The sequence below is a fragment of the Chenopodium album genome, chromosome 4 (genome assembly GCF_948465745.1).
Source record: "Chenopodium album chromosome 4, dcCheAlbu1.1, whole genome shotgun sequence".
Classification (NCBI taxonomy): Eukaryota; Viridiplantae; Streptophyta; class Magnoliopsida; order Caryophyllales; family Amaranthaceae; genus Chenopodium; species Chenopodium album.
This window is the reverse complement of record NC_137837.1, coordinates 9,363,673-9,424,620: the sequence shown is the minus strand read 5'-3', so window position 1 is coordinate 9,424,620 and position 60,948 is coordinate 9,363,673. Positions and strand designations below refer to the sequence as shown.

The window sequence follows — 60,948 nt, the reverse complement described above, 5'->3', positions numbered from 1 at the left end:
AACTCATTTGTGATCCGATTTGGTCCAACTTTGACTATCTGTCTGGGACATTAAGGTTTCATCTTCAATAGTGTGATTGTTGTTTACTGCTATAATATGTGAGTTAAAACTGCTAGATCGAACTCTATAATCCGGTGACATTTTTCTCAATGATTTCCTTTATAGATGAACTCTTATGATTGTTGTTTGTTGTTGGTTAAATTGTTGGATACTCTAATAAACTAGAACTTCCTTAATTAAAACACAACATACATTACATAAGTAACATCGAAGAAGGCAAAAGGTGATGTGTGATATGAAAACTAGTGAGTAAGCTCCACACGTATGGCAATCTACCCATCCACGTATGTCCTTAATCAAATATCCCAACATCATTAATTAATTTTTTAATTAAAAAAAAAAAAAAAAAAAAGAATTCCCGCCAGTTACATTTTCCCGCAAAAACAACATTTACACAAACCAACCGCTCAAAGTCTTAAAAAACCCTAAAAATTCTCACAAAAATTGAAACCCTTGTCTTTCTCTCTCCTCGCCGGCGGCAATGGCGGATTCCGATGAAATGACGGAGTACGAACGTAAGAGACTCGAGAATATCAAGCGCAACTCCCAAGTTATGGCCTCCCTCAAAATTCACTCTCACGTTGTTGATCTGTCCGCCATTTCTAAACGTCTTAGGTCTTTCTCTCTCCTTCTATTTTTAATTTCATTGCCTTTTTTTTTGTTGATTTTTCTGGGTTTTATGCTATTTGATGAATTTTTGTCGTTTAATTTGAATAAAGAGTGAGGAAAGTTGGTGTATTTTTCAGTAATTGCAACGACGTTTACTGAATTTGAAATTTCGGTTATTTTTGGTTTTGTTGAATTTGAAGTTCTTTTTTGTTACTGCCATTTTATCTGTTGATTTATTTGGGTTTTTCTGTTTTTATGCTTTTCGGTGAAATTTGTACTCCGTAGTTTAATTTGAATTTTCAGTGAGAGAAATTGATGCCATTTTCAGTTTAATTGAAAGGAGAATTATTGAACAATTAAGCAATTGAAACATGTTTATTCAACTTGAAATTGCTATTATTTTCGGCTTTGTTGATTGGACTTCTTTTCGAATTGATGTTCATTAATTCTGTTTTTGATAGTATAATATTTCTGTGATAGTTGGATTAATAGAGATGTTATGTATTTCCTTCAGCCCTAAATCAAGTGTAATACTTTTTTTAATTGTTACAATCGTAATTGTAAATGTGACATATTTATTAGGAGCGGAGGTCAGAGGGAGTTTATTTTTAGTTGTTTTAAGTTGAAATTAAATCTAAGTGAAATACAAATACTTTCTCAATATACTCACTATTGCAAGCAATTGAATTATAGAAGTATTAATGAAATACTAGTCAAAAATTCTCTAGTTGGGTTATGGGTTGGGGGTAATTAGGAGTTTGTGAGGTTGTATAGGTATTAATATGTGAAATGGCATATATCACAGGGAGGAGAAGTCATACAAGCAGAGCTCAGAAAAGAAGCCCAAGCCTGATAGTACTCCAGTTGTGATTCGTCGTTCCCTACGCACTCAAGGAAAGCCTCCTGATTTGTCTGGCCTATCTGAAGGTTCAGTTGATTCACCTGCTATATCCTCTTGGCTATCCAGGTCGCCGGAAACAAATTCCGTGCCTGTGGAGTCTCCTAGTATGGAACAAGCCTATGAGGGGAAAGGTTCACACCTGACTTTGGTAAAAAAACTCACTAGACTTACAAGAAAGACAAAATCAGAAAATGAGGATGACCATTCGCAGTGTGCCAGAAAGATAAAATTAGAAGATGGGGATGACTATTCACAGTCTGCAAGAAAGATCAAATCTGAAGATGGGGATGAGCATTCACAGTCTGCCAGGAAGATAAAATTAGAATATGAGGATGACTATTCACAGTCTGCCACAAAGTTTGAAAGGGTTAAGCTGGAGGAGCCTTTTGCTCCACTCTCGCTGAAGTTAAAATATGATAACATAGCACGTGTCGTGCCAGGGAGGATATTTTCTGTTCAGTTCTTTCCGACAACAGAGATGACTATGGTTGCTGTAGGGAACAAGCATGGGCAATTGGGATTTTGGGATGTCAAACCACAAAAGGGGGAGGAAGAAGATGTGATTCATCTTTACAAACCACACTTGGCTCCTATTTCCGGGATTTCTGTGCACCCTTTTGCTCTATCAAAGGTGATCACTTGGCATTAATGTATTTTGTGATTTCCATCAATCCCTTTTTCATGCTTGATTGAAAGTTCAAATCATAATATTTTTGGCCATAAAATGTTTTACTCATTTTTTTCAACCAGTTATATATTATGTTTTTTCAACTAGTTTGTAGGCTTTTTACCTTTGAAGGTTTATTGGAATTGAATTTTTTTTTGCTAAGCTTATGTTGGTACTTAAAGACAGATATTCATATTTATAATGTGATTTGGGGTCTTCAACTTTATCAGTGTTTGAACGCTGTCTGTTTTGTAATGGTTTATTATATTTTTTTTTCCTTCTCATCCTTACACATTATCTATCTATAAGGGATTTAGTTTGAACCCTGTCTGCGGACACCATGGATGTAGGTTAACCAACTTCTGAAATTTTGTGCAATTGTTTCTAGTAGAGGGAAAATATAAATTTCATGTTGAAAATTTATATTTATGCTTCAATAAAATGATTTCATGTTGAAATTGTTTACTTTTATGTTTGAAGCTTGAACCTTTGACTTTTGACAGATCTTTCGGATGATTTTTATCATTCTCTAATTCTGTATTTCAATTGAGTTTTCTTCATTTTATTTGTTGATTTGGTAATGATGTAAGTTTGTGTGCAGGTATACTCTAGCTGTTATGATGGGTTTCTACGGATGATCAACATTGAGAGGGAGAAGTTTGAACTTGTATGCTCGAGTGTTGATGGGTCTGCTTTTTATTCACTTGCACAACAGCCACAGGATGTGAATACTGTTTATTTTGCTGAAGGTCCAGGGGGTCTAAATATGTTTGATGTAAGAGTGGGGGAGATTTCGGCCTCTTGGCCCTTACATCAGGCAAGGGTAAACTCCATTGACTTTAGCCCATCAAACACCAATTTCATGGCAACTAGTTCTACGGATGGTTTTGCTTGTCTATGGGATCTTAGAAATATGAAAGTTAAAATCGAGGATAAATTTCCTGATCGCAAAGCTTTGTGGACTGTCAAGCATACACGATCTGTACAATCTGCTTATTTCTCTCCATCTGGTCATTGCCTGGCAACAACAAGGTATTTGACCATTATGGTAGTTTGTTTACTTAGTTATAACAATTTTTTCGCGAAGTATTCTAAATTTTTTTTTTTTTCTTTCTTAAATTCTATCATGTGGAGATATTATGCATTATATTAGCACAAAATGCTATTTATGCTGTAATAGACGCTGCGACTCCAGTAGCTGAAAGCTAATTGACATCTCTTCTGAAAACTTGTCCTGGTACTTAGTTACATATTTAAAGATTATCCTGTTTGATTTGCAAACATTTTGGCTTCCCTGATGTTGGAAACTTAACTCAACTTTCTTGTTTGTCAGATTAAAGATCTATTCATGATTCCTGTCTCAGGAAATTAGCTGAGTTTTGAAAAATCCCTGTTGTTATTCCATGGAGTCATGGACCATTGAAATTTAGCTTTAATACTGTGGTTAGTTTGAGTGTATGACTTGGATGCCTGTTTTCTCGATCAAGCTGTTTTGTGAAAGTGCAAAGTGCCTTGCTTAATCTTGTCAGCTTTTGATAATTGCTCCTTGGCTTCTTATGTTTTTTTCCCCTTTCTTGTGCAGTTTGGATGATAATATTGGTGTGCTTAGCGGTGTAAATTTTGAGGATACGTACATGATTCCCCATGATAATCGGACGAATAGATGGGTTTCTACTTTCAGGTATAAAATTTTTATATCAGTACTTCAGTAGAACTGCTTGTTTTAAAAAGCAACACTTCTTGCTGTTCATTGCTTGCATTTGCAAATTTTGCCCATCAACTAATGTATATTAATTTGTGTAACTTACTGTTTATTTTTATTGCACAGACTGCATTTTTTGGCATTTGGCTGACCATGTACTTAAATGTCTGTGATATATGTTTTAACTAATGTTTAGTAAGTCCATGCATGATGCATTAACAGAAATCGAGTTTTCTTTCGTGTAACTGCAGCAACCTCTGCCCTTTTCCTAATTGTACTTTGATTAGTTTGATCCCCTAATTGTACTTCGATCCATTTAAGGTAAAATTCATATAAACTCTTTTGCTGTTTGATGTGAGCAGGGCTGTATGGGGTTGGGATGATACACATCTTTATATAGGAAATATGAAAAGGAGAGTCGATGTGCTATCAGTGACACAAAAAAAGACAGTACATTCATTGGCAAGCTCTCATATGTCTGCTATTCCATGTCGGTATCATGCTCACCCCTGCAATGCTGGGATGCTGGCTGGTGCTACTAGTGGCGGTCAGGTTTACATATGGACATCATCTTCATGAACAACCTAGTTGCTCCAGCAATTTTGTATGTAACCTGTTTGGCTGTTCGTTGTAAGTCTTGTAACTCATGGAACTATGGGACAATTCCTGTGAATGGATGATCTGCTGTAACAAGCACAATGCCTGGTTAGTATTAAGTTACTAACCATCTGTTGATTTTATAGGGGAATTTGTTTCTGTATCTTTATTCCACTAACATATTGCTGTTTGCTAAACGAATCTAAAGAAGAATGTTAAATTAGCAAATTCACAAACAATGGTCCATTTATGTATCCAATCTTAATACTAACTTTTGAAAACTAAATGTTTTGTTACATTTGTCCAATTTCTTTTTATCTTTTAACTAATATCAATACCATTATGCTTTTGAATGGATTGAGAATTACATCCCTTGGTTTCAATTATAAGTTGACAGAATTTGATGTAGACATGTAGTACTGAGTATTATGTAGTTTTTTCATTATAATCAAGACTTGTCTTAGTATTGTAGGCTGCTAGCTAGGCGCCTAGGCTATGTTATGATGATCATACTTGGGGGGTAAAAACGGAGTGTTAGGAGAGCCATATAGCTTAGAGCAAGTTAGACCTGTCTGATGTGAAACTCCGGTTTGGGTTTAACAATGTTAAAAAATTACTACATACTTCGTATATGAATAAGCTTGGCCTAGTGGGGGCAATAGTTGGTGATTCGACTTTGAGATCTCACGTTCTAGTCTCCTCTTATGAATTTGAAAAAGAATACGGAGTACTATAGCGGAAAACAGATACTCCGTACTTTGTAGGTAAAATGTAAAGTGTACCGATACACGTTTCTTATAATCTTATCCCCTCAAAGAGGGATAGCACTAATAGTAAACACTAATCGCATTAGTATTTATATGATGGGTAGAGCACCAAAGTAGGTCTAGTGTGTAGTCTCTTTGATACTACAAACTTTGGTCATTAGTACAGCATTTCTTTTCGTTTCTTTTCTGAAAAAACGTGGCTAAAGGACACTGTATAAATTCTTTCGCAAAAAACAAAGCATGGTTTATTTCATAAAGTAATTTTATTTTTTAGTGCTATAACTATAATGGCACATGCACATCAGCACAAAGTTTTGTTAAAGATAAAATACATCTCTTTTTCAAAAAGCTTATCACAATTTTCTTCATTTTTGTAAAAAAATTATTGGAATAAGGCTTTTCATGTAATCATTTGTTTTAACTATTATTAAATCTGGTAATTATCCCATGTTCCAAACTCTTTGATCTTACTATCGTCCAGAGTCATGAAAGACAAGTAATATCGACTGGTGTTTTATGACTACTTTAATCACCGAGTATAAAGTACCACTCTAAATTCATTGATCAATTAAGTTAGTTGGTATCCAAATGTTTATAACTGTTTACGGATTTATTTGTTTGGGCTCCAGCTAAAAGAGTCCCTAGTTGGACCGATCAAAAACGCGCTAGTCCAATAATTGGTGAAGGGGGTACACTCTACAGAGCCCAAGATGGATAGATCATCGCTACTTCCACTTCCACCATAGACCTACTGTGGCTATGTAACCATCAATGAATTTTCAGAATGGTCCATGCAAACTATACGGAGTACTGAGTAGTACTCTCTAGGTCCCATATTCTTCCTACTTCGTGCATTAGCTTATTAATTTTTGACGGTGAATTATTGTTTGTATTAAGGAGATATGTATAACGTATATTTTCTCTGTTTCATCTAACTTGTAACACGTTCACACAAGTACTCGTATTATATTTTGATTAACTTTATAATTTATACTACTTCCGTTACATATTATTTGCAATGATTAGACATTTTTCCTTTCTACGGAGTACTTTATATAAAATCGTTGCAAATAATATGTAATGGAGGTAGTATTTAAGGACTAATACATTCACGTTGATTTTTGTTAGTATAGTTCGATTTACACTTCTTACCCTTGATTATTGAAGATATCAATGACTATACTAATGCATAGCGTGAATTGAAAAGTGTTGTATTTAAATAGAGATACTAGTTGGAAATATATTGTTAATATACGTAGTATTAATTTTTTCATAAATTAAATTTTAACAAAAGTGTGGTCAAATATGTTTATTAAATTTCACGCAGTGACAATCATAAAGATATAGAGTGTTCATGTTAAAGAAGTACGAAGTAAAGAACAAATACTCCCTTTGTTAAAAATTTCTCCTGATTTTAACTATTTTGTGAAACAATTACTCCCAAAAAAGGAATTAAATTTAGAAAAAAAATAAAATAAAATTGAGTATGATATAAACCCTAATATACCATTTCTATTTGAAAAAGTATTTTAGTAATTTTATTATAGCCGTAAAAATAATAATAATAAAGTATTGCAAAGTGCTTTTTAATGTTGATAAAATTATAGCAAAGTTGATACTACAACCCTTCAGAATTTTAAGAAAACATCTTATTTGAAAATGAAGACGCGCGTGTACATAGTTTAATTTACAAACGAAGTATATTCAATTCAGAAATACCACATTACTACGTACTACGTATATATTATGAGAAAAATAAAAATATATTTGAAGCATAGATAATCATACGTTGTATTTTGAAAGAATTATACTTCCTCCGTTCTTTTTTTATTGCACCATAGGAAGTTGGCCCAAGATTTTTGGTAGTGGAAAAAAGGATGAGAGAGAAAGGTAAAAATACAAGATTGCTCATGTGATAGTATACATAAACTAAGGGTTTGTTCTCTTCCGTTGAAATTCAGTTCAGTTCAGTTCAGCTCAGCTCTTAATTTACGTCTAATGATATTGCTAATGATATAAAGCCAAATTTCATTCTTTTAAGCTCTTATTACAACGACGACGACGACGACGACGACAACAACAACAATAATAATAATAATAATAATAATATTAATAATAATAATAATAATAATAATAATAATATTAACAATAATAATAATAATAATAATAATAATCAATAAGTAATAAATAATAATAATAATCAATAAATAATAATAATAATCAATAATTAATAATAATAATAATAATAATATTATTATTATTATTATTATTATTATTATTATTATTATTATTATTATTATTATTATTATTATTATTATTATGTACATTTGTATATACACATATGTATAGTAATAAATAATCAATAAATAATCAAAGATCACTAATCCGTAGTTAAAAATCACTAATTAATAAATTCATTTCAGTTCAGTTCAGTTCAGCTGAGTTTAGTCAATCGGAACAGGCCATAATCATGTGTTAAAAAGTAAGGGTATATTTGGTATTTGTAGTGTAAACACAAGAATTTATTTTCCTAAAATAGAAATGGTGCAATATTTATGATGTGGTGCAATATTAAAAAAACGGAGGAAGTATCTTTTAATAATATGAAGTAAAGATTAATCGAGGATTTTTTATTGTGGATAATCATGTTAACAATATTAATTTGACAATGAATCCCATAGATAAAACTATTTGATTGGTTCATTTATTGTTAAAATGACATCTATCAAAAGAGATATGCATATATTTGGATGATGTGACATAAAATAAAGTTCTTAACAATTTGTTTTATTACTATTGTCCTTATCTTCATGAACTTTTTTAAATTAAAAAATAATACTAAAAAATTAAAAAATTGAAGTACAATTGGTAGTGGTATGCTAGTAGGTCCACATATGGTTAGCATGTGGAGAACAAAAATTACTACCATTTGATTTTTTGATTGCTTGTTTTGGGTATTCTAGATTTGCACCTTTGTGGTTTGTGATCATGAATCATTAAGTGAGTAGTAGCAACTACGAAAGAGGCTATCACGTGATCTATTTTAATCAATTGTCTCAATGTCACGTGTTGGCAATTAATTTTTGGAGTGAGCTGTAATTGAGGTGACAGTAAAAATCAGTTTCTTTACAGACTTTTTTTTTTTTTTCCTTAAGCACTTGCACAATTGCACGATTGCAATTTGTACTAGAGTTATGAGTAATGAGTTTATGACCCACTTGGCCACTCTTTTGGACTTAGGGTTTACGGCACTATTTTTGTGCACGCATTCGAACTAGCCAATTTGAATTCTCGGCTCGAATACTTGATATAAAACCCGATCTTATCCACAATTATCTAAAGACATGTTCTCTTCAGCTTATTTCAGTTCAGTTCATTTCAGTTTAATTAGTTTCGTTCAGCTCCATTAAGTTCAGTTCAGTTCGACAGTTTAGTTCAGTCTAGTTTAGTTCATTTATTATCTTAATTTCATTCTCTTATAAAATATTCAGTTCAATTCAGCTCAGCTCTAATAAGTTCAGTTCTGTTCAACTCAATTCAGTCAATCAGAACAGACCCTAATTTTGAGCTAAATTCATCTTGATTCATTTTTTACTTTATCAAACAAAAAATATTAGTTTATTGTTACAAAAAAGGAGATAGCTAGTAATTTCATGCACAATATAAACTTAGTAAAATAAATCTAAAAAAACGATTGGGTTTTACAGAATTTCATTGACTTAGGGCGGCCTGTTCTCATACGATTATTTTCATTTCAGTTCAGTTCAGCTCAGATCTAATAAGTCCAGTTCAGTTCAGTTCTTAATTTCCTTCTCTTATAAAATATTCATTTTAGTTCAGTTCAGTTCAGCTCGATCTAATAAGTTCAGTTCAGTTCAGTTCACTTTAGCTCATTTCAGTTAATGAGAACAAGCCCTTAAACATCATTTAGATTGTTGGATTTTCTAGCTTATAATTGTGATGTTCATTATGATTTGTTATTTGACACACTTGTACTCTTTGTTTGTTTTTTTTTTTTTTTTTTTTTATTATTTTTTTTTTTTTTTATCTTCTTAGTTTACTTTGGATAAGGTGGTGTTTAGTACGACTGTACGAGTAGTTAGCTTAATTTCTTATGAGCATTCATAATTCCCATCAATTTCATTTTGGACTTCATGTTTGACACAAAAAATAAAAATGAGAGCAATGACAATTCATGGGAATTTTGACTTTCCTCAAAACATGAGAATTTTGACTTACCTAAAAGTTAAAATTCCCATGGGAACTTCCTCCATTTTCAACCGTTTAAAAAAAATGGTGTTTTTGCTTTTGTTTTATTTTATTTTACGACAAACAATGCTAAGGGCTCGTTCTCTTCATCTTAATTTCAGTTCAGTTTCTAATTTTCTTATCTCATAAAAATATTCAATTCGATTCAACTCCAATCAGTTCAATTCAGTTCATCTCAATTCAGTAAATCATAACAGGCCCTAAATTTCTCGTTGCCTTCCTTTTATTCAACCACATTAATCCACATTTCCTTCCTTTTATTCAACCACATTAATCCACATTTACTATTCTATATTTACTTTACTTAACAACTAATACTACATATTAAACATCAAATTTTCCAAAAAAAAAAACGAATTCTTCTAGTTTCCTTGGCTTTTTTTCCCCCTATTTGTGAATACTAGGTTAAAACTCGTACGATGAACACTTTACACTAGTAGAAAAACTTTCATTTGCGTCGCCTCATTTGCGTCACTCGTAGAAACAAGCGAAGCAAATGATATATTTTAGCTTCATTATAAGTTATTTGCGTCGCACATTTTCTATGAAGCGACGCAAATGCCTGATATGCTTCAGCTTTATGTTATTCGCGTCGCGTTTATTTATTAGAATGACGCAAATAACGGTCTTATTTGCGTCACTCCTTTTGGAACAACACTAGGCGAAAATATGAATTGGCCACCGGTTCAAAACCCCCCAATGCCACCGGTTTTGAACCGGTGGTCATTTGGGGGGTGGCAATAATCTTCTAAAAAGCCACCGGTTCAAAACCGATGGCAAAAACAAGTATTGCCACCGGTTAACCGGTGGCAATAATGCTTCCTGCTTTTTATTTTTTTTGGATATTACATATAAATGCCACCGGTTAACCGGTGGCAATAACATACATGATTGATTTTTTTTTTTCGCTACAATTATAATGATAATAATAATATAAAAAAAACCGTGTAAAATATCAGGCAAATATAATAGTAGAGCAATGAAATATAATTTCATTATATTCAACAATAACAATTATTGTACAATAAAAAAAAAATTACAATCAATTATAATAACAATGAAATTCAACTTCAAATTATTATTGTACAATACAAAAAAATTATAATTACAACATCAAAAACATTATTCCAAAATCAAAGTCTTGATTCTTGTTGCATCAATTAACACCTGCATCAATTAAAACCCAAAATTTAATAAACTCACAAAAAAAATGCCTGATAAAACCCAGAAAATTCGCCTAACAAAACCTAGAATATCGGTTAACAAAATAAAACCCAGAAAATTCACCTAATAAAAATCGCATAAAAAATTAATACGAAAAGGATGAAAACCCAAAAAAAAAATTGTCTGTAGATCCGAAAAAACAAGAACTCCAAATCCGAAAAAATTAATATGAAAAGGATGAAAACCCCAAAATAAATCAATTAAAATTAGTTTTAAAAAACCCAGAAAAAAAAACCCACAAAAATAAAAACAAAAACCCCGAAATTGATTTTCATGAACACAGAAAAAAAAAAAAAAAAAAAAAAAACCAGAATTAAAATCGAATTAAACCTAAGAGATCGAATTAAAATCGAATAAAAAACTCAAAAAATTCCAAAATCGATTTAAATCAAATTAAACCCTAACCTCGAATAATTAAACCCACCCACCACCATAACCACAACCACCACCACAACCCACGAATTCCACCAAAAATAACAAAAATTACCTCGAATTTCACCAAAAACCCCCGAATAATTTATGTTGAATTTGGGTTATAAAGGTCAAAATAGATCATGAAAACTCTAGATCTAGAGTTTTCATGGTCTATTTTGACCAGAAAACCTTTGTGGCGGCGGCGGCGGTGGTCGAAAGAGGTGAAGAGGGGCGAGCGAGAGAAGATAAGAACGAAGAAGATAATTAAGAAGATCAGAAGGAAGAAGATAATAGAATGAGGGACGAGAGAAGATAAGAATTGAATGAAGAAGATTAGTAGGAAGCTAAGATAGAATGAGGGAGGAGAGAGAAGATCAGAAAAGAGAATGAGGGAGGAGAGAGAAGATGAAGAGGCTAGGGTTTGGTAAAGGGGGTTATATATGGGAAGGAACAAAAGGGGTGAGCTAAAAAAAAGCCGGTTTTTTTTTTCTTTTTTTAACAAAGCCACCGGTTCAAAACCGGTGGCAAAAATATTTTCCCCACCGGTTTAGTTTGAACCGGTGGCAATACTTTTCCCTCAAAATCCCGCCCGTTTTTCCCTTTTTTTTCCCACCGGTTTTTAAAAACCGGTGGCCTTAGGGCGGTGCCAATCTTCTTTTTTCACCTAGTGCAAGTGACGCAAATGAGTTTGAGAGTTATTTGCGTCACTTCTTTAATTAATGAGCGACGCAAATAGTTAATTCACCTCATTAAATTTAAGTTATTTGCGTCACTTTTTTAACTAATGAGCGACGCAAATAAGTCTAGGTTAGTAATAAATTCTAATTTTTCCACCCATCTCCCCATTTGCTGCTGCCTCCAAATTCAATATACCCACAAAAAAATACTCTTGCTAACCCATTTGTTGTTGCCTTCAACAACTGAATTCAACAACACAATTCTTTCAAACCCAGAAAAATAGAAAGATCCAAGCCAAAAATCTCTGATTTTCGAGCACAAAATCAAACCAAAACCCCCAGCAAAATTGAACACGAAAACCCCCATACAAATCGAGCAAAAAACCCCCCCAATTCGAGCAGAATTTCGGTGTATAAACCCCCAGCAAATTCGAATGTAAACCCCAGAATAATCGAAAAATTTCCTTTCAAAAACCCCCTAAGTCGAGCAGAAATTCCAACCTAAACCCCCAACAATTTCAAACCCTAAAAACCCCAGAAAAATCGAACATTTCGAGCAAAAAAAACCCCCCAATTAGAGAAGAAATTCGAACCTAAAACCCCAACAAATTCGAACCCTAAAAACCCAGAAAAATCAAACATTTTTTTGCCAAAAACCGCCCAATTTGAGCAAATATTCATACCTTAACCCTAGCAAATTCGTACCCTAAAAACCCTAGAAAAATTAAACATTTTGGAGCCAAAAACCCCCCAATTATTCGAGCAGAAATTCGAACCTCAACCTCAAGCAGTAAAATGCCCCAATTCGAGCTCAAAATCAGTGCTAAACACCCCAGAAAATTCAAGCAAAACCCCCTAAAAACTTATTATATTTTACCCCCATAAACCCTAGAAATTTCGACCTACTAATTAGAGGAAAAGTTCCGTGAAGTTCGACCCACTGTAGCAGTCAATTTATGAAGTCAATTTCAGCTAAGTTCGACCCATTGGCTCTTGTTGTTATGTTAAATATTTTCATGGTAGATAAATTTCAGCATTTAACTTGAACAAGTACTTAGTTTAATTGCAAAAATGGTGTTAGTTTAAGGTAGAAAATAATTTTTAGCTTGTTTGGCTTTTGTTGGTTTAATTAATATATGTAAATTTATGTCAGATTTCTCTACTATGTGGAAGTGAATTCCTTAAGTTCCACGAGTTTGTGATTGTATACAAACAATTGAGGCGGTAGTACACATACGACATTGTCTTCGCTTGTTGTATATACTCTAACCATTCTCTGTAGTTTTAGCTTATTTTTTGTTGTTGGTATAATGATTGTGAATTTTATTGGATTTCTAATTGTGATATAATTTATTGAAATTGCAATAATATTTGCATCATAGTGCATGACCCAAGGTTTAGTGACTTGTTATTTTAGGAACCGGGCAATGGATTATGCCATAATACCATTAATTAGAATGTGTTGGGTCAATTGGATTTGCAGTACTTAATTGACTGTCTATGATTGTTAATTGTATTTAGGCCCTTGTAAGTTGCAACTATGTTTCCATTCATGAATCCTGATTGTATCCTCGGATTTGAGGTGAGTTGAATTTAGCTATTTGCTGGGCATTAGGATCCTCTTTCACCTGTTGTTTTATGTATAAATAAATATTGGATTCTTACAATTAATAACTTGTCTTTACAGGGAGGATGATATGCTTAAGAAGCTTGGAGACCTTGTGAATGAGAGTCATTATAGCCGCAGTGTTCTCTATGAACGCAGGTATAAAAGCTTCAGCCATTAGTATTGCTAAATTGAGTTCAATATGCTTATTTGATGCACTACTATATTTTTGATTAAATGCAATGGTAAAAAAATAGCTAATATATATGCTGTTGGCAGGGGGATAATTTAGCTAAGAACTAGTGAATTTCTTTTTTATTGCTACATTTTAATGTATGTTCTGACTTTTGGGATTAATTAAGTGGGCTGTTGGGTATTTCAATCACTTGTACGTTGGTTTCTTAAGTTCTTTGTATTTTAATAATCACCATCATAACAATAAAAATTCTTTGAAAAAGAGGAAATAACATTATAATTAACAATAAAATCTAAATCATACTTCATTATGAATTGTGCCAAGCAATTTAAATTTTAAGAAAGAAATAAAAATAGAGAAAGTACGATTTAAGAAGTTTAAAAGCCCAAAGAGAAAGAAAGAGATAACTCCTAACCCAAAGAGAATGAAATAAAAATAGAGAAAGTACAATTTAAGTTTTGCTTTTGCTTGTCACCTGAATTATTTCTTATTCTCACATAGTGTAATTTGAATCTTTTATCTGTTCGAAATACTTCAAAATCATCATAGCAATGAGTATTTTACTACGGTATAAGCTGTCAAATATTTCATTTTTACTTAATAAATACAATTTGAAGTACCTACACTTGAATTACACCTTTGCTCATCTATTTGTGTTGTGCTAATAGGATTTTTCAAGATCTACACCGTATAAAGAGGAGGAGATAAACGAGGTTCAAGATATTTGGGCAGACTATTTTATATGCTATGTTGAACTTTAGATCTACACTTAGCAAACTCCATTTACTTATTAGACTCTTGTTTTATTTGTTAGGCTTGACATGAATGTATTTGGTTTACCAACAATTTGGGTTGGTATTGGTGATTGTATTGGATGATGACCATAATGTCAATGATATTGAGTTGTAAATTTATTGGACAGGTTTATAATATGCCGCCGTCATTCCCAATTTTATGGGTAGGCCAAAATACAAAGTAGACTCTGCCGAAATTTACATTTGCATTCAATAATATTGCATTTTAATTTCAATTATTAGCGTTAGCATATTACTTTATACTACTAGCAAGGAAAACAGGCACTACAAACATATACAAGCAATTATTATAATTAAAAAAAAAAAATAATTCACCTCATTTGCGTCACTCATTAAACAAACAAGTGACGCAAATACAGCAGTTTTGTATTGTCTACTCAGTCATTTGCGTCACTCCTATATAAACAAGTGACGCAAATAACCAAAAATAAGTTTATCGAAAGAGTTATTTGCGTCGCTCTTTTATAAAGGAGTGACGCAAATAACAAAAAAGAAGTTTATCAGAAGAGTCATTTGCGTCGCTCTTTTATAAAAGAGTGACGCAAATAACAAAAAAGAAGTTTATTAGAAGAGTCATTTGCGTCACTCTTTTATAAAGGAGTGACGCAAATAACAAAAAATAAGTTTATCAGAAGAGTCATTTGCGTCGCTCCTTTATAAAGGAGTGACACAAATAACAAAAAATAAGTTTATCAGAAGAGTCATTTGCGTCGCTTGTTTATAAAGGAGCGACGCAAATGACTCTTATTTGCGTCGCGCCTAGGAGCGACGCAAATAAGCCCTTTTCTACTAGTGTTATATAAAAGTTAGATTTGTAATTTGTAACTTTTAATAAAAAAAAATGGCTATTATACATGAATTAAAATACTTGTAAGAATTATGCACCTTGTATAAAAAAATATTTGTAATTTAAGAATTTCATAAAAAGTATGATATGGTACCTGTTCAAGGTCGCTTAATATGATTCAATGTAGGAAGTCATTTATTAGTGTGCTAATTTAAATTCTTTCAATTTCTAGAATAAATTGATAGGTTGTAATTGTAATGTAAAAGGTTCAAATATTCAAATTTTTTTAAAAAATAATATGGTAGCTCCAAAAAAAAAAACACATTTCACTGGTCATCCCTAAAAATTTCAACGTATTTATTTTCCCAAAACAATCCCACCTTTACCCCCAATCTTCATCTAAAGATCCATTATTTGTCAATGATCAACCTTTGTAGGTTATATGTCATGTGTCAGCTTTTAACAGGTTTATTGTTTTTTAATAATTAAAATAAAAAAATCAAAGCCCCTAGTCCCCCTTTACGGCCTAAATGACCACTCCTACACCGTCGTTCCGATCGGAACAACCCACCCTTCCCCTCCTCATCCCCACCTCTCCTTCTCCGGCAACCCAACCCCCAAAGCCCTAATTACTAATCATAACCCCAACAGACACTCCCGAAAGCACCACAAACCACTCCGAAAATTGTTGTCCGCTCCACAATTAATTTGAAATTGGGCTGAATTGGAGCTTTTTGCGGGTTGCTATGCTTTAGTGAATGCTAGTAGTGGACTGGTGGTTGTGCGGCGGTGATTTGTTGAGTTGGTGAGGTTATCGGGGTAGCTAGGTAGGTTAGTTGGTGATTGAGCGAGGGAGATGCCAAGGACTAGGGGTGCTGCAATGGAGGCACGTTGATGCGACACTGCTAGTTGCGAGACAAGGCAGTGGTGCACGGTTGATAGGTGGTGGTCGTGGGTCTGGTGGTGAGGGTTTGTGGTGGATGATGCTGTGATTTGGTTTGATTTTTGCCGTTTGTGAGTATTGATGTTGTGGTTAGTGAGCTAGTGAGGTGGAGGGAAGTGCAACTTGATGGGGGTTTTGTGGCGGGAGTGGAGGTACGTGTTTTGGTGGTTGGCGATTTGGATGGTGGCGAGGGTTTCGTTAGGTTTAGGGAGTTTTAGGGTGGAAATGAGTAGGGATGTGGTTACATCTATCACAGGCGACAATGGGTGGGGCTTTGGTGGTCGGTAGCCATGGAAGGGGGTGGCCATGGTGGGAGGAAAGAGATTTAAAAGAAATTACAGGTCAAATGGATCTTTAGATAGGGGTAAAGGTGGGTTTGTTTTGGGAAAATCAAAAGATTGAATTTTTTTAAGGAAGATCGGTGAAAAGTGGGATTTTTTGTTTCCATGTTTCTAAAAATATAACATCATCTTTGTATTTTGACGGGGGAAATTTTTTAAAAAGTAACATGTGGACAATAATGATATTAGCATCTCTGTTATAGTAATACTTCGTAATTAATAGATGACAAGTATCACAGACCGATAGAGGGCAGACCCCTAAAAATTACTACTTATTAAACCATATTCAAATTATTGTAGCATCTATTCAAAAAAAAAAAAAAATTGTAGCATATATTAAGATGTAACGTCTAAAAGACTACCATATTTTATTGTGACTTTGGTACTCAATAAATTGTGAAAGTAGTGCACAAGTTTTGTTATAACAAATACAATAAAATTAAAGAAATCAAATATTGTCAAAAAAAAAAAAAAAAAAAAAAAATAATAATAATAATAATAAAATATATCAAAGGATAAGAATTTTAGATATTTGTTAAAGGTTGCACTCAACCAAAAGCTCAAGCCAATGGTTGAACTTTTGGTTGAAGTCCAAGAATATTTTTATACTCTATCATGCCCCCTCACATGAGAGCCTGTTGGGCTTGGAGTTTGGAATTAGTATGGGCCCCATCACACTCATCGTTTTATATTCCACATTGAAAGGAGGGATAAATGAGATTTGAACCCATGACTTTTGTATCACGCTGGCTCTGATACCATAATAAAAGACTAATTCAACCAAAGCTTAAGCTGATGGTTAAGCCCAAGAATATGTTTCATACTCTATCAATACTACACTGTTCGCTATTGAGTTAATTACGTACATTAAAAAAAAATTACACTGTTCGCTAAAGAGTTAATTACGTTTAACAAAAGTCGATATTAAAGGAGAGTTTTATTGATCTTGAGGTTCTAAGAATTCTAAAATAGTGGCTAGATTAAACCATAAAAGTGTTAATATGATTCTCCCACAACAAGCCCCCCACGATAATTGATTTAAGACATATACATACACCTATACGGACATACGGCTATACCTAATATAAATAGTCGACTTTGAAAAAAGTTGAAAATAATTGGGTCAAACCTTACTGAATTCAAAATTGACTTGACCAGATACTAAACTAGGTGAACCTGAACCTAAGGCTATGTTTGTGGAGTTAAGCCATGTACCATCAAAATCAAATATTGGCCATTAGTTTCTCTCAAAACATATAATTAATGAAAGTGATAGAATTGGAAATTCAATTAACATGCTAATAGCTTATTTTTTAGCATGTAGCTACAAATCACGCATCCATTATCTACGTGAATAGAAAACGCCAAAAATTAATCACAAACCGAAACCGACAAATCACATAAAACAAAACCTCAATAAAAGTTAAATCCCTCTCCAAGATTTTCATCGCCCATCAAATCTCATACATTCAACACAATTCGTCAATCCCTAATTTCCTCACTTTCTGAACCCAACTAATCTTCAAGACCGTTCAAACCCTCCATACTCAGTAACTCCCCCAGTCTCCCCCCTCCCTCCTAGCTCGTCAAAACGGACTAGGAGGTCGGTATTCCTCATCACTTACCAAATAAACAACAAAAACAATTAAATAAAAAAAAAAAATCAAAAACCCATATCGTCACCAAATTTGTTAAAATCTGAATTAATATCCAACTTTGATAAGACCCTACAAAAATAGCTTCTTCAACACCTCAAAAAATAAAAACTTTTTTTAATTTTCTCTCTCCTCTTTGTTCTTCTTCATCTTGTTGTTCTTCAATAGTGTCCAAATTCAATTCGCCCCACTTGCTAGTTAGCCGTGGCATATGCGTTGTCACTATTTTACGCCTCACGTTTTTATCCTGCACACCCTCTTTCTCTCTCCTCCCCCTCCTCTTCTTTTCTTCCCTGTCTTTGTCTCCTCTGTTTTGTTGCAGAACAAAGAAAGAAAAATTAAAACCCCTTTTTATTTTATTTTGAAATTTTTTTATTTTTATTTATTTCCCTTTAATCTTAAGTATCTTTACAAATTGCAGCTACTTCCACACTGGTTATTATTCTGCCCACTTTTTTTTTTCTTCTTTATTTATTACTCCTACTTTCAACAATTCAACCCCCATCACTTCTAAATTAAAAAAAAAAAAAAACAAATAAAATAATAATAATAAATAAATAATTTTCTGGGTTTTGCTGCTTCTTTAATTTTCTTGTCCTTTTCACGCGTTCTGTGTTAGATTTATGTTGAATTTCTGATGTTATCTGAGTTGGGTGATTTTATCTGGATTTTTGAGTTCTTCGCAAGATTCTCACTCTATGGCTGGAAATAATGAAGTTAATGTTAATGAGTCTAAGGTAATTTTTCACCTTTTTAGTATTTTTTAATCTTAATTTTAGCTTATTTAATTGTGTTCAGATATCTTAATTTTTCTGGGTCTGATGTAATTTCAGTTTTGCTGGGGTTTAATTTGAGAGATAATTACTGCTATCTGGCCAAAAAAAATTGTATCTTTTTGTCTTTTATGCGTTTAATTTGTTTCTGTTTTTGTTAATTTAGTACTTTAGTAGCAATTTTTAGCATTTGGGGGTTTTTAGGTTCAAGTCTTTCTCAAACTGAATTGGGTTCATTTTGTTGGTGGGTATGACTAATTATAGGGTTTATATTCTGCAATTAAGTAATTATAGCAAGAAAGCTAATTTTGCTAATTTTGTACTGATCAATTTGAGCTAATTGGGTAATGCCTAAATGTGGAAATAGAGATTTTTTTCTTGTACGATTAATGTTGAATTTGATTTGGGATTTTGTTAATTTTGTGTTCTTATGTTTGATATTGTTAAAAATGGCCAGGGAAGTTGATATTTGTTGAATTGTTTGTTTCTTGTAATGTATAGAGGGTTGTACCACTGAATACATGGATCCTGATCCAAAATTTCAAAGTGCATTACAATATGCTTCGGCGTCCTGATGGCACTTTTAATCGTTACCTGGCCGAATACCTTGATCGTAAAGTTCCGGCTGATACGAAGCCGGTTGATGGTGTAATTTCCTTTGATGTTATCGTTGATCGTTGTACAAGCCTCCGTTGTAGGGTATATCGTCCAGCCATAGCTGAAGAAGTAGAACAAGAACAAGAAGAAGACCAAGAACAAGAATCCAGACAAGTGTGGAGTATTATTGATCTCGAAAAGCCTGTTGAGTCTGATGTTGTTGTTCCGGTGATAATCTTCTTTCATGGGGGGAGCTTTGCTCATTCGTCTGCCAGTAGTGCTATATATGACATACTTTGTCGGCGGTTAGTTGGGGTTTGTAAGGCTGTTGTGATTTCTGTGAACTATCGGCGTGCCCCTGAAAATAGGTATCCTTGTGCCTATGATGATGGATGGACTGTTCTCAAGTGGGTGAACTCAAGGAATTGGCTCCGGAGTAAGGACTCAAAAGTACATATATACTTGGCCGGAGATAGTTCTGGTGGCAATATAGCTCACAATGTTGCTGTACAAGCAGTTGATTCTGATGTTGAAATTCTTGGAAACATTCTTCTCAATCCTATGTTTGGTGGACAAGAGAGAACTAAATCAGAAGATCGTTTGGATGGGAAATATTTTGTGACTTTGCAAGACCGCGATTGGTATTGGAGAGCATTTCTTCCTGAAGGGGAAACTCGGGACCATCCAGCATGCAATCCATTTGGTCCCCATGGTCGAAGCCTCAAAGGATTGAAGTTTCCTAAGAGTCTTGTGGTGGTGGCGGGGTTGGATCTTATTCAAGATTGGCAATTGGCCTATGTAGAAGGGCTGAAAAAAAATGGCCAAAATGTGAAGCTTCTATATTTGGAGGAGGCAACAATTGGGTTCTACTTGTTGCCAAATAACTGTCACTTCTACACTGTCATGGATGAAATCCGGGACTTCATGGGTCTTAATGGGTAGCTAGTTCAATCAGACGACAAAAGAAAGGTTAATACAGGTCACCTTGGGGCACCTCGCTCCTCCTAGTGTGCAACTTACTATGTGAGTAGTGCTAATTATTCTCTTTGATATCTGTTTGATACGTATGGGTAGATAATTAGTTGCTGCCTCCAGTGGTCGAAGCGATGATTGCTGGGCTTTCTTGTTGGTGCAGAACGGCTTAAAACTGAATTTTAGTAGTGTCGTTTGATAGTTGTGGAATTGCTTAAAACCGGGCAGTTTCCATTACTGTATGAAGTTGATAGTAGTAGTAGGTCTTTACAGAGTTGTGAGCAATTCGGGGCAATTGCTGGTTGTTTCTTTTTGCTTCTGGCCGAAAAGGTGGTGAAGTAGATCACTAGACAGACTGCGGTGCTTCTGCCGAATGGAGCTTGCAACTACGCTAATAGTAGTATAGTACTAATTAAAGAACATGGGCAACATGTTTCTTCATAGATACTGTAAAATCTGTATGTGTATACATATATATATATATATCTTCAATATATTTAATGTAAAAGTGTGCTGATCAATCTTATGCTATTTATCCTTCTATGATCAATTCTCTTGTTTGATGTTCTTGAAACTCTTTACTCGGCAACTTCTGTTTTCATGCCTCTTTGTTTTACTCAGCAAGCTGTCATATTTGTATTTTGGATTATTTGTTGGAATGAATTCGCGCATACTCTCCTTCCCTAACACAAGGCGTAAGGGCAGAGGTGCAGGCGAGTTTTGAAGTATCATAGGGGATTTCACTTCTGTTAGATCTGGTGAAGTTTCTTAAGAGAGTTTTTGAATGTTTTACTAGATTCTACTAGTCTACTTCATTAATTCTTTTCTGTCAATTTGGTCCGTGTATCTTCTCTGTTCTTTTTTCATCTTCTTTTGATTTGCAGTGTGCCTAAATGCTACCCCTGCAAGAGTGCAAGCACACAGTTGAGGCGATATTTGTACACCAGCAGACCTCTAAAGCTGTAATTCACTGTAATTAAAACCAACTGCTTTGCATCCCTTTAAATAGTTACCGATTCCTCGAACAGCATCAAACTCTCACACCCATCAGATCAAAAAATCCCCGTAATAGACACTACTCAGTACGGAGTTCTCCGTACTGAGTATTAGCTAACCATTAGCTCATGGTTTCAATTCGATTGTTTTGGAACTTCTAATGAGTCTAATTGAAATGATTGGAAAGACAGAGGCAATTATTCTTACTTAAATCATCATCAATTTGATGTGATCAACATTTGTCACACTCACTTTTTTCTTCCTTTTTTCCTGAATGAGGGAGGGAGGGCCTGAAAACTGAATAGTAAAATTGTGTGGTCTATGAAAGCATGCAATTTGAAAGTGTGCTTTTAAACATAGAGAATATGATTTGATTGTAGTTGGATTTTTTTGGCATAGTAAAGCAAATTGCCAAACAAGTTACATTGATTGATTCTTTACTTAGTTGAGATTTTGGACTCCACGTTATACACTTCTAAACCTTGTAATAGTAGTATACAACACCCTACACTCCCCTTAATAATTTCATCATTGTTGGTGGTTGGACTTTGGATTTATTCATAGGACAATATATCTCCGTTTCTCAAATTGAAAACAGCTATTATAATTCCGTACCATTTGTTCCTTTGTCGTTGTCAATGCGAATACGACTATGCCCGTTCCATTATGTTTCCGAGTACACCTAAACGATAACACGGATGGAATTTAATTGCACCAAACAAGAATACAAGATGCATGCATTAATGCATTACCATCATAATCTTTCATTATTATTGCATTGCAAAATTTACTTTTCATCAAAAACATACTAGTAGTAGTAAGTAAAACAAAATTAAACAGTCATTCTTTCATAGAAGAAGAAAACATCCTAGTTTTCAAATGTCAACTATTTTTGTCATTCTAAAGTTTTTTTTTTAGCAAAAAGGATTTTCACTATTCACCAATCAACGAACCCTTGAAGCATAAGCAAATGAAACAACAGCAGCCAAAATTGTTGTTGCAGAAGAAACCAAAGTCCAGAAGCTTTTCTTCTTCCTTTCCTCCAACAAAGAGTATTGCAAACTCTCCATTTTTTGTTGCACCTCTCCTACCTTCTCATCCCTCTTCTTGAAAACCGACCTCATCGCCTCCAATTCCGACAAAATCGGTTTCAATTCACCACTGATGCTCCTCTCATTCGCCGCCTTGTTCCCTGCATCATCACCTCTCTTCTCGTTTTCCATAGACAGTTGATTGACAGTGTTTCGCACCATAGACACAACCAACTCGAACATCTCAGTTTTCGCCTTCATTGTATCCTCTAACTCATTGACTATCCCCTTGTGTGTAGCAAAATCCTTCTCAATCAACTCCTTATCTTTCTTCAGTTTGTTATACTTGCTCTCAATCTCTTTCTTTTCTCCTACAAGGGTATCACTAGCAGTCCTTAAATCCTCAATCATATCCTCCAACTTTTTCGAAATTTCCGATACCTTAACCTCTAAAGTCACCCCATTCTTCTTCTCCTCATCTAAGGCCTTCTTAACCTCATCCCTTTCCTTAGTAACTCGGGTTAATTCACTCTTGTGATCACTAATCTCAGAGGCTAATTTCTTGTTCAATTCGACATTATTCGAATTCGATTCTTTCACCAATGACAACTCTCCTTGAGCCTGCAACAACTCCTTCTTCAACTCACAAACTACACTGTTCACCACCTTGAACTTACTCTTCAATTCAACAAGTTCTTCCCTAACTTGATTTGCACTCTCAAGCTCCTTTTCTACCTCTCCCAACCTCGCTTCAACACTCGATTTCTCACCCTTCAACCTCTCAATCTCCCTCTGCTTATCATTCTTCTCCTCCAGCAAATCACTCAACCCCTTCTTAACATCCTCCAATTCTGCCACTGTCCCAGCATTACTCTTCTCCAATTCGAAAAACTTCTCCCGCCATTTCTCCTCATCCTCCCTAACACTCAAAACAACACCGTTCAATTGCTCAATTTCCTTCTCCAATTCACTGATTCTCGCATTGTTCTTCCTCCTCTCGTCACACAACTCATCATTCGCCCTCGAAACCGCCTCCTTCTCGCCACTCAAACCCTCGATTTCTCCCTTCAAACCCTCACAATTCCTCTCCATCAAACTCAATTCACTCCTCATCCTCTCAACTTCCTCCTCCTTCTCCTTCACCGCCTTCGCCGAAACCTCATACTTCACCTTCAACCCTTCCAACTCCTTAACAACACTCCTCTCTTTCGATTCCGCCACACCAATCTTCTCCTTCAATCCATTAATCTCCTCAGCTCGAACACCCAACTCATGATTCAACTCATTTCGCTCTCGAATCGCTTGATTTACACCCTCTTTCTCTCTCCTAATCTCATTCCTAAGATCATTTTCCAATTTCTTCATCAATCCAATCTCATAATCACCATCAAACTTTGCCTTCTCCATCTCTTCTCTCTCCTTCACAACAACCCCCATTTCTCTCTCCACTTCCTCCAACCTCTTCTCAACCCCTTCTTTCTCTCTCCTCAACAACCCCACCATCTCCGACTCCATGAAAACAGACACAACCTCCTTCACGATCTCAGCTTCAGCTCCTTCATCCTTCACCCGAGTCAACTCAGCCTTCAACGCTTCAACCTCCGATTTACACCGAGTCAACTCCGAGTCAAGCGATTTAATCTCCTGCCGCTTCTCAACAGTCTCCTTAAGAAGCATTGCATTCAAAGAATGCAAGCTTTTGAGCTTATCCTTGTCATTTGCAGAAGGGTCATCAATGGCGGCGGTAGTTTGATGGTTGTTTTCCTCCATTTTTGTGGGATTTTGTGGGGTTTGAGTTTGATGGGTAGGTTTCTTTTTGGCCATAGTAAAGTGGGTCTGAATCAAATAAGGGTCTTGTTTAATGGTGGGGTGAAGAAGATTGAAAATGTGAGGTGATTGGGAATTTCTAGGGTTTATTTGAACGGCTGATAAAAAGAGGAGATAAATAAAATTGGGAATTTTTTTGAAAAAGAGTGAGAGAGAGTAGGAGGAGAGAGAAAAAGAGGGGTTTAAAGGGTGGAGTAGGGTTTTTGATTTTTGAAGTTTGGTGGAATTGGATGGATTCGATGCATTTCAAATTCAAAATGAAGTGCAGTTTTCGAGGGACATTTTGATTTTTTTGGGTGTTACAGAGAATCAAAGGAATGCCGGAAACAAGGCCTTGTTTCATGCCACGTGTTTTCCACGTGATGGCCTCTTCGTTTGGCTTTTTTTTTTTACATTTTTTTTAATCCATTTTGCATGCACCCGGTGTACAGTATTTTTACTGTACATCGGACATTGTGCACGTGCCAAAAAAAATCGCGAAATTTAATATCTCAAAATCAAAAAAACGCAGACAACAATGGAGGAGAGAGAAAGTGAGAAAACGCAGCTCTTAATCATGAACTGAGGAGAGAGAAAGTGAGAAAACGCAAAAATTGTAGAAATCGATCATCAATTGAGAAGAAAAAAGGTGAAAAACGCACAAATTAAAAATTTCGATCATCAATTAAAGTAGAGAAAGTGAGAAAACTTACAAATTGAGGAATTCGATAAACGCAAATATTGGAGAATTCGATCATCAATGGAAAATTCGACTTTCGATACCACAAATTGTAGCAATCTCATCCACGAATTGCTACAAAAACAGAGGCAAATTGAAACTGAATTTGAAATCGATTTAAATCGATCGATTATAGAAGAGGAAGAAACAAAGAGTTTTGGAGATGAATTCGTACCAATACTCAACAATATAAACAATGTAGACGATGCAGAAGAAGCAATTGAGAACGCAGAAGAAGCAATTGAGAATGCAGAAGAAGTAATTGAGATTGCAGAAGAAGCAATTGAGAAAGCAGAAGAACCAATTGAGAATGCAGAAGAACGAATTGATAATGTAGAATATCAAGTGGTTCCTGGCAAATCAATTGATTCAAATTCAGAACAAACAACCAAATCAAATGCAACTGAAGGTAATTTCTATAAACATTTCAGATTGTAGCAAAAAGTTACCCTTTTAGCAGTACAAAGTTACCCTTTTAACAAAACAAAGTGATCCTTTTAACATCTCAAAGTGACCCTTTTAACATCACAAAGAGACCTTTTTAACAGCATAAAGTGACCCTTTTATATTCATAAAGTAATCCTTTTAACAACATAAAGTGACCCTTTTAACAGCATAAAGTGACCCTTTTATATGCATAAAGTGACCCTTTTTTTATGCATAAAGTGACCCTTTTAACTGAAAAAGTTACTCATGTAACAACATACAGTGACTCTTTTAACAGAATAAAGTCACTCTTTTCATGCATAAAAGTGACCCTATTTTCGAACAAATGTTACCATTTTGTTTTCTCTAAATTGAATTATATGCTGCCTTTGATTATAATCTGATATATTTGTATTAAATAACAGATACAAATCCAATTCATGCTTCTGGTTTAGATCTTAGAGGTTCATTTTTTGGTGTGGTAAGAGAAACTTTTGAAGAAATTTTGGAATTGTATGAAAAACATGATGCTATACTGGGGTTTTCAATACGAAAACATACAACTAGATACCAGACACACACAAAAATAGTAACTGAGAAAAATTATGTGTCTGCTGAAGGAAAGAGAAATTCAGGTTTCAAGAAAACAAAGTTAGTTGAAATGGTTAATGAAGAGGATGTGAATGTGAAAACAAGAAAGCCAAGACAAGTATCCATTACAAGATCAAATTGCAAGGCATGAATAAGAGCAAAAGTGAATAAATAAGGAAAGTTTGAGGTAGTGGCTCATGTTATTCAGCATAACCATGAGCTAACAAGGTCACAGTGGCATTATTTGCATCGTTCTGAAAGAAAAATGACAGAAGAAAAAGCTGAAGCAATAAAAACAATGAAATCTTCAGGTCTAACTACAATGGACACTTACAATTACATGGCTACAGAGGCTGGAGGAGAACAGAATATAGGTCATAGTGTTGTAGATCATCTGAATTTTTGCTCAAGGTTAAGAATGGAACAAATTGAGGCTGGAGATGCTCAAACTTTAGTGAACATTTTAAATCAAGAACAATCAAAGGATCCAAACTTCTTTTTTAGAGTTAAGTTTGGCAAGGATGGAAGAATTTCCAATATCTTTTGGAGAGATTCAATGATGCTAGAAGACTATAGGATATATGGAGATGTGCTTGTCTTTGATACAACATACAGAACCAACAGATATAATCTTATATGTGCTCCATTTGTTGGAATAAATAATCACTGGCATAATTGTATGTTTGCATGTGCTTTTATTGGGGATGAAAAAACAGATTCATTCGTTTGGATACTAGAAACATTCTTAAAAGCTATGGAGAATAAAAAACCAACTTCAATATTCACTGATCAGGACCAAGCAATGGCAAATGCAATTGAGCAGGTAAAAGATTTATATTTACATTTTACAGATTTTTAATTCTGACAATAATGTTTTCCTTTTCCCATAAAGTTACCCTTTTAAATGCATAAAGTTACCCTTTTAACAGCATAAAGTGACCCTTTTAACAGCATAAAGTGACCCCTTTATTTTCAATGTAGGTGCTTCCTAATACAAGGCATAGACTTTGTATCTGGCATTTGGAACAAAATGCTATAACCAGATTTGGAGCTCTTAAAAAAGACAAAGAATTCAAGTATGCATTCAACCAGTGTTTAAAGATGTGTGTGACAGAACAAGAATTTGAAGCAAAATGGCAAGCAATGATGCATAAATATGAGTTGACAGCACACTCTTGGTACCAAAGAGTGTACGAGTTGAAAGAGAAATGGTGTCCTGCCCTTAGTAGAGATTTCTTTTCAGTAGGAATCTTATCGTCACAAAGGAGTGAAAGCACTAATCATGCAATAGGATTCAGAGCAAGTAAAGCAACTACCTTGACAGAATTTTATACCATATTTAAGAAAACAATCAATCGTTGGAGAAGCACAGAGAAATATGATGAGTTTACCTGTAGCAAGTCAATAGCATTCACTTCATTGCCACTATCTGGAATGCTAAAACATGCTGCTCAGGTAAAAAGTTAACTGATAAGTACATAATTTACACATAAATTATACCAGTTTAAATGTAGCTAAACGATTTTGGTGAACAGGTTTTCACTTTGTCACTCTTTAGAGATTTTGAAGAGGAGTTTGGATATTCTATGGCAACAACTGTTCAAATGATTGGAAGAAATGAAGAATGTCTACTCTATCAGGTAGCCCTGGAAGACAAGCCATGGTCTGCACATCAAGTAAACTATATACATGAGAGCCGGAATGTATGGTGTACTTGCAAAAATTTTGAAGCATCTGGATGGTTATGTTATCATTGGGGCAGAATTCTACACTTGCATTCAGTAACAAGAATACCAGACAAGTATGTTTCAAAAAGATGGACTAAGTTTGCAAAAACAGAGACATGGGATAGGTTGAAGAATCAGGATCCTACACATCAATATATTCCATGGAGACAAACAATGATAAGGAAATACTACAATCTAATCTTAAAGAGTCAAGAAAATGAAGAAACAAGAGAATTTATGGAAGAAAGTTTCAGAAACAGTCTTAAAATGGTGGATGACTTACTTGCTAGTGCTGCCCAGAGAGAAAGTGCAGAAGCTGCTTCTAATGTTCCTGATGTGGCAGACAACAATAACAACAATGATGATGTTTCTTCGGCATCGAGTACAAGCACAAGTGTACCAACAATACTTGATCCACAAAGGGCTGTAACAAAAGGTAGAAGCAAGAGAGCAAAAGGAGGTCTTGAAAAAAGCAAGAGAAAAAGAAAACCAGCACTGCCACCTCCACATTCAGAATTTGGATTTAAAACACCTAATTTGAGACTTTTTTAGGAACTTTTTTAGATCATTTTTTTAAAAAAAATTAATGTAATTTGTATTCTAAAACTATATATATTTTTTTTACTATGTGACTAGTTTAATGAATATGTGATTGACACTATTATTAGCATATCTTTATTTAGTTAAACGTTTAAATTAAGAGTGACCCTTTTAACAAAAGAAATGAACCTTTTTGAAGCAAAAAGTGACCCTTTTAACAGAAAAAAGTGAACCTTTAATTTATTGAAAAAAGTGACCCTTTTCACATAATAAACCATTTACATAAAAGTAATTCTTTTCATGAATAAAAGTGAACCTTTTTCTAAATAAAAGTGACCCTTTTCATAGCTAGAATTACCCTTCTAAAAATAAAGTCTACATTTTTCTTGTTTAAAAGTTACCCTTTCTATAAATAAAAGCTACCCTTTTTCTGCATAAAAGTTACCTCATAAAAAACAGAAAAAAAACCCCTGACCCTTTTAATTTACAGAAAAAAGTGACCTTTTTCACATAATAAACCATTTACATAAAAGTGAACCTTTTCATGAATAGAAGTGAACCTTTTTCTACATAAAAGTGACCCTTTTCATAGCTAAAGTTACCATTTCTAACAATAAAATCTACCTTTTTCTTGCTTAAACGTTACCCTTTCTATAAATAAAAGTTACCCTTTTCTGCATAAAAGTTACCCCATAAAAAACATAAAAATAAACCTTTTAATTACTTTATGTATTCACATACATCAGTATTCCAAAAACAACTAAAGACTTTAAACTAAGTTTAATTACATCATTAAACTTAATGTATGCATATACATTAAGTTTTTTCATTGTTAAAAAAAAAACCCTGACCTAATCAGCTAACAACTATCAATTATTTCACTATTTAGAAGGAGTAAACTTTTTTGCCTGCTTTTTTTGCCCTTTTTCCTTTGGTCTTTTCCTCTTCTCCCTCTGCCTTTGCTTCTGCTTCTGCTGCCATTTTTCTTTCTTCTGTTTCTCTCTTCTTCTTCGTAGCAATTGCAACCTTTAATCTTTCTTCAATTCCATTGACATAAGCAGAATCTTTCTTCTTCTCATTGAACTTGTGTAATTCTGACAACACATCGTTCCTAGATTCATTCAAATCACACATCACCAGTGTGGTACAGATCTCTCCTCGTAAAAATTTCCTTCCATTAATCTCAAAACAGCAAAAAAAAAAGAAATATCAATATGTAATTAATAAAAGCATTAGAAAGGAAAAAACTACAGAAACTATATAGATAATTACTGTTTTGAGTTCATTTAATTTGAACGATTCGCCAACAAAATGGAGCATGTGATACATGACAAAGACCCCACAGTCCAAATTGTCAACTTTTTCTTTTCTCCATTCCAACTCAACAACTTCAAAACCATAAGAAGGTAGATGAGAACTCTTTGGATGATTTCTTTTGCCAAGAAAAACACCCATTTGAACACACTGACATAAAATATAAAAGTTTAGAATACATTAAAATCAAAAAAGTTAAAATGGAAACAATGAATCAACAGTAATATAACAAAAAAACAAACACAAACATACCATCTTTGAACACAATTCTTTTGTATAAACAAGAGCAGAATCAGTCCAGATAATGTTGTCAAGATAATATACCAACTCTTTTGTATGATCAATAACATACAAAATGTAGTGATTCTCAATAAGAACAGGAAAGTAGATATGAAAGAGCAAAATTAAAAGAGATTTAAACAGAGCATACCATAAAGAGAACTCTTTAAAATTTATTACATTAAGTTTAGAATAAATAAACCAGATCAGCATCCATTATATCACATTCTGGATTCTCATAGCTAACCCAACCTTCCCATAGGTCGTGCAAATCCTTAACAGCACTAGATATGTTACCTTTGCCAATATTGTCAAAAACATGCAAGAATGCAAACTATTAAAGTATAAGATCTCAATAATATATATATAAAGTAAATGTGTTAAGATATAAAAAAAAAAGAATGAAATAACTTACACTCTACCTAACACCGAAGAAGAATTTTCGAGGACCATTAGCCTGAAAACATGCTTTCTCATTCAAATACAGACAGAAGCAATCAATAACGCACCATCGAATCCTGAGTGGAGCAACAAGGGACACCATGTCTTCTCTTGGAATTAAAAAGTTCATTCCAAAAGTAACAAGGCTCTCACTGAAACAATAAAAAATAAGTTCAGCATAAAAAATAAAAAAAAAAAAACAAAAAAATATAAGAAAAAAAAAACAGATAAAAAAATAATTATAATGAAAAAGGACACTTAACTTCCTATCCATTGAAACATCCTTCAGCAAACAATAATCGAGAATTTCCAAATGTAACTGAGGCAAATTCTTGAAAATTCGAGCATTGCTCTTTACAAACAGAGTTACAAAAGGCACCTGCACACCTACTGGTCCACAGTCCAGAGAGCATAGAGATTTATTTGCTCTGAAGATACGTCGAGGAGGTTCATTTTGATCAATATGCCCGACAGGAATATTTTCAGTAGGACCAGGAATGATAGCAGAAGGTCCAGAACCATTAAGGCCTTCATTAACTATTTTTCCATGACCATTGTCATCATCCTTAGGAATATTTTCATTGAAACCTTGTGCAGGTTCTTTTTCAGGAACAACATCTTTGTTACCTTATGTAGGTTCATAAAAACCGCGAAACAAATCATGTACAGACTTCATTTTATTACACTCATCAATTAAACCATCTAAAATCTTCAGATAATGAGGATTAGAGAGTAGCAGTTCAGTTGAGAAACTGAAACAGAATCATCAGAAGATAATGAAACACTTCTGCGAGAAGTAATCAGATGATTCAAGGTTTGAAATTAAAACCAGTTGACTGAACAAATAATAAAACATCCATATTTCTTTTAAACAAAAGAAACGTTTCATGAACAACCTACAAACATATGAACAAAGAAAAAAAAAATGTTACAAATAAAAATAATAAAATAAGTAGGAAATCTAAATATATGCTAAAAGTGACCCTTTTAAATGCATAAAGTGACCCTTTTAAATGAAAAAAGTTACCCTTTTGTATGAATAAAGTAACCCTTTTAACTTAATATTTAAGATAACTTTAATGCATATAAAGGGTAACTTTGGTGCAAATAAAGGGTAACTTTGGTACACAAAAAGGGTAACTTTGGTACACAAAAAGGTAACTTTTGTACACAAAAAGGGTAACTTTTGTATACAAAATGGATAACTTTTGTACACAAAAAGCAATAATAACTAAACATATAAGAAAATAGAACACTTACATCAGTTGAAATTTTTTTAATTTGTTCATTAGTCATAATACCTTCTGGAAGCTCAAATGCAACAATGCGACCAGTGGTACCACTTGTAGAAGCACCCTTATCATAACCCAAAGTAGGAGCTGGCTTAAAAACAGTTTCCCTAAAATTAAGCTGTGACACAGGATATGTAAAAGTATCCAACGGTCCCTGCCCATAACCATCAGCTTTGATCTCTAACTTAATCCGCTTCTTAATCTTTACATCTGTCCAATGTTGAATCAAAGGAAGAGTACTACTTTCCTTTTCACCTTGAAAATTTAGACGATGAAAATACATAATTTGCAAAGCCAACAAACAACCACTAACATTTTGAGCATTTTCATCATCCTTATACTTCTGAACAACCTTCTTTAACTTTTTCAAAACATATGAACACCAATCGAAAGTTTTAATTTCATCAACTTTTTCAACAGCTTTCAGCAACTTCAATGAAACAGTCCTATTAGTAGTAGGAGCTAAAAAGCTAGACATTGCTTGAAGAACAAAACACCTCTTAAATTCTTCCCCTCCATCAATCAAATCAACCATCCTAGACTTCAATTTCGACAAATGAAGAGGTTGCTTACCAGATAGACCATAATCAGATCTCCATGCCTGAATGATACGTTTATCTACACTTTCATCTTCAGAATTCTTATTAAGTTCAGGAACGCAAATATCACTCAAAGGCAAGCAAAACACATCGCATATATCATTTCTAGTAACAACAAATTCTTTACCAGTAGCGATGGTAAACATGCAGTTACCAGCATTGAAGTTTTCAACAAGCCAAGGTAGCATTTGACGATTAAGAGTTTTCAATTTAAGATGTAATAAACCTCCAAAACCAATTTCTTCAACAACCTGTTTTTGCTCAGGACTAAAGTTCTGCAGCAAAATTTCCAATGAATAGGGTCTACATCTTGCAATCAAGCTTCTTTGCTCCCTAAATAGAAAAAAAAAGAAAGAAAATGTAACTAAAACAATATAAAATAAAAACAAAATATAATTAAAAATTTAATAAAAAAATATGTATACTTACACAAAAGATTCAGAATCAGAATCAGAAAGCATTTCATAATGAGAATCTTCCACTATATTAGCTTTCTTAGGTATAATTTTGGCCTTCTTAGGAACTATTTTGGCCTTCTCAGACTCTGGTTTGTCACTCTTAGAAATAATTAAGCCCTTCTTAGGAATTTTCACAGCCTTTTTAGGTACTGCTTTGCTCTTCTCAGGAGCTATCTGGGTCTTTTTTGGTACCGGTTTAGCCTTAGCAGGCTCTTTAGGATTTCCTTTTCCTTTTGTAGGCATTTTATAACGATAACCACCTATTGAACCAACTGTATTTAATTATTAAAGTGAAATAATTACAAATTCAGAAACTACTCATGGAAAAATATAGAATAATGTGCATAAATGACACTTTTAAATGCATAAAGTGACCCTTTTAACAGCACAAAGTAACCCTTTTAACAGCACAAAGTGACCCTTTTACAGCACAAAGTGACCCTTTTAACAGTATAAAGTGACCCTTTTATATGCATAAAGTGACCCTTTTAACAACATAAAGTGACTCTTTTAACAGCATAAAGTGACCTTTTATATGCATAAAGTGACCCTTTTATATGAATAAAGTGACCCTTTTATGTGCAAAAAGTGACCCTTTTAACTGAAAAAGTTACTCATTTAACAACATACAGTGACTCTTTTAACAGATAAAGTCACCCTTTTAACATCATAAAGTGAACATTGTCAAAGCATATAAATGACACATATGTCTATTACTCAAACACAATGAGCAATGCACATATGCATGTTAATCAAACACAGATGCACAAACACAATGGAAAAATGCCTACTATACACATAATCTAACTAAAACATAAAACCTAAACCAATAATCAGTTTAATTAGCATTCTCTGACTAAAACCTAACATACAAAATTTGAAGAATAATAAGCAAAATTTTGAACCAATTCTATACAATGAACAATAAAATAAAGCAAAATTAAACATAATAACTTCAAAATTCAAATTCAATTATCATAATATGCATAAAAAAATCAACTGAAAACTATAAAAAATAACATGCACTACTAATTCGACATATATAAGCGAAAATTCAATTGAAAAATTTAAGTAAACACACCTTCTTCAGCATCTACAACCTTCTTTGTAATCTTCTTCTTCACCATTGCAGAATCAAACACTACGAAAATCGAAAACAAAATCAAAATAAAAAAACCTAAAAATCGAAGAATCAAAACAACTTAAACTAACAAAAATCTCAAAAAAATAAGTAAACGAACCTGAATTAAGCAAATAACAACTTCACCAGTGAAAGAGAAGAAAGAAAAAGCTCGAAAATCAACAATGGAGGAGAGAGAAAACGCTCGAAATCGGAAGTTTTAGAGAGAGATATCGCCAATTCAGAGTAAAAACGAGGAGAGAGAAAGAAGCTGGTGAGTGAATGAATGAGGAAGAGAGAGAAAGTGCAATTTGTTGGCAGTTTTATTTTCGCAATCATGAGATTGCACGTGCAGGACCACATAATTGGCAGTTGTTGGTTTCCACAACTTCCGCCATTCACTAATTTATTGTACACCGACTTTAATTAAACATTTGTGTTTTTTTGGGTGTTAAGATGATAAAACAAATGAGACATCTTTTAGCCAAAAATCACAAATGAGTGACACAACAATATAAGTGAACCGTTTTTTGTATTGTCAAAAATTAACCAAAATTAAAACCACCCTAAAGAATTATTTTATCCATCTTTTGAATTATTGTCCTCTTATACAATATAGCATGAATTTTAGGAATACTAAGGGTCTGTTCACATTAAACTAAACTGAACTGATTGAAGCTGATCTGAATAGAGCAGAAATGAATATTTTATGAGAGAAGGAAATTAGGAAGAGAACTGAACTTATTGAAGCTGAAGTGAAAAGACCCTTATGTTTTTTGGGTTGCTATGGTCTATTCTGCTCTGTTGAGTGTAGACATCTATTCTACCATGCCTTGCTTGAAATCTGTTATGCTCTGCATTGGCTGTCAGAAGCTCAAAAGAAAAGGCCTAATTTGTTTTAAATTAATCGCACTAGTTTGATTGACACACTAATTAATTACAGTACAATATATATATATATATATATATATATATATATATATATATATATATATATATATTGTATTTTAATATAGGTTTATTTGGCAAATAGTGGAAAAGTATGAGTAAAAAAATTGATCATGAGAAAAAGTCATCCAAGGTCTTCACATCACATAAATATGAAAAAAAAAATAAATAAAAAATAAGAGTGAGATAGTTAGTGGGAGTGGAGCCACTCATAATATTAGGCCTCGTTCTCTTCACCTTAATTTTGCTGAACTAAAATTATTTTTACCGAACTGAAATTATTTTTGAGGAACTTAAATTATTTTTACTGAACTTAAATTAATTTTAGGAAAATTTGACATTTGCTACCAGCGAAAACACATTGTGTCACATTTGCTACCCGTTTAATTTTTTTATTTGACTTTACTACCACCCAAATCCCAAAATTATAGATATTACTACCTATTTCCTTACACCATTACTGTTTCCGTTTGTGGGCCTAATCACTATTCAGCCACCCCACTGCCACCCAAGCCACCTCACTGTCACCATCTAACCTTCATCAACTATGCCCCAGAACCTCACTGCCACCCCTTCCCTTGCCAGTGACCGACCATCCCCTTTCCGTCGCCGGCGCAACCACCGCTACTTCATCAAAAAATTTATCAAAAATGGGTTCTCTTCCTGCACTTTTTGATCCCATTAAACTTGAAGAACGATCAAAATTAAATGAATCAACCCTCTTAAATTTGTTCAAATCCCAACAAAGTTACCTAAATTACTTCTTCCAATACTTAGATCTCTCACAAACCCTAAAGTTACCCAAATTTTACTCAATTTAAAGGGTTCAATCATCTATACTGGGGTTGGAAAATCTGGGTTTGTTGCCCAGAAAATCTCTCAAATATTGATTTCTCTTGGAATTCGATCTGGGTTTCACTCCCCTGTTGATGCCCTTCATGGGGACATAGGAATTCTAACAAGAAACGACGTCGTTGTAATGCTTAGAAAATCAGGGAATAGTGAGGAATTGATTAGGTTAGCCCAGTAATATGTGGTTTTCTTGCGTTGGTTGCGGGCAGCGAATGGTGGTTGTTGCGGCAGGATCAGGTCTGTGGTTTACTAGGGCAGCAGCTGCGACTTGGGCGGTGATTGTGGGGTATCTTTGGTGGGAGTGTGTGAGAGGGTGACAGCAGGTGGTTGTTGTGGGGATGCGGTGAGATTGAAGAAGCAGGGGAGTTTGGTGATGACTGGTGGTGCGCGGTAGATGACAACAAGGAGCTGCGGTTGCGGCAAGGTGAGAGTGAGGGGTTTCGGGGCGGCAGGTGGGTGGGGCTTGGGCATTTCAAGGCAGCAGCGCTGGTGGCTGACAGCAACAAGTGGTTTTTTGGGTGGTGGATAGAGTTGTTGACATGGAAGGGTTGAAGTGTGGGATGAGCTTGGTGATGTTTGAGAGAACAAGGGAGTTGCGGTGGTTTGATGTTGTGGATGCGCTGGTGGCATTTGCGGTAGTTTGATGTGATGTCGGTGATGGCGTGAATGGTGGTGATGCTGGAGGTGCGGTTGGCAAGGGTTAGTGATGAGTTTGCATGAGGAGTTGGGGGCAGGGGAGTGTTGTTGAGTGGTTAGTGTGGTGTAGGTTAATAAATTGGTGTGGTGATGGATAAATTAGGCCCCACTTAACGGCAACATTAACATAAATCGCTATCTGGTAGTGAAATATATAGTTAGGGAATTTGATTGGTAGTAAAGTAAAATAAAAAATTAAACGGGTAGCAAATGTGACATAAGGTGCTTTCGCTGGTAGCAAATGTCAAATTTTCCTTAATTTTACTGAACTAAAATTATTTTTGCTGAAATGAAATTATTTTTACTGATTTTCTATTATAATTCTTCTTTCAGAAAACTGAATTTTATTGAAGTGAACTTATTTTTACTGAATTGAAATTATTTTTATTGAACTGAAATTAATTTTACTAAACTAAACTTATTTTTACTGAATTGAAATTATTTTTACTTAATGTTATTTTTTTAAGATGAAGAGAACAAAGCCTTAGTTTCATATATAGTTGGCCAAACCATGTGGCCGGGTTGCTTGGTCAGGGTTTACTTGGTCGGCCAAGGTTACTCGGTCATACATGCTGCTTTTCATTAGGAGTAGGTGGTGCCATGGCAGACTTTGATCAACTTTCCTTCGCTTACCAAAGAGCAAATTCCTTAATACTGTCTTTTCGCGGTAAGAGTTACTTGATCAGGGGTTACTCGATTGACCAGGAGTTACTCGGTCAGGGGTAACTTGGTTAAGGGTATTACTCGATCGAGTAACTCCTGACCGGTCTGGGTTTACTCGATCAGGGGTTACCGTTTTGATGTGTCTCGGTCGGCCACACGATCTTGTCAACCACACAAAAAAAAGCGTGGGGGATCATTTATATGGGTTGAATGAACAGAGTGAAATTTGCATTTAGAATAACAAAACAAGAGAATTGACCAAAATAGTACTGGTTGATTAGGAGTTTAGGACATGGATTTAATGAATAAAGCGATTAGGAGAATACATGACAAAAAAATGAGGACCGAAAGTGCAGGTAATTGTGACTTGATTTACTAATTACTTTAGTTGGATTGGATTTAGCCCAAAAATAATCATGTCCGAACTCATTGAATAGGATTGGACTTCATGGACCAAAGTAGGCATTTCCGGCCAAGTTTGAACCTCATCATTAGATTGCATTATATTTAAAGCTGTCAATTTGGGAAAACGGGTAGGGTTTGGGTCAGGTAAGAGTGGGTCGGGTCAACTCGTGTCGGGTCAATTCAGATTAATTCCATAACTTATGCGGGTCGGGTTTGGGATGGGCCATGCTTGAGTCGGGTCAAGTCGGGTCATACTTTTTATCGGGTTTGGGTCAGATTTAGGTCGGGTTAATAACAGGTCGGGTTACATTCGAGTCGAGTGAACAATAGGTCGAGTTTTATTCGGGTTTTCACGAGTTAAAACGGGGTAGGGTAATTCTCGAGTTCGAGTCGGGTTCAGTTCAAGTCAATAATTTCCGGGTTAGAATCAGGTCGGGCCATTCTCGGGTTTGAGTCGGGTTCGGTTCAAGTCAATAACTTGCGGATTATAATCAGGTCAGGTCATTCTCGGGTTCAAGTCGGGTTCGATTCAAGTCAATAATTTGCAGGTTATAATCAGTTTGGGTTATTTCCAAGTCGGGTCATTCTCGGATTCAAGTTGGGTTATGTTCAAGTCAATAATTTGTAGGTTACAATTAGGTCGAGTCATTTCCAAGTCAGGTCATGTTCGGGTTCAACTAACTATAAATAGATAATTATCATTTTTATCAAGCTATTATTTTCTTTGACTATAATATATATGGAAACATACTAGGGAACTATAGTCTATAATTTAGGAAGATAACTAACTTCTTTGACCATACAAGAAATATATACTATATTTAACTCTTAAATTTGAGGATGATGCTCATTTCTTTTGCTGGTCTGGACTGACTTGGTCTCCCTAGACAAAATGCTTTGATCAACAATAATAAGGTGGTCTAAATTGCATTTAAGGTGATTTGAAATTGGGTCAGGAACAATTTGGGTCGTTGAATTTAGGTCGGGTCAATAACAAGTCGAGTTAATTTCTAGTCGGGTTAGTAATAGATCAAGTTGAATCACTACTAGAAAACTGCTGAATACCGACGGAAAAATTCCGTCGGAAACACCTCAAAATCCGTCGAAAAACACCTTTTCGACGGAGTTCCGTCGGAAAACGTTGTCGGAAAAGGGTTCGTAGTAAATAGGGTCTTTTCCGACGAAAATTCCGTCGGAAACACTGTTCCGGAATCTCCGACGAAATTCTTTCGTCGGAAAGGATATTCCGGCACCGGTAAATCCGTCGGAAATCTCCGACGGACGCAATTCCGTCGGAAAATTCATTTATGAAATTAAAAAAAAAAAATACGTCGCGCCACCAACGGCACGACGTATCACCACCTCCAATCGCGTTTCACCACCCTCTCCAACCCTAAACCCACCTAAGCCTAGATCTTAACTATCCTTACATGGCCTAACCCTAAACGGCTAAACCCACCTAAGCCCAAACCACCCCCCCACAAACATAGACCTAACCTAGCGGCCAGCGCCACCCACCACACACCACCAACCCACCAAACCCAGATCTAAACCCGACTACGCCCCACCTAAACCTAGATCTAAACCCACCAACCATGGTCTACCTAAACCCGACCCACCCACCACAGTCCACCTAAACCACCCACCACCGCCCACCTAAACCACCCACCGTGGTCATCGAAAACCACCATCACCACCAAAAATTAACAAAAAAAAATTAAAATCCTTAAGCATTACAAACAAAACCCGAACTCCAACAACAACCACCTTCATTCCACCACCATAAATTGTAAAAAAAATCTAATAAAACAACAAAATAAAATCAAAATTGAAAAAAGAGTTACATACCTTAATTCGACCACAAATAACCTTGAAATTGGGTTTAAGAGGCCAAATTCAACAATAAAAACTATAGATCTAAAGTTTTCATGGTCGAATTTGACCCGAAAACCTTTGTTTTAAGCATGAAAAGAGAGACAAAGGGCGAAAAAGATGAAAATTGTTGTTGATGTTGATGCGTGTTGTTGATGTCGTTATTGCTGGTGTTGTTGATGTCGTTATTGCTGGTGTTGTTGTTGATGTCGGTGGTGGTGGGAGTATTGAGGTGGTCGAAAGAGAGGAATTGAAAGTAAAGTAGGGGAGAGATAGAAGAAGGAGAACGAGAGATAAAGAAGAAGGAGAATGAGCAGGAGATTCAGAGAAAGAAGGAGTGAGAATGGAGAACATAAGAGAAGGAGAGGAGAGAGAAGAGGAAAGACAAAGAGAAGGAGATAGAGGGAGAAGAGGCGGAATAAAACATAAGTGTTAGGGTTTCTAGGTTTTTTTTTTTAATTTTCCGACGGACTATAAATCCGTCGCAAAAAGTAATTTCCGACGGATATATTCCGACGGATTTTTATTCCGTCGGAAATTTCCGATGGATTTATAGAATTCATCGGAAATATCCGACGGAATTAAAATCCGTCGAAAATTTCGATTTTTCCGACGAAATAATGGGTCTGTCGGAAGCAGTCCGTTGCTATTTCCCGGTTTTCTAGTAGTGAATTTTTGGGTCGGGTAAGTGATAGGTCTGGTAAAATTCGGGTCGGATCAATAACAAGTCGGGTTGAATTTGGGTCAGGTTAATAACAAGTCGGGTTGATTTTGGGTCGGGTTTGTAACAGGTTGAGTTAAATTCTGGTCGGGTTAGGAACGGGTCGGGTTGAATTCAGGTCAGGTTAGTAACAAGTCGGGTTAAATTCGGGTTTTGACGATTTAAAACAGGTTTGGGTCAATTTCGATTCAAGTCGGGTTCAGTGCAAGTTAATTAAATTGGTCGTTGTAAACCGGTAAATCGGTGCAAGATGTAAACCGGTAAATTGGTCGTTTAAAAGCAAATTGGATGGTTCCACACACCCAATTGAACTCCCGGAGGGTATTAGGGACCATGGAAAACATTTTGGCAATTTTTATTTTCGGGCAAAAAAAAGTCAAAAAATTCCAAAATTAAAGGCTAATATCCACGTTTTTTGAGAAATTTTGGAGATTTCAAGGCCCGGTGTCGAAAAGTATTGAAATTCTATGGGATACATCTCGGGGTCATAGAATGCTGTTTGAAACCATATATGATCATTATTTGTTGTCATAAATGTTTGTGGTAGGCTTGAATTAATGAAATCGGTGCAAGTTGTAAACCTGTTAATTGGTCGTTTAAAGGAAAATTGAATGGTTCCACCCACCCAATTGGACTCCCGGAGGATTTAAGAACCATGGTAAACATTTTGGCAATTTTTATTTCCGGGCGAAAAAAAAGTAAAAAAATTTCTAAATTAAAGGCTAATATTCACGTTTTTTGAAATATTTTGGAGATTTCGGGGCCCAGTGTAGAAAAATCTTGATATTTTAGGGGAAACATATCGGGGTCATATAATGCCGTTTGGAACAATATATGATCATTATATATTGTCATAAATGTTCGTAGTATGTGGAGTTAGTGAAATCCGTGCAAGTTGTAAACTGGTAAATTGGTCGTTTAAAGGCAAATTGGATGGTTCCACCCACCCAATTGGACTCCCGAAGGACATTAGGGACCATGGTAAAAATTTCGGCAATTTTTATTTTCGGGCGAAAAAAAGCAAAAAAATTCCAAAATTAAAAGCTAATATCCACGCTTTTTGAGAAATTTTGGAGGTTTCGAGCGGGGCCCGGTGTTGAAAAGTCTTGAAATCCTACGGGATACATCTCGGGGTCATATAATGCAATTTGGAACCATCTATGATCATTATTTGCTGTCATAAATGTTCGTGGTAGACTTAAGTTAATGAAATTGGTGCAAGTTGTAAACTGGTAAATTGGTCATTTAAAGGCAAATTAGATGGTTCCACCCAGCCAATTGGACTCCAGGAGGGTATTAGGGACAATGGTAATCATTTCGGTAATTTTTATTTCCGGGTGAAAAAAGTCAAAAAATTTCAAAATTGAAGGCTAATATCCACATTTTTTGAGGAATTTTGGAGATTTCGGCCTTATATTGACACATATCGATCATTAGATGATCAACTTTTGGTGGATAATATAATTATCTTTAATCAAATTATAGAAGATTGAGTTCAATTCAAGAATCGTTCAAGAACCTCAATTAAATTTCTTTCCTCATTCTCGCTCAACCTTTTGAGTCCTACATCATTAGGACGTGTTTGGCATAGCAAAAAGCCAAAATATAGTTGTGGAGGAAAATGTTAGTTGTGCAAGTAAATGTTGGATGTAAAGGTAAGAAATCAAATTATGAGTGTTTTATAAAGTAATAATTAACCAGGTGTTATATATAAAAATCTATATTTTTGTTTTCCTAAAATTATAGATTAAATTTTCAACAGTTACCTCTAATCTTTAAAGCTAATATTTTAAACTTTTGATAAAAAGCTACATCCATCACCAAACACTAACCTAACCACTACACTGCTTAACTCTCACCACCACTATTAGCTAGAGTTAGCCAATGCTTGTTCACTTGCTCTTGTCTTGGCTCAGAGGAATAATGAGGGAGGGAGCGAGTATACATGGGAAGAGAAAGAGGGAAGCCTTAATAAATGTTTTGTAATTGTATGGTGGATGCCCAAACTAAGTTAATCGAAGCTATATAAATAAGTAATCAATTGTCATTCTACATTTGACATTTCAATTGTCATTCTACATTCTTATAATGATATAGAACTTGTCTTTTATGAAAGCTAGATTACGGTTTAGTTTTATACAATTTTTTCTATATTTTTTTAATTTTTAAATAAGTAAGAAGAAATAATATTAGGAAACCCTCGTCACGAATGTTTCTTAATATGAAAAATTGAAAAGAATAATTCCACCTTTGACACTTCTTCTCAAAACAATCCCACCTTTGAATAATCTGGAAATAATCCCACCTTTACTCCCCTTCTGCTTAAAACAATCCCGTTTACCTACTACTTGTTTACCAGGTGACTTTTTTAATTTTTATTTTGACTTTTTTTTAATCCCTCTCCTCCCAGCTCCCACTTCCCTCTTCTATGGCAGCCACATGACCAGTTGACCACCACCTCCTCCGTATCCACCAATACTCCATAACCACCACGTGACCTCACCTTCTTCCTTCGAACACCTCACCCACTTAGCCCGACATTCCTCCTCCCCACCCCAACCCCAAAAAACCCCTTAAATCCACCTTCTTGGCCGCTGTCGTCTTTACCACCTCACTTATAACAGCAACAACAACATCAAATTAACACCCCAAACCCCACCTCGAAACCCGCCAAAAGGCCACCTTTACCAATTACCATGACTCCAAAATAACCATGACACCGAAGCTCCTGTTTGTTGACGGGGAAGGCTTGTTGTTCATCGGCAGCGGATAGAGGGCTGCTGTTTGTCGAAGGGGGTGGGAAGTGGGACGAGAGGTGGGGCGGTGTAGTTTACTCCGGTTTTTCCACTGATTTTTCTACCTCTTTGATTTAAAATTGGAAAGAGGAATTGGGGGGGGGGGGAAATTGAGTCAGAACTAGAATAAAAGAAGAGATATAAATGGTGATGAGTTTGTGTAGTGATGGGATTAAATTACTTGAAGGCTTGAAGCTATGAAAGAATGTCACGTTTTGTAAGGAGGAGTTATTGCTGCTATAAGTGGGGCTGCTCCGGCATAGGTGTGACGGTGGGTGGGCTCTGTTCTGGTGGGGGATCGGGAAGAGGGAAGGTGAACAGGAAGGGGAAGGTGGGTGCTGCTTTTTTTTTGTTTAATTTTTTTATTATTTAAAAAATAATAATAAGACCAATAAGAAGGTGACACGTGGCAAGTCACCTTTTTTAACAGGTTACCAAAGATATAAACCGGTCAAGGGATTGTTTTGAGCAGAAGGGGGGCAAAGGTGGGATTATTCCCAGATTATTCAAAGAAGGGATTGTTTTGAGAAAAAGTGTCAAAGATAGGATTATTCTTTTCAATTATATATATATATATATATATATATAGGGGAGGGATCCGGTGAGAATAGGTTCTTATGTGAGAATATTCCTAATATATGAGAACAAATCTAAGCCTTAGGATCAAACGATCTCAACGACTCTAATAAAACCAAACTTTTCATCAATATACTTGTTAATCAGAAAAACAGAGTGAAGAAACTACGAGCTTCAATTTCAATGAGATTCAAGGATTTCGAACACAATTCCGTTCGATTTTTGTCAGATTTCAGGAATAGCAAGAATCAACAAGCTTCATAGATTATTCGGGTAAATAATCAACAAAAGTTCTGTTAGTTTTTTCCTTAATTTTTGTAAGTAATTTTCGAATTTCATGGTTTGAATGTTGGATTTTTGTTATGATTTTAGTAATGAGTGATCTTAATTTAGTATTTTCGTTAAAATTTAAAAATTTGATGTTCTAATTTTCGATTTTAGTGTTCTGGAAAATTTTAGTGTTCTTATGCGATTTTTCGATTTTTTGCTTCAATTTTTTGCTGCGATTTTGTTTGATTATGTTTGCAGCGATTTTGTTCGATTTACTATATGATTTTGTTTGATTATGTTTGCTGCAATTTTAATTCTTATGATTTTGTTTGCTGCGATTTTGTTCGATTTTCGATTATGTTTGCTGCGATTTTGTTCGATTTTCGATTTTAATTCTTAGTATTTTTGCAGGTTCATTATATTAGGTTGACAATTATGGATGAACAAGCAAATAATGAAGCAGTTTTTTTTTTTTAGAACATGTGTGTATAAAATTAGAACATGTGTGTATAAAATTAGAACATGTTGGTAGGAAAGCAACGGAAAGTAATAAATGAGAATGTTGATGAGTGAAATTTGATAAATAATTTGGATCATTTGATAAATAATTTAGAACAAATGAGTAAAATTTTGGAACATGTTTTGATTTTTCTAATGGGATGTCTAAAATCATGTGTTCTAAATATTTGATCATGTGTTCTAAAGTTTTAGTCTAATGTTCCAAATTATGCTGTAAATAATTAATTAAACTTTAGTCTTAAATCTATGCTCTAAATAATGTCTTATGTTCTGATTTAATCATGTGTTCTAAATATTAAATCATATGTTCTAAAATTTTATTCATTTGTTCTAATTTTTTTTTAACTTGTTAAAATTACTTTTGTGCAGAAATAATAAACAACAACGAACAACTTGATAATGTTTCTAATGCCAATGCAAGTGTGCCAACTACTCCTACAGTAGTACCTATATTAACTCCCGGAGGAACAAAAGAATGGTTTCCTATGTGCCGCAATGAGTTAAAACCTGCAATAGGAATGAAATTTAATAGTGTTGATGAGGGTGTTGAATTTTATAAATCATATGCACTTGCTGCTGGTTTTAACACTAGGAAGTCTACCAGTAAAAGGCATACAAAGAAAAAATTGGCATTCCAATATGTCTTATGCAACAAACAGGGTTTCAAGGAGAAGAAAAAGCCTATTGTTGAGAGTATTCTAAATGATAAAGAAGGACAAAGCAAGGAAGGCAAGATTTCAATAACAAGAAAAAGATTAGTCACTCGTGTTGGGTGCAAAGCTTTTATGGTTCTAAAACATTGTGAAGATGAAAAGTATATAGTGACACAGTTCCACGAAGGACATACTCATCCCCTCTACACACCAAGTTGTAATCTATTTCAAAAAGAAGGAAGAAAGATGAACATTTTGCACAAAAAAATGATTGTTGATTGTTCTGATTTAATCATGTGTTCTAAATATTTAATCACAAGTTCTAAATTTTTATTCATATGTTCTAAATTTTTATTCACATGTTCTAAAACGGTAGTGCTATATTTTGTATGTAATGAAATTTGATCTTCATGTTATAAACAGGTACAACATGGTATTTACTCCATTTACAGGGGTTGATCATCACAAGAGTTGTATCACTTTTGCGGCTGGTTTCATAGCAAAGGAAGATATTGAATCATTTGAGTGGCTTTTCAAAACATTTCTTAAGGCAATGGGCAATAATGAACCTAATTGTCTTATCACAGATCAAGATCCAGCTATGAAAATTTATGTTAGTAGAGTGTTTCAAAAATCTGAACATCGGTTCTGTATGTGGCATATAATGAAAAAGTTGCCAGATAAAGTAGGGCGAGCGATCACAAAGGAGGAAACAGGATTCCTGAAAAAAATATGTGCCTGTGTTTGGCATCTTGAAATTGAGCCAGCTGAGTTTGAAGAAAGGTGGAATAAGGTGATGGTTGAGTTTGAATTGGAAGGTAATGAGTGGTTGTGTTATATGTACGAGATAAGGGATAAGTGGATTCCGGCATATTTCAGAGATGTGTTCCTGGGAGGAATAATGCGTACCACGTCAAGATCAGAAAGTGAAAATAACTTTTTTAGAGCATATGATTAAAACTTTAGAACATATGACTAAAAATTTAGAACATATGAATAAAAATTTAGAACATATGAATTATAATTAGTATTTAGAGCATATGACTAAATGTTTAGAACATATCATTAAAAATTTAGAACATATGAGTTATAATTAGTATTTTGATCACAAGAAAGACAAGTCAAGCTTATATATTCGAATACAACCTTTTAGAAAAATAGTTTGCGAGTGAAGGCTTACAATTTAAAGTACTATACAAAATTCTACATGCTATTTCTAAAATTATATTAGAAACTATTTTCTTTAGCCCATTTCCGTGATCTTGAAGTTATCTCATGATGTAGCTCATTTTCCTTGTGTGATAATATCTTAGCACAAAAATCCACCCTCAATTTCTTCATTTGATTGATCTGCAATATAATAAGATAAAATCATTAGACTTTGGTATCCGCTATCTCACTTTTTACATCATTATTAAAAAAATAAAATAAAATAAAATAAAATAAAATTAAGATTTACACAATTTGGAACATATGTATGAAATTTTAGAACATATGTATAAAAATTTAGAACATATGTATAAAAATTTAGAACATATGAACATGAGTAATATTATAAAACAAACTTACATCATTCAATTTTATTCCGCATTCCCAATTGGTATCTTTCTCACCATGATAGGTTTCCATGTGTTTAAGCAAAAACACGCCGCAATCATCATTTTTATCATTTGTCCTCCAACTCATTTTTAACGTCCTAGTTTTGAAACTAGAAACCTCTTGATCGCATCTTATCAATAATTAATAGTGTCCCTAATAAACATAACTACATTACCCCTCCATCTTATCATCTTCTTTCTCATCATTGTTCTTGTTCTTCTCTTCATTTGCTTGAATATTGTTCTTCTCTCCATGAACATATTGTTGGACTTTAGCACCCGAGCATGCTCCTCCTAAAATTGAAGTGGAAAACCCTTGAGTTTGAGGAGGAGGAGGAGGAGGAATCCCTTGAGTTTGAGAAGGAGGAGGAGGAGATAAACGAGGAGAAGGTCCTTGAGTTTGAGGATGAGGAAGAGGAGGAGAAGGTTCTTGAAATTGAGGAGGAGGAGGAGGAGGACGAGGAGGAAGAGGGGAAGAAGGCTCATGAGTTTGAGGAGGAGGACGAAGAGGGGAAGAAGGCTCATGAGTTTGAGGAGGAGGAGGAGTAGGTGTTTGAGAATGAGAAAACAAATCAAAACTCGGAGGAGTCATCTCTAAAGGTGGTCTTTTTCTTCCCTTTGAACTTTTCCCATGATCTTTTCATAACATCATCTAACTCCTTAATGAAAGCTGGTTCGTCAAACAAATGCTTGTCTTGACTTAGAATGGAGGGGCTGTCCTTTTGTTTTTCTTCCCTTCTCATGGAATACTTATTCCAAATATTCTGAATAAAAGTGTTCATATCAGATGCTTCTTCTTTAGCGAATATTTCATTCGCCTTATCCAACATGGCATGCATCTCACTTAAATTCTCAGAAAGCTTCTTAGCCAATGTTTCGAATTTTTGAAGGAATTCCTAACAAACAAAAATTATATAAATTTAGAACAATTGAATAACCATGTAAAACATCTGATTTAAGTTTAGAACATCCACTTTATATATTTAGAACATATGACTAAATATTTAGAACATGTGGGTATATATTTAGAACATGTGGGTATATATTTAGAACATATAACTAACTATAATAAGACTTTAGTTTAAAACATGTTCCAAAAAATATGCATACCAGCATTTCATTAGAACCACTAACATCACTTCCACCAAGTTCGGGATCTCCAGCCACTTGTGATACATTTTTATCATGCCTATCAACTTCCATTCTATCAAGTACATGTCCCTTTCCAAATCCTCTTTTCATTTCCAATTTCATTCGTTCCTTGATCAAATCTTTCTTCCAAACAGAAAGGAGTGGGAATTGCCTTGGATTGCTTATTTTAGATCTTTGCAAACGATCAAAATAGCATATCTAATACAAATATACAAAAAAAAAAAATGCGTTAAACAAGGACAAATTTAGAAAAAGACAAATTAATATAAAAATGTACCATATATTAAAAAAAAAAAAAAAGAAATTACCATCAAGAAAGGCAATGGACCGGTGAAGAAAGCTGAACCACCTTGCCATTCCGATACAGACGACTTTAAACTCCTATAAACATATTCACACCAATCCAAACATTCGATCTTCTTTGTATCCATGCAACTATACAAGAACCTGTAATTTAATGATGGGTTGGCAGTGGATCTCATACAACAATTGACAACAGAAACTACAAAATGCCAAATGAATTCATCACACACAGGTTGCTTCTTTAACTCTTCAATTCGATTAATAATCACAGAGTTTGATGGACTTCCACAACTTAACCCAAAATAAAATCTCCATCGTCTAATAAAATCAACCCATTCTTCATCCTCCTCTTGCTGCTGCTCTTTAATAATTTCTCCTCCCATCGGCAATCCATAAACCAAATGTATGTCTACAGGTGTAATTTCAATCTCTTGGTTCCTCTCAAGAACTAAAGACACCCTATCACAGTCAAAACTCGACACAAGCTTAGAGCAAAATACAGATTTATGTGCATCTAAATCCAAATCTAAGAAACCTCCAAAGCCAATTTTTCTAATAGCCGCCTTATGAGATTTTGGCAAATCTTTAAGCACGGTGTTCATAAAATTCTTGGGAGTAATTCGTTGACTTAATGCTCTACATTCCATTTGATCTGCATGAACAACTTCAATATCATCATTAGAATCACTCTCATCAACCTTTCTTTTCCTTTTTTTTCCCTCTGCCTTCCTTCTTTGGTTCTTTCTTCATTGCTTTGTTTTTCGGAACATCTTTAGCTCTAACTTTAAGTTTTCCCTTAATTTGATCACCTTCTTTATTATCTACATTGGTACTCTTGTTTGCATTTCCAGAAGATGTTGTAGCAAACTGATTAGAGGTTGTAGCACCATCAACACCAACAAGATTATCACTGCAAGTCATGACATAAAACATATATAAAGGTTAGAACCCAAGGGAATAATTAGAACAGAACATATGTGTAATAATTTAGAACATTTGTACAAAAATTTAGAACATGAGTAAAAAATATAGACATAAACTTGTAGCAAAAAATAACAATTGAACTGTAATGTATACATACTGCAATACTGAACAAAATTCAAGAGGAAAACATAAAATTGTGAGTAAAATAAGAGTTAAAATTAGAATTAAATTTAGAACATACAAGTAAAGTTTTAGAACATATGAGTAAAATTTTAGAACATATCTAACATGCATAAAAAATTAATCAATATCCATTGATGATTACAAACCTTTGAATGAGATCGTTGTTTATAGCTTCCAGTAAGGATGACTCCACAATTGGACTTCTAGGCCACTGCACATCATTTTTTACAGCTTCATCACCATCACTTTTTTTCTTTTTGACAAGTGCTTCATCACCATCACTATTCACAAAAAAAAAAAAAAAAAGAAAAAAAAAAAAGAGTAAGTTAGAAGCTTAAAACATGCTAGAATTTATTTTTCAACTCCTGTATCCTCCTAATACTACTCTTCCAGGCCAGTTTCATATAAACTAGTCAGACATTTCATCGAACGCTTAGTGTGCAATAGATTAAAGCAAATAAGAAATAAATTAACAAGAGATACAATAATTCCAATCGAATTCCTAGTAACTCAAATCGAATTTTATAACCTGGACAGTAAATCATGAAAGAACACAACAAAAATTGCAATTAAAAATACAGCACATGCAACAATCAAAATTCACAAAATTCACGAGAAGGCTCGACAAAAATCGCAACAAATTTGACACCAAAACCAATGGAAGTTAACTAATACTGTATATGCTTAAGAAATTCGAGCCAAACCCTCCCAAATCGAGCAAAACTGAGCCCTAATTTTTGTGTTCAAACATGATAATTAAAACATAAACCAAAATCAAATAATTAAACCCTAATAAAATCGCTACTTACTGATTTGATGGACAAATGGCTTGTATTGGAGATTTATCCATACATTGTGAATCGATTGATCTACAAAAAAATTAACGAAAATTAACAAAAAAAAAGAGGAGAAAAATTTGAAAAAATATAATCAAAATTCATAAACATAAACTTATTACCTTCTTTCATAAGTAACAATTGGAGATGTTGGTAGAATTTGATTCGAATCCATATTCTGATTCACGAAGTAGCATGCATGAACTAGGATTTAGAGAGTGGATGGAATTTAGAGAGAGAAAAACCTAAATTTTAGAGAGAGAAAAAAATCAGTGAAAGTGAAAAAAGAGAAGGGGGTATATCAGCAAACAAAATTACAATTTTGCCATTACTGTAGAATGTTTTGGGCGGTTAGATTGAATCTAATCTACGGCTAAGATGTATTCTCATATAAGTGAGTTTCTCATATAAGACCTAAATTCTCATAAGAGCCTTCCCCTATATATATATATATATATATATATATATATATATATATATATATATATATATATATATATATATATATATATATATATATACATATATATATATATATATATATATATATAAGAGGCTCTCGTGAGAAATTTTCTTATGTGAGAACACTCTTTATGTTCTAAATTTTTACTGGTATGTTCTAAATTTTAAATATGATGTTCTAAACTTTTCCTTAAATGTTCTAAATTAAATCAAATATTCTAAGCTAATTCAGTACTCACATGTTCTAAACCATAAATTAGTTAAGTTTGATGACATAGATTTTAAATAACTTGCTCCAAAATTTTAACTTATATGTTCTAAATTTTAAAACGTGTGTTTTAAGATTTCCAATTATATGTTCCAGATTTTAAAGTGTATGTTTTATTTTTTTACTCGTATGTTTTAAATTCTTTACTCACACTTTCTATATTTTATATTAGTTTGTTCTAAATTTTATTCACATGTTCATAATATTAAATCAAATGTCTAAATTTACTCATATGTTTAAAATTTCATAAAGCAAATTTTATAAATTTTTAATCATTTGTTCTAATTCTTAAATCAGATGTTCTAAACATATTACTCACATAAATGTTCTAAATTATTACTCATATGTTCTAAATTTTAATTTAAGTCACATGTTCTAAATTTTAGCTCGCATGTTCTAAATTTTAACTCACATACTCTAAACTTTTACTCACATATTTTAAATTTTAAATCACTTCTCATATAACTATGAATTCTCACATATGAACCTATCTATCTATCTATATATATATATATATATACTTTATTTTAGGAAATACTCAATTATGTTTTACACATAATGTTTGGCATACAAGTTAAAATGGTTAAACAAAACAAAGAAAGTAAAAGACCTGCGTGCTTCTTTAGCTTATGGGCTTTGGGGCCGAAGATGGCCAAACAACATATTCACAAACTCTAATTTGCTATCAAGGAATTGCTTTCCAAACACTTTGTGCAAATCAGTGTGAAACCGTGGCCCATTAAATTATGAACATTTTTATACATCATCAACTAGTCCACACTATCGTCTCATTTACTGCATTGATTTCGAAAATCAATTAGACTAAAAACAAAATTAGTAGTAAGACTAGTAACAAATTTATGAAAGAAAAGAAAGAAACTAACAAATTTATCTCTAATTTATCGATGATTACTGAAATTTATTCTTAGAGAAGAGCTATTGCATTAAAACTGTTCCTATTTTTATACCTCCTCCGGTGAAATAAGTGGTCGAAAATTTTCATTTAAGGCACGCGTCACACCTAACACCATAGTTGTGGTGTTTTGGCTACTACACAAGTTCAGGGTGTTCAAGGCACCTAAGCCATACTTGCTTAGAGTGTTGCGCCTAATTTTGCCTAAATAAAAATGCTCAGATTTTTTACTTGTAAAAAGCTTTGTTAGTTTAGTGTGGTCCAAATTTTAAAGCCCGACTAATTATGTCTTAGGCTTTTAGAAAATTTTAATACGTTGAGAAATTGATATATAGAAAACCCTATAAAAATTGGAGAATTCTCAAGATGCTTCCTTATTTAAGTAGATATTTTCAAAAGGTGTATAGACATATCTTCCACCTTCATAACTCATCTATAAATAAATGTGTGTTGAACATCATTTGGGATCCACCTCCATAATCCTCCAATGCTCCGATTTATCATATACACTCTATGAATGTCTTAATTATAATGTTTCAACTTAGAGAGGTTTTTGTCTACATTTGAAGAATGTCAGCTCTCTAAATCTTGAAGGAGAAATCACAAAGATACTTTTTCTAGTTCTACTTATGCAATTTCACAAACTTGCATTATCTTTTCAAATAAGATTAGAATTAGATCTTTCAGCCAATTAATTAAATGTTTGAGATTAGTACTCATTTCTCTTATGATATAATTATTGATTTAAAAATATAATCCTATTGAGTTAGTTCCTTAAATCTAAAAATTGATAATATTTATAATTATTGATTTTAATACATAATCCTATCGAGTTAGTTCCCTAACTCTAAAAATTGATAGTATTTTGCTCACAACTAGTAAGATTTGTATATGTACAATTATAATTGAAATATTTTGGCGGATTCAGGATACAATATTAGTGCATGCCCCAACTGTTCTTAATCGTTTTAGATTCATCATCTATTTTCTTATGACAAGAAAATGAGTGGCATTGAACCTAATTAGGATTAGAAACAAGGGATTTGATGACATGAAGCAAATTTATTATACAATTTTTTTTAGTACAATTAAAATATTTTATTATTTATTTAAATTTTTTTATCAGAGATTCCATGACAAGCTATTACCTGTTGTCGGGGAGCATGCTCTAATGTTGGTTGTCTATTTTGTATATGACAATCTGTTCATAAAAGTTACTCATAGGTATGGATAACAAAATAGAAATATGAAATAATGAAACCTTGGATGTTCATTTGATGAAATTGTCTATTTCATAAAAAGAATCTTTTACCAAAACGCCAATTATAAATTTATATTCCCAAACTAGCTAATTTATTAACTTAGAAGAAATTTATCTATTTCTTATTTCCTTCCTTTGAACTGGTTTGGTTCATTTTTTTTTTTTTTTTTTTTTTAATTTTTTAACTTTGTTTTTTTAGTTTTATTTTTATTTACTTAAAATGATTTTTTTAAGTTGAAAAATTTAAACAATATACAAAACTACGAACAATGTAAACAGTGGCAAACTCGCAAAACCCTAATTTCGATAAAAAAATAAAATTAAAAGCATTAATTTTTCATCTATATCAATCACAAAAATTTGGAATTTCAAGTAGTATTGTTCTATCAAGACTACCGCAAATTTATACGACAATAAGAGATTTTAAGGTATTGTTCATCCTTTTCATGTCTATTAATTGTATACTCAATGTCGGCGAGTATGAATATTTTTTTTTTTTGTTTAATGTGTATGATAAATCAAACTTACATATATTTATTTCTATCTTTATGTGTTAAAAAAATAGTTGTATTTTTTTTTTGTTGATTGGAAGTTTAGATCATTTTTTTTGAGTGGTTGTTTATGTTGTGTAACTTTTTTAAAAATTGAGAATTGCTGTATATATATTATGTTGATTGTTATTGTTCAAATTAATGGGATATTTTAAACTATTGCCTTAGAATTTAAATAAAACAAAATTTTTTTTAAAAAAAACTAATTCTTTTTAAATAAAACCAAAAAAAAAAAAAAAAAAAAACATAAAGTGAACTAAACGGGTTCAAAGGAATATAAAAAAATAAATAATATCCTTTCAAATCAATAAATTAGCTAGTTTGGGAATTAAATTTTATAATAAACTGTTTTGGTAAATACTTTTGTCAAATTAGCTATTTTGGTAAAAAATCCCATAAATAGGTTGATTATAAGGTATAATTTGATCTGGACTATTATCTACGGAGTATTGCTCTATCTGTACAATCTACTTAAAGTAATCTTTGGTGTGTGTCAGGTCACTAATTATCTGCTCACTAGGTCTGGAGAGCGCGATAGGAAGGAGCTTTTTTTTTTTTTTTTTTGACAAAGGGATAGGAAGGAGCTTGATTGTGTTTTGGGTAAGGTTTCTGATTTTTCTTGTTCTTCTTCTTGCTCTCCTTCTGGTTTGTATATATATTGTGCATCCATATTATTATGGTTGGTGTTTTTGTTCCTGCAGAACTTTACCAATTGACTTTGCAATTAATGGATTACCTTTGGACTTAAGTATTGTGGCTTATAATCTGAACTATAACTATTTTGTGACGCGGTGGTTGAAGTGATGCATTATTAATAAGCATTATTTTGTGAGATGGTGGTTCGTTGAAGTGATGCATGATTAATAAGCATTATTATGTGAGATGGTATAATTTTATTCAAAAAGTTACAAATAAGTTTAAGTTACCGTTCATTGGTCAATTTCTTTTTCTTTTTAAATATACATTTATCATGCAATTTTTTTTAGGAAAATTTGCCAAAAATAACACCACTTTGGGTGATCTTTCAATAATAGTACTACCTTTTGATTATTTCAGAATAATCACCACCTTTCACATGAATTTACCAAAAATGAAACAAAACCGGTTGGCATCCTGTTTTACAAGTTACGTGTGACACGTGTCACAATGTCATTGGTCAAATTTTTTTATTTAGTTTTTTTTTAAAAAACCTAAGTAATTTTAAAAAAAACCCACCACCTAGCCCCCTGCCAGCCCCACCTACCCACCCTCGGTCGCCGCCCCTCCCCCTCCCCATCCTCGCTGCCGATCAACCTCCCCGGTCTTCCCCCTCCCCTAAACGACACCCCCCCATTCCCGCCCTTAAACAACCCACCACCGCTTACCTTTGTCGTTTCTAGCCCTCTTACTCTTTTCCATTACCATTTTCGGCCTCTTCCCCTTCCCTTATCCATTTCTGGTGCCCCCTTCCGATCCCTTCCCCATTTTCGATGCCCCTACCCATCCCTTCTCCATTTCCGATGCCCCTCCCTTACCCTTCCCAATTTTCGGCCCCTACCACCTATCTCCTTCCCCGAAACCCTAGCTAACCAGTTGAAAATGTTGATTGTGTAAAGGGGAAGGGCTCAAAATTGGGGACGATGAAGGGAGGGGGGGGGGGGGGGATTGAATATGCTATTGGGAGGAGAGGTGGGGGTTGAAATCGGGAACGGGGAAGGGAGGAGCCCGAAATCAAGGTGGTGGTTTTCGGTGAAAGGGGGGTTTTAATTTTTTGGTTTCAGGTGGATGGTCTTGGTGGGGGTGGTGGATACCAGTGAAAGGGGGTGGGCAGAGGGGCTGGGAAAGTGGGAAGGGGGGTTTAATTTTTTTATTTTATTTTATTTTTGTTTTATTTTAAAGTTTTTTCAAAATTAAAATTAAAAATAAAAATAAATAAATTAACCAATCAAACTAGAACACGTGTCCTAAGGTTACCTGTAAAACAGGTTACCGGCTTTTTGTTTCATTTTTGGTAAATACATGTGAAAGGTGGTATTATTCTAGAATAATCAAAAGGTGGTGCTATTATTGGAAGACCGCCCAAAGGTGGTGTTATTTTTGGCAAATTTTCCTTTTTTTATAGACCAGAGAATTTAATGAGCAAACAATATAAATAATTAAGTATTGAGTAAGATAATTACATACCCTTGTACTCGAAGAATCTTATTTCAATTGAAGTATTTCGGCGAATTCATGGATCCAATATTCGTACATGCCCCAAATGGTCTTAATCGTTTTATTAGAATCATCATCAGTCTTTTTAGACTTTTTCTTTTGCTTCAAAGGTCTTTTCGATAGAATCGTTTATTTTTTCGTAATCCAAAAGTCTTTTGTGTCCAATAAGTATTCCATTACGCTTATCCGTGACATCGAATGTTCTTGATATGGCTTTCCATTTACCATTCGATGCGCTCCGTTTTGGACGACCCCATTAGGATACATTTTTTCTCTTGGGGTGAAGAAGTACCACTTCTCATCTTGTGCGGGGCAGCATGCTGTAAATACGAGTAATTGTAATTTAAAATACGAGTAATTGTAATCATAATTTAAAAATACGAGTAATTTTTATTAGATATCTCCAAAGGGACAAGATACTCAAAATCTAATACTGTAGAATCAGCAAAACACAAAGAGCAACATATCCACGGTTTAATTTAATTTTATTTTCAATTTTTAGGTGATAATTAGAATACCATGAGATTAAAGAAACTCTAGAATCATAACCATTATAGGATATAATGTACATGAATAGATTATTAAATTAATAAAAAAAATATATAATACAATTATAGGATAGTTTTTGCAATAGCTACATTAAAACAGCGCATTTCTGGCCGCACCATGCGGCAGGGTACCAAATTAGTAAATGATAAAGTAACCCCCAGGCAAGGTAACCCCAGACAAAAGTAACTCTGACTGACTTAGTAACCCTTGACCAAGTAACCCCTAGTAACCCCTAACCGACCTAGTAACCCTCGACCTAGTAACCCCAAGTAGCCCCTAACCGACCTAGTAACCCCCAACCGAGTAACCCCAATTAACCCCTAACCGACCTAGTAACCCTTAACCGACCAAGTAACCCCGATATAGTAACCCCTGATCGACCAAGTAACCCCCGACTAACCGACACCACCCGTTGCACATTCACTCTCGTACCCACTGCCCCACGCCGCCAACAACCACGCCACCACCTGACCACCAATTTTCGTACCAACTATGGTACCCACTGCCCCACGCCACTACCAGCAACCCCCACCAACCACGCCTACCAACCCACACCAATTTTGATCCCAAAACCCGCCCTAACCACCAGCAACTCCGATCCTAAAACCACCCACACCAACCACGTCCAGCAACCCACACCTAGCCCAACAACCCACACCGCCCTCGAAACCACCAAAAGCCAACACCATCGACAACGAATGAACCACCCATGGAGACGACGAAGACGCAGATCGGCGATTATCTCCAACAATGATGCCTTTAATTGAAAATGGTAATTAAAGCTTTGATTATCTCCAACAATGATGATTGGAATTTGTTTGATTATCGTCGACGACAAGTAACGATTGAAATTTGCTTGATTATTTTTTTTTTTGAGAAAATTGGAATTTGCTGCAGATTGTTTCTCGAGAAAATGAGGAGGAGAGAGAAAGGAGAGAGGAGAGAGGAGAGAGAGAAAAAATAATAATATTGTGGCTGGCCGCACGGTGTGAAGAGCCACATATGAAACTTAGTGACATTAAAATTGTAACCATTATAATTGAGTGAATTTTAACCCTCCAATTATTAGAATCCATCCTATCCATTCATTGAGTTGATTTTTGACGACATATTATAAATAATTTTTTTTTTTGACGGGATTATAAAAAAATTTATCATCAAGTTAAATTTAAATAATCCTTACAAAAAAAAAAAAAAAAAAAACATTAAGATATCCCTACCTTATAAAAAGTTAAAAGATAACTTTAAGGAATAGTGTGATAACAATTATACCCTAAAAAATGTTAACAAAAGTTGTGTACAAAATGTGTATTTACTTTTTTTTACCCCCATTAATATGTTTACTATCATTAACATATTTATTGTTTTTTTTTTCGTTAAACATATATCATCAATTAATTTAGTTTTTTTTTTAAAACAAAAAACTTGTAATTTTTTTTTAATATTTATTTTTACTCTTTCGTGGTTGCTCTTCTTATTTACTCTCTTGTCGTCCTTTAATGGCAACTATTTTAAAGGTTTATTAGTTTTTTTAAATGAACATATAAACGACGTTATAGAATTTGATTGAGATTCATATTAAATAGTACAATGATATTTGAGCAGATGTTATCAAAAGGTATAAAAAAACTTAAAAATCCTAAATAAAATCAAAGGAAATCAATGGTAGGAAAAAAAAAAAGAATTGAAGCTGGTATTAATTATGGAGAGAGTTTAAGAGGAAAAATATAACTAATTATTGTTTATTGCTTTAGTACTTGGTATTAGCTACGGATATTAGATGGTCGTCATTGAACATTAAAGAACTTACATTAAAATGTTTTCAACTACAACATTTTACATATCATTACTCCGTATGACCAAAGCTAAAAATAATTCATTTGAAGAAAAACACGCTAGAAATAATATACTAAGGCCCTGTTCTCTTCACCTTAAAAAATAATATTAAGTAAAAATAATTTCAGTTCAGTAAAAATAAGTTCAGTTCAGTAAAATTAATTTCAGTTCAGTAAAAATAATTTCAGTTCAGTAAAAATAAGTCCAGTTCAGTAAAATTCAGTTTTCTTAAAGAAGAATTATCATAGAAAATCAGTAAAAATAATTTCAGTTCAGTAAAAATAATTTCAGTTCAGTAAAAATAATTTCAGTTCAGTAAAATTAAGTTCAGTTCAGTAAAAATAAGTTCAGTTCAGCAAAATAAGGTGAATCAAACAGGGCCTAAGTACTCCGTATTATTGAAACATGCAAATCAATTAAGAGTTCTAAACTAACAATTGTTGCTTAAAATATGAAGGGATGCAAATCAATGAAATATTATTTTACGAAGTATAATTGTTAGACAATATAATTATGTAAATGACAATATAATTATGTAAATAGACAATATAATTATATAAATATATTAGTGTCCATAATTAGTATTGTATCATTTACATAATTATATTGTCTAACAATAATAATTTTGAAATAACACGTCAAACTTTTAAGGGTTTTAAAAAATAATTGTCATAAAAAAATTTATTTGGTGGCTTTCTTATAGTTCTGCAAATTCCCATATACGCACATAAATCAAATAGTACATATTAAAATTACTAGATCTATCACCCAAACCAAACATGTAAATACACCCTAATACAATTTCTCCTCAAGAGCTAGCTCATCCGTAGGCCAGCCTACTAAAATTGAATTATGAAAATTTTCTACACTACGTTTTAAAACCTGAAATATGTTGTTGATCTTTTATTATTATTTTTTTGTTTTGGTTTTGTTTCTATGGGGGATAATTCATTCTTCAATGAATTTGATAGAAAACCCGTGAACCCTAAAAATCTATGTTTAGTGCTATAAAAGGCAAAAATCTAGTGTTGATTTTTAAGACTACAAATCAATACGCACTTCGTATATGATTAAGGGTACCATTACTGGTATATTGTACGGCCTTGTATAAGTCTGTCACCAAAATTTAATTTTAATTAATAGAATAATTTGTTTATATTAAATTTATGTCTCAAAATTGTTATGGAAGCTAAAGGGTTTTAATGTAAAGTTTTAATCTTACGTACCTGCACTACAAGAAAATAACCTTAACATGCGTATGATTTTTACAAGATTCGAACATGCAACCTCTAACTCTTATATTAAATGTTTCACCAATAAACTATGACATATTTTTTGTATTTTTTTTCAAACAATATTTATATATCTAATGGCGATTGTAAATGATACGATTTCTTAAAATTATATAAATGTGTAAAATAGTGTGGATATGTATTGTTATGTTTTCCGTATCGATTTTATATGGGAAAACCATGGCGATTGTAAAAATGATACGACATCCTTAATTATTTCACAAACATACTTGCATATTGTAGCGAATGTACAATCGTTACGAAATAACCGCTACGAAAAGAGATTTTTCTTGTAGTGCTGTGATAACGCTAGGATGATTTGCGTAAATATTGACTTTATGCATGCGATTTGGGAGCAAGACTTGGCCATTGATCTTGGGATTGAGATATTAGAGGATGAGTTCTTTGTCGTACGGATTAAATCTGTAACCGGGAGGAAAGTTATTGAAGTAGAAATCTAATTGTCTTTCACCGGCGGGATCATCGCTACTTTGATCATTGTGTTGTTCTTCTTTCATGGTTCAAATGTTTTTGTCGTGGACTACCAATATTAGAGACAATATAATTGTTTTATTAATAAAAAAGTTCATTATATTAAAATAAAGGTTATTATGTTGAATCCTTAAAAAAAAAAAAAAAAGGTGATTATTTAAAATAAAAGTTGGTGTGACATTATAAAAGCTATAACAAGTTAACTTTTTTAATGAAATTTTTAATATAATGGTCAGTATGAATAATAAAGATCACTATGTTAAAATTAGGTCGTCATTATTTAACATAATGTCGTACTTTATGTTCATAATAACATTAAAGGTCACATATTAAAAAAAAAGGTTATTATATTAAAATTAGGGGTTACTACACTACTACCAAAAACCCCTAATAAGTAGAACTTTTAGAGTCACATGTATATAAGGTGCGACTTATAAACCTGTCGAGTCGCCTCATACTTATTCGGCGACTTGTTAAGTTGGGGTTAAAATCAACAAAGCACCTAACGAGTCGCCTAATATATATGAGGCGACTTTATAGGCTAACAAGTTGCCCCATATATGCATGCGACACTATAACTCGACTTATTTGGTGGTTTAAATTAGATTTTCAAAGTCACCTGTACATAAGGTGCAACTCGAAAACCCGTCGAGTCGCCTTATACATATTGGGCGACTCAGATCAATAGTGAGCTTTGTTAGCTATGCTCTCACCTAATGAGTCGCCAAATATGTATAAGGCGACTTAATAGGTTAATGAGTCGCACCTTATATGCATGTGACTTTGAAAATCTAATTTAAGTCACCGAATAAGTCAGGTTATAAAGTCACATGCATATATGATGCGACTTGTAAACCTATCAAGTCACCTCATGTATATTAGGTAACTAGTTTGGTGCTTTGTTGATTTTAACTCCAATTCTCCAACTTAACAAGTCTCCTAAGTAGTAAAAGGCGGCTCAATATGTTTACAAGTTGCACCTTATATACAGACAACTCTAAAAGTCCATCTTGTTAGGTGCTTTATTATATGACCACTACCTAATAAGTCGTCTAATATATAAGACGCGACTCGATACGTTTTTTCTTACAATATATTTAAAATAGTTACAATATCATATATATGTATAAAGTAACTTTGGCACAATGGCAAGAACTTCAACCTTCGCATTCCAGGCAAAGAACCAAAGATTAAGCATGATAAGTAGCATAAATATTGACATTATATAAGCTAA

The 60,948-nt window shown here is 33.8% G+C and overlaps 3 protein-coding genes and 1 long non-coding RNA gene across 5 annotated transcripts; 3 read left to right on the top strand and 1 right to left on the bottom strand.

Annotated features, from left to right (window-relative positions):
- Positions 1-474: 474 nt before the first annotated feature.
- On the top strand, positions 475-4,872 carry LOC145626625 (uncharacterized). Its single transcript, XM_081679088.1, has 5 exons — positions 475-675; positions 1,475-2,201; positions 2,839-3,269; positions 3,820-3,918; positions 4,302-4,872. Exons 1-5 carry the CDS (start codon positions 542-544, stop codon positions 4,516-4,518), a joined length of 1,608 nt encoding a protein of 535 aa, XP_081535214.1. The 5' UTR covers positions 475-541; the 3' UTR covers positions 4,519-4,872.
- Positions 4,873-12,854: 7,982 nt separating this feature from the next.
- On the top strand, positions 12,855-14,603 carry LOC145626624 (uncharacterized). The gene is made up of 4 exons (XR_014111039.1): positions 12,855-13,143; positions 13,409-13,469; positions 13,575-13,652; positions 14,358-14,603. It is a non-coding gene; the product is annotated as an uncharacterized LOC145626624 (long non-coding RNA).
- A 3,840-nt stretch (positions 14,604-18,443) lies between these two features.
- LOC145628854 (gibberellin receptor GID1C-like) lies at positions 18,444-21,139 on the top strand. Of its 2 annotated transcripts, none has more exons than XM_081681272.1 (2): positions 18,444-18,967; positions 19,505-21,139. In XM_081681272.1, the coding sequence occupies exons 1-2, from the start codon at positions 18,929-18,931 to the stop codon at positions 20,540-20,542; spliced, it is 1,077 nt and encodes a 358-aa protein (XP_081537398.1). In that variant the 5' UTR covers positions 18,444-18,928; the 3' UTR covers positions 20,543-21,139. The 2 variants fall into 2 exon arrangements, with proteins under 2 accessions (XP_081537398.1, XP_081537399.1); XM_081681273.1 differs by having other exon boundaries at positions 18,445-18,967; positions 19,461-21,139.
- A 1,150-nt stretch (positions 21,140-22,289) lies between these two features.
- Positions 22,290-24,641, bottom strand: LOC145628853 (uncharacterized). Its single transcript, XM_081681271.1, has one exon. The coding sequence runs from the start codon at positions 24,421-24,423 to the stop codon at positions 22,513-22,515; it is 1,911 nt and encodes a 636-aa protein (XP_081537397.1). The 5' UTR covers positions 24,424-24,641; the 3' UTR covers positions 22,290-22,512.
- Between the last annotated feature and the right edge of the window lie 36,307 nt (positions 24,642-60,948).

What these genes read in the sequence shown, in the direction of transcription:
- LOC145626625 (XM_081679088.1), top strand. Translation starts at nt 542, where the DNA reads ATGGCGGATTCCGATGAAATGACGGAGTACGAACGTAAGAGACTCGAG. An exon ending in ACCCTTTTGCTCTATCAAAG is followed by an intron (nt 2,202 to 2,838) that starts GTGATCACTTGG and finishes GTTTGTGTGCAG; the next exon opens with GTATACTCTAGCTGTTATGA. An exon ending in CATTGCCTGGCAACAACAAG is followed by an intron (nt 3,270 to 3,819) that starts GTATTTGACCAT and finishes TTTCTTGTGCAG; the next exon opens with TTTGGATGATAATATTGGTG.
- LOC145628854 (XM_081681272.1), top strand. Translation starts at nt 18,929, where the DNA reads ATGGCTGGAAATAATGAAGTTAATGTTAATGAGTCTAAG. An exon ending in TTAATGTTAATGAGTCTAAG is followed by an intron (nt 18,968 to 19,504) that starts GTAATTTTTCAC and finishes TGTAATGTATAG; the next exon opens with AGGGTTGTACCACTGAATAC.
- LOC145628853 (XM_081681271.1), bottom strand. Translation starts at nt 24,423, where the DNA reads ATGGCCAAAAAGAAACCTACCCATCAAACTCAAACCCCACAAAATCCC.